Genomic DNA, 72,089 nt, shown 5'->3' with positions numbered 1-72,089 from the left:
TCTTTTGGACTCAAGATTTTATAATGGGGAATTACAGTATCTGGTCCGATGGAAAGGGTTCGCCCCGGAGGATGATACTTGGGAACCTCATGCACACATTAATGCTCCAAAGCTTATTGCTCGTTTTCATAGAAGATATCCAAACAGACCTAAATTCCAACCCGTGGTCGGCTTGCTTGAGGGGGGGGATCTGTAAGGATTCCAGTCCTGCTTTTACTTTTTGCCTCAACTTACCTTCCTCACCTGTACTTAAGGCATCACCCCGCCCCAAACAAGTGCTTAGTTGTTGAGTATTGTTTGCTGAAACCAGTGCTCTCTTTCTTATAAGCTATATACTTATCAAAAGAAGTTTTACTTCTACTACTTTAACATTTGGATTTACAAATACCAGCTGCAGTTTGGTCACAAAGGGACTAATAACAACTAGTCTCATTCATCCTGAAGATTGCTATTCCAAGAAGTATTAAGTTATTCAACTCCTCATCTCTACAAGAATTGCTATCTAATTTCCAACAGGAGGATTCTACCAACTACTACTACGGTATTAGTATCAAATCTAATTTACCTTGGATGCCTTAGGTAACGGCTAATTACAAATTTCATGTTTCCTTTTTGAACTTTTGTAAACTGACTTTGTCTCTCAGAAATTACTTTGATTGCAACGAATGTTTTATTTAATTCTATGAACTTCCTTTGAATACATTCTCATACCGGACAGTAACGGACTTTATGTGACGTCACACAGCTTCATACATCTCAGCGTGCCATACAGCTCCTTACAACTCAGCGTGTCTCACAGCTCCATTTACAATCACTAGTCTGTGTTCAGATTGCCACGCTGCAAGCCTTACTCTGTGTGCTGTGTCTCGCAGCAGGTCACGCCCCTGTCAGCAGCTGCAGTCTGTGTGTCTCACATCTCTCATGCCTCAGTGATTATTACAATGAACACTATCTCTCACATTTGGGTTTGAGCACAATTATTGTCAAAAGTTGTTATTAATAATAATACTTATTTTCAGCCTCTAAATATTTATATGGTATAACGATATAATATAACCATATAAAGACTTACTGCCATTACTTATAAAAATCACTCTGAATAAAACAGTCTATGCTGATATAATAGCCTGTACTTCAGTTGTGAAACAAATATAATTTATTTAGACTCTGCAGTTGTGATTCAAATAACCAAGGAACCTGATACCAACTGACATGCACAACCACATATATTGTGTACCTACTCCACTGCACATGTGGCCTGTTTTACATTGGAAAAATGACTGATGACTTGAGGACACAAATGGCCAACCACAGGTCAGCCATACGAGCTGCCATTCTGAAGGGAACATTGGACCAACCGGTGGCAAGACACTTCGTCCAAATAGGACATACAGTAATTGATATGAAATACACAATCAATGACCACGTTTATCTAGAAGTGGGGACAGAGGGAAATTTCTCCTGCAAAGAGAAGCAAGGTGGACCCACAGAATGGGTACTCTGGCCCCGAACGGCAAAAATGTTCATCTTGACCGGCATTGTTTTCTGTAGGGCCTCTCTCCATTGTTAACAGACTTTAACAGAACTGTTGCAATTCATATATATGACAGGGATGGTCTCCCTACTTTTGCATATCCTTTTTCCATGTTTCCATCTAGTCCAATGTGTTGTTCTCTTCCATTTCTTCTCGGGTCCCTCTTGGGTTCTTACCCAACTGGCTATATTACCTGTCTTATGTTAGGCTTACAGGTCCCTGATATATACCTTGGTTATTTATATCCTGCTCTGTGTTGCCTTTGCAACAGTTGGCTAGCTTTATGCTACACTATTATGGTTGGGGAGCAGTTTGTTGCTGTGTACAAACCCCCCCCCCCTGTTTTCCATGGTCCCCTGGGTCCAGTAGACATTGTTTAAACACTAATATTGTACTTAGTGGCCATTTACACAATGCCATGTTCACAACACTTACATATTGCATCATATATCATGCCTCTTTAAAATCTGTGGTTACACCACATACCATTCACTGTAGCCCCCTTATAGGTTGATGGTAACACGCCTCTATACTGGCATAACACAGCTACACTGATTACCCCAATGTACATTATATCAGCCCAGCATGTTGTCTCAGATTATGCTTAATACGAGTGGGGTACCGAGTGGTCATCTGTACCACATCTACGTAATATAATGATTCCGTAGATTGTAGCCCCCTTATTGGCCAATTACAACATGCCTCCATACCTGATATATTCTGGCTACACTAATATATATATATATATATCATGTTGCTAATGCACTGTTACAGAGATCTGTGGCAACCCAAGGGTTGCAGGTTCGATCTTGGCAAGGTCCACTAAGGCTTTCATCCTTCCGAGGTCGGTAAAATGAGTACCATTAAGTTGGGTAATAATAATACCTGTTATCAGTGCCGCGAGTCAATTAAGTTTGAGGTTGTGAGCTATACAAGTATCCAATTATTATTATTACACTGATCATGCCGACATACACAATCGACACAGCTAGCTATCCCACTTTTAATTAGATGTAGCCATGCTTAACTAATAGTTGATTCTCGGGCTCTAATGTCTTCTCTTATACTGTTTTATGTTAAGGTTGATTCGCAGCGTAGTATCTAGCCCCCCGATTGGCTACCGAGGACACACCTCTACACAGGTTGGTGTATAGCTTTGCTGAGATTGCTTAGTTCCTTCTGCAGCACTTTATTAGAGGGTGCCATTGTGTACCAGCCATACGGCTATTTACTTGGATTAGGGCTCGTGTTTTGGGGGTTGGGCCCTCCTTCATGTTCTAGAACATTTGATTGGCTTGCATATACCTTTCCCTTGATTGGGGGCCGTATTATTGTTGATATTATTGCTATGACAACCACCTGCCGGCATTAATCAACTCAAGGTATTTACAGCTTATCAGGTACTATTTTCACACTATCCATGGGGTTTTTTCATTGTTTTCTTTGTTTTGTTAACCAGTTCTGTGCAATGCCCTGCATGCCTTTTGCTCTATGGCTCTTTCATGCATATGTGGGATTTGGTGTTCACTATATAGTTCCTGTGTTTATATGATTAGATAGTCACGCACAGTGGGGGTCTTCACCTGTTGTATGCTAATTGTGGCATCACAGGGGTTGACCTAAAACTGTATCACTTAGGGTAGTTTAAAAGACACGGTTTGTAACAGGTTGTGGGTTGTTATTTTGTATTTTCTGATGAAGGTGGTAACACCCCAAAATGTTACATTAAATGATAAATTTGAAAATCCTGGCGAGTGCATCCCTTTTCTTCACTACTATATATACGTATAAATATATATTGTACCAAAATACCATCAGATATATGAAGATATATATATATATATATATATATATATATATATATATATATATATATTTATATATATATTATGAATAAATAGAACATATTCTTCTATATGAAGAGCAGTGGAACTGAAATATTCATATATTCATTTTGGTTAGCACATGAGAATATACAATCGTGTTTGCATGTGAGTAGGGTGCACTTTTTCACTCCGTTGACTTCTATGGGCGAATACGTGAATGAGCATGTGATATAGTAAGTTCCAATTTTTAGGCTTGTCGGGTTAGCGCGAGAGCGAAAACAGTTTACCTTCAACTCATAATATGAGTGCAAACCGACAAGCACAAAATGCTTACTTTTAGCTCAGTTAACGCTGAAGCAGGAGCGTTAAATAGCTCTCCACTCATAATCTGACCCTTAAGAAGAAATACCAAAATGAACACAGGGTGTATTAAACTTTTAGTAATACTAATATAATTAAAATTAAATAAAGTATTTGAAATAAAAAAAAAACTCAATAAGTACATCAAGAACCTGTTTCATTTCAGTATAAATGCTTATTCTGTATAATTACCTGGATAATTTAATTTATAAAACTGTATCACCTAGATTACGAGTTTTGCGTTAACAGGGGTGCGGTGCTAAAGAGCAGTTTTCTCTCACCGCTCACTTGCAGACAGCGCTGGTATTACGGGTTTTTAGAAACCCGGCGTTAAGCGCAAAAAAGTGAGCGAAGAGCAAAATGTAGCTCCACATCTCACCTCAATATCAGAGCTGCTTACGGTAGCGGTGAGCAGGTAAAACGTGCTTGTGCATGATTTCCCCATAGGAATCAATGGGGGAGAGCCGGCTGGAAAAAAAACCTACCACCTGCAAAAAAAGCAGCGTTCAGCTCCTAGCGCAGCCCCATTGATTCCTATGGGGAAATCATTTTTATGTCTACACCTAACACCCTAACTTGAACCCGAGTCTAAACACCCCTAATCTTACACTTATTAACCCCTAATCTGTCGCCCCGACATTGCCGACACCTGCATTATATTATTAACCCCTAATCTGCCGCTCCGGACAACACTGCCACCTACATTATACTTATGAACCCCTAATCTGCTGCCCCCAACATCGCCGAACCCTACATTATATTTATTAACCCCTAATCTGCCGTCCCCAATGTTGCCGCAACCTAACTACATTTATTAACCCCTAATCTGCTGCCCCCAACGTCGCCACCACTATAATAAAGTTATTAACCCCTAAATCTAAGTCTAACCCTAACCCTAACCCCCCTAACCCCCCTAACTTAATTTTAATTTAAATAAATCTAAATAAAATTAATACAATTCACTAAATTATTCCTATTTAAAACTAAATACTTACCTATAAAATAAACCCTAAGCTAGCTACAATATAACTAATAGTTACATTGTAGCTATCTTAGGGTTTATTTTTATTTTACAGGCAACTTTGTATTTATTTTAACTAGGTACAATAGTTATTAAATAGTTATTAACTATTTAATAACTTCCTAGTTAAAATAAAGACAAATCTACCTGTAAAATAAATCCTAACCTAAGTTACAATTACACCTAACACTACACTTTAATTAAATAAATTAACTAAACTAAATACAATTGATTACAATTAAAAAAAATTATCTAAAGTACAAAAACCCCCCACTAAATTACAGAAAATCATAAAATAATTACAATATTTTAAAACTAATTAAACCTACTGTAATCCCCCTAACAAAATAAAAAAGCCCCCCAAAACAAAAAAAGCCCTACCCTACACTAAATTACAAATAGCCCTTAAAAGGGCCATTTGCGGGGTATTGCCCCAAAGTAATCAGCTCTTTTACCTTTAAAAAAAAAATTCTTTGCCTCCCTTGAGGTGCATCCAACATATTGTTTGGCACAGGCCAAATACCTGATCACATAGATAACATGGTTGAATCTACAGTTAGTACAGTGGTAGTGAGAATACACTTTTTGTGTCACACTAGATTTGTAAGGCCCCTTCGTGGTCAACCAACTGCTTTTAGTGGTAGGGTTCCTTAACATTGATGGTAAAACCATATTGCCAACAGTTGCATTTCTGCGAGATACGCAGAAGTAACCATTTCTAACTTCATCTTTAAGGTCATCATCTGCAAGTAAAATAGGAAGGTTATGTTGCAAACTGAGTAGTACTGTTAGATGTGACAAAGGTAGGTCTATCACTTCAATATTTTGTTTTTGGTGTATCATCTAGTTAGATTATTCTGTCTTTTTGTTTCACATCGTTAAATGATTTCTTGACTGTGCTACGGTCATAGCCCCTTTCAATAAATCTTGATTCCAAGTGCCTACTCTACTGCAGGAAGCTGTCATCATCCGAACAGTTCCTTTGACCTCTTGGTATCATTTGTAGAATGGGACAAACACTCCTTAGAAAAATATGCCTTTCTACAAATGATACCCATAGGTCTAAGGCTGAGAAAATGTCCCTCATTTTTGGTAACTGATGAGAAATTCCATCTAGAATGGAATGAGATTTTATCAGAGTGCTCACTAAGGTTGATGTCACTCATTATTAGACATAAAGAGGAGAAATGTTCTGAAACCAGAAACCACATAGAGAACAAACAAAAGGAACTGAGTATGTTCATTGAACACCCTGACTATTCTAAATTGGATGGTGTGCTGCAGAAAACAGTGGACAAAGCCAAGAAAGAATTAGATGTGACTAAATTCAGAAAATATACAAGAGACTCTAAAGACTATTCATAAAATAGGGTAGATAATTAGCAGTCCAGAAGAAGTAATAGACAAAGAAGATAGGGTAACAAGGATGACACAAGGACTGATTCTATGACAACAGTTGCCACTTCTCTATCTGCTATTTCTCAATCTGCCTGTAGCCAGCACTAGTGCAAATATCACAAAAAATGTGCCAGAATTAGAATACACAGAGCCCGTAGTTAGGCAAAAAGTAGTAGGATCGACTAAAGCACAGAGAGGAAATAAGTACAAACAAAGTCCAACCACACCTGTCAATACTGCTAAAGCAGAAGATAGTCAGGGTTTTCACTTAGTTCAACATCAAAAAGAGGAGGAGGCAGAGAAGGAAATCTAGGAAGAGGGGATATAATAGTGCAAACCACCACACACCAGGGTTCCTAGAGAGAACAATATCCCCTGAGGAGGGGCAGAAACAAGTACAGGGAACAAATGTTATAAATTTGTCAAAGGTAACATTAACTAATGTAGAGCTATCTCTTCTGAGTTTAGGACTTAATTATGTGCCATCTACACAATTTAATATTTTTGATACCATAATGGATGTAAATAGATTCATTAGAGGTCTAACCATCAAATTAAATTATAAACACAATCCAATCCCATTACAGGAAACTGTAATAACCAAGGATACTAGCCCACAGTATGACTACTTTAGCTTCATGGAAGCAAAGGATTTCTTGACCCTACACTCACTTGAGATGGAGAGTACATATATAGATGTTTATATAGTAAGAATTCACATAATGGGTATAAGCCCAAGTCATTTTTTTACCCCATGCAGGTTAGGGGCCAAGCACTAGAATCCTTTCATAAGAGAGTAGAGGAAGACCTAAAAAACCTACGTTTGAAGACTACCAAACATGACAATAACCTCTCATTTGAACAAAGACAGGCATTGAGACATCTACAAAAAGGGAGGACAAAGTCATCAAGCAGTCCAATAAGGGGGCTCCATTGTAGTACTTGATAGAGCATATTATATATAAGAGGCAGAAAGACAGTTGCATGACAACTTGGTCTATGTGAAACTTTCTGGTGATCCTACAACTACATATGGAGCCCAGCTATATGATCTGCTTGATGACTTTAAAGCCATGGGTATCTTCGATGACAACACATTTGATTACCTGTATGTGGATAAACCAGTGGTCCCAATCTTTCACCACCTCCTGAAGGTTCACAAGACACTAACACAAGTAAAAGGTCATCCAATAGTTTTCGGGGATTGGGTTTCTTTCCAGAATCTATCTAAATGGCTAGAGTCCTTACTCCAACCCATAGTATTCAAATTACTATAATTTATCAGAGATACTAAGCATCTAGAGTATTGGATGATATAGTATGGGAAGAAGATATGGGATGGCCAACTGTGGATGTAGTTGGTCTCTACTCCGCTATTCCACATGACAAAGGTTAAGAAGTGGTTAATTTTATGTTGTGTAAACTGACTAATTACTCTACTGAGCTTATTCAATACATTCTGAATGTATTATAATTTTTACTTACTCATAATTATTTTGAGTTTGGGGGTACATATTATTTACATGGGAGCGAAATTCGCCCCTGCCTATGCAAACATCTTCATGGGCTGGTGGGAGCTTACACATGTGTATACAGAATCAAACCCATTCTCAAATTATAGGGTATAAAAGATAAATTGATCATTTGCTATTTATTTGGTTGGGTTCAGATTCCAGCAGCAAAGAATTTGTAGACTATTTAAATAATAATTTGGTGGGTTTAGAATTCACCACATCTTTTGATAAAGAACGTATACCTTATCTGGACTTGACCCTAATGGGTAATAGCAAGGCTAAGAAAATAGAGACATCACTCTATAGAAAACCTATCTCATCCAATACACTCTTTCATGCAGGGAGCTGTCACCCAAGACATATGAGCTATGGCATAGCCAAAGGCCAACTCCTACTTTGAGAAGGAACTGTTCGAATGATGACAGCTTCCTGCAAGAGAGTATGCACTTGGAATCAAAATTTATTAAAAAGGGGCTACGACCGTAGCACAGTCCAGAAAGCATTTAACGATGTGAAACAAAAAGACAGAATAATCTTACTAGATGATACACCAAAAACAAAAGATCAAAGTGATAGACCTACCATTGTCACTACTTACAGCTCACAGTACTACTCAGTTTGCAAAATAATCCGAAAAAACCTTCCTATTTTACTTGCAGATGATGACCTTAAAGATGAAGTTAGAAATGGTTGTTCTGCATATCTCACAGAAATGCAACAGTTGACAATATGGTCTTACCATCAATGTAGCTGGTAGACCATGAAGGGGCACTACAAATGTGGTAGAGGTACCTGTAAGGCATGCCGCTATGTAACAGTTGGAAAAGTTTTTCAATCTAGTGTGACACAAAAAGTGCACTCTCACTACCACTGTACTAACTGTAGATCCAACCATGTTATCTATGTGATCACGTGTTTGGCCTGTGCCAAACAATACATTGGATGCACCGCAAGGGAGGCAAAAGAAAGGGTGCGTGCCCATATAAATGACATAGAACATGGCAGCCATGCCACAGGTGCCGCCAAACACTTTGTAGATGTTCATGGCAAATACATGAGTTCTTTTACATGGATGGTTATTGACCAGATTCGCAAAAGACCAAGGGGTGATGATAGATTGAGAGATTTGTGCAAAAAAGAGGCCTACTGGATCTTTACTCTGCAAACCAGACAACCACTAAGCATGAACACTGAAACTGATGTCATCAATATTTGGTGATTTTATCTAACATATTATGTATTGGTCTATTTTTGACTATGTGCATATATGTTCTAGCTCCCATATAGGAATCAAATATTTAAAACATGTTCAATATATTCATAGAGGAAGGGATCTTCTACACATACTATGGGTATCTATCTTGCAACAGTTAAAACACTACACATAGAGGGATACGTGGGCTATTATACTAATGGAGGGCCAATGTTAAAATATCCTTTCCTAAATAATTCTTTATATTATCTGTGAGCTTTTGGTTTTGTTTTTGCTTTGTTTCTCTATTTTCTTAGATTAAGTAGCCTCGTAGTAGTATGTATGTTTCTATGTTACATTCTTTATACATTATATTAAATATTTTGTAATTATACTATATAGGTAGTTTGGTGACATCACAAACCACCAAGATCGGATTATCTTATTTAATAATAATAGCAATCTAACATATACTTCCGTTACTTTTATGATTTTTTCTACCTGACTGTATATCACATTTGAATGGAACACTTTCAAACTTTGCTATAATAAAAATGTCATGTATGTAGGTAGTATATCAGCTAGGTTTTGAATACGCTGTAAGTATTGCTATAACCTTTTGTTTAGTTTTGCTATGTCTGTCACTTTCTATGCATGCTTTGATTGGCTACCAAGTAAGACTGCAGGAGCAATAGAATGCAGATATTGGATATTTAAAGTGAAGGTCTAACAATGGGTAATATGGTCTATGACTAAGGCAGGAAGCTGAAATGCATAAGACAGACAACCCACCTGTAGTCTTACCAACTTTACCTTTTTTAGTGCTGTAATGCCTATTTTTTGAAGTTTTTAATCTGTCACTCATTAATTATTAAAGCACTTGGATTTTGAGCCATCATGTTTCTTTGAATTATTAGCTGTATATTGGTGATGGCGATCGCTACGTTTGTCGGCTTGATCCAAGCTTCTTTTAACCACCCTAATTGAAGGAAATTAGTGCCGATGAACTGTGCTGGATAAGTGACGTCATCAGCGGTCACCTGGATTGACAGGCTGATCTCCTATGGATCTTCACGGACATGGGAAAACACAGCAGAGGAGAAGTTATGAGTGGTCAGTGCTGTATTACTGTGAGCAGACCCAGCAGAGAGGCCGAGTGAGTATCGCATCAGCATTACTTACACCCGCTGTTTTGTAACACTCATGGATTAGTATATACCGGCTATCTGCAATAACTGCAGTCCCCTTGTTATTGGAGTACATACTGGAGTAGAAGCTCACCCTGGTGTTCCAACTTATTTGCTACCTAACAAATTATCCCCTACTGAGGGTTTACTAAGTGATACACACAGATTAGGCAGGTGATATTCCGGGTGAGATATCTCTATCTGTTTATCGAATTTTCTTTATTCTCTTGGTATCTTTATTTGAAATGCAAGAATGTAAGTTTAGATGCCGGCCCATTTTTGGTGAACAACCTGGGTTGTCCTTGCTGATTCATTTATAAAAAACACAACTTCATTTGGAGGCAAATTTAAAACACAAATTCATTGACAATAATCATAGTATCCACATTAAAAGTTCATAGTGTATATTCTTTTAAAATCAAACTTCAGTCCAGGTCTGTATCCAAATTATACTTATGCCAGTAGGGGTATATAAATTATCAGTGAGTCTCAAACACCACTTTAATAATCAGATCTCGGGTTTGGAATCAAACATACAATGTCATATGCATATGGCCATCCAGCCGTTAATCCTGTTAGGGTTTTGCACTAATACCTTGTCTTTATGTAGTCCCTTTCCGTGATGGATTTGGATTATTACTTATATTACTTAAGAAGTAATATATATATATATATATATATATATATATATATATATATATATATATATATATATATATATATATATATATATATATATGAATAAGACCTTGAAAGAAAGATATGGTTAAAACTGATAATCTTCTTTATATCCAAAAGTAAGGGAATTCAGCACTCTTTTTATTTGAAAAAATAGGGCTTTTTATTTTGTGATTTAAAAGTCAAACATCCACCTGTTTGCAAGATATCCTCCTAGCAGAGGTTGCTACAAACCCATCACAACATAGAAGTCAGAATATTCAACATTTGATACATAATCATCATACCATAACATCCTAAAATAATCTAAACTGCTAACAAGACTAATGCCCTTAAAAAGTGTATGCATATTGATACTAAACAATCTTACTTTGTGTCAAGCAATATTAGCATACTATCACTTTAAGGAAAGCAAAAAACTTTGGTGCACATTATAATGGAAATGTTCTCTTTTCATCAAAGGCAATCCCATGAAAATAAACAGGTGCATCTCATTTTATATATGAAACTCTCATAAGGAATTTAAAGCTGGGGTACGTTTAGAGACATTAGAGGCCTGCTGACCGCGGTTTCCACTGCACTTAAGGTCTATAGGCTGCTTCTTTTTTGAAGTGTCACTTTTTATTTAAGCATTTAGTTTCCCAGCAAATTTTTCACATAGGATCTTACTTATGGGGCTAGTCACTGTGAGTATACATATTACCTCCTCCAGAGCTGCTAGAAACGTTCAATGTTCTCCACCTGCTCATCTGTTATGCTGCTAACAGCTGAATCCACGCTGTTTGAACCAAATGCTCTGCAGTATATGCTCTCCTGATCCAATTACTTGGCTAGATTACAAGTTTTGCGTTATGAGTGAAAAAGCTTCATAACGCTACTTTTTCACTACCGCTGCTATTACGAGTCTTGTAGGTACAGCTGTACCGCACACATTTTTGGCCGTCACGCAACGTAACTACCGCACCTTTTAAAAAGTCCTTTTTCAATGGGATTTCCATAGCGCCGGTATTACAAGTTTGCCTGTCCGGCCAAAAAGTGAGCGGTACATCCGTACCGTAAACTGAAAGTCAGTAGTTATGGGTTTTACGTTACAAAGCTGTACCATAAAACTCATAACTAAAGTGCTAAAAAGTACACTAACACCCATAAACTACCTATTAACCCCTAAACCGAGGCCCTCCCGCATCGCAAACACTAAAATAAAATTATTAACCCCTAATCTGCCGCTCCAGACATCGGGGTTAATATAAACATATTAACCCCTAAACCGCCGTACTCCGGCATCACAAACACTAGTTAAATATTATTTACCCCATATCTGCTGCCCCCAATGTTGTCGCCACCTACCTACACTTATTAACCCCTAATCTGCCGCCCCCAACATCGCCGCCACCTACCTACAGTTATTAACCCCTAATCTGCCGCCCCCAAGTCGACGCCACCACTATACTAAAGTTATTAACCCCTAAATCTCTGGCCTCCCACTTCCCTAACCCCTATATTAACCCTTAAACCTAACCCTAACCCTACGTCTAACCCTAACGATAACACCCCTAACTTTAATATAATTAAAATAAATCTAAATAAAACTTACAATTATTAACTAAATAATACCTATTTAAAACTAAATACTTACCTGTAAAATAAACCCTAAGCTAGCTACAATATAACTAATAGTTACATTGTAGCTATCTTAGGTTTTAGTTTTATTTCACAGCTAAGTTTGTATTTATTTTAACTAGGTAGACTAGTTAGTAAATAGTTATTAACTATTTACTAACTACCTAGTTAAAATAACTACAAATTTACCTGTAAAATAAAACCTAAATAAATCAGCTCTTTTACCTGTAAAAAAAATTACAAACAACCGCCCAACATTAAAACCCACCACCCATAAAACCAAACCCCCCAAATGAAATCCTATCTAAAAAAAACTAAGCTCCCCATTGCCCTGAAAAGGGCATTTGGATGGGCATTGCCCTTAAAAGGGCATTTAGCTCTTTTTCATTGCCCAAAGTCCCTAAACTAAAAATAAAACCCACCCAATAAACCCTTAATAAAACCTAACACTAACCCCCGAAGATTCACTTACAGTTTTTGAAGAGCGGACATCCATCCTCATCCAGCCGGGAGAAGTCTTCATCCAAGTGGGCAGAAGTCCTCAACGAAGCCGGGAGAAGTCTTCATCCAAGCATCAAGAAGCCAATAGAATGCAAGCTCAACCCTATTGGATGATTGGATCAGCCAATAAGATTGAACTTCAATCCAATTGGCTGATCGCATCAGCCAATGGGATTTTTTCTACCTTAATTCTGATTGGCTGATAGAATTCTATCAGCCAATCGGAATCTACGCCATCTTGGATGACATCACTTAAAGGTACCTTCATTCTGTGTTAGTCATCGGATGAAGAGGATTCTCAGTGTCGGATGTCTTGAAGATGGACTCGCTCCGCGCCGGATGGATTAAGATAGAAGATGCAGTCTGGATGAAGACTTCTGCCCATCTGGAGGACCACTTCTGCCCGGCTTGGATGAAGACATCTCCCGGTAAGTCGATCTTCAGGGAGTTAGTGTTAGGTTTTTTAAGGGTGTATTGGGTGGGTTTTATTTTTAGGTTAGGGACTTTAGGCGGCAAAAGAGCTAACTGCCCTTTTAAGGGCTATGCCCATCCAAATGCCCTTTTCAAGGCAATGAGGAGCTTAGGTTTTTTTAGATAGTATTTTATTTGGGGGGTTGGTTGTGTGGGTGGTGGGTTTTACTGTTGGGGGGGTTGTTTGCATTTTTTTTACAGGTAAAAGAGCTGATCACTTTGGGGCAATGCCCCGCAAAAGGCCCTTTTAAGGGCTATTGGTAGTTTCGTTTAGGCTAAGGTTTTTTTTTTGGGGGGGGGGGGCTTTTTTATTTTAATAGGGCTATTAGATTAGGTGTAATTAGTTTAAATTTCTGTAATTTGTTTATTATTTTCTGTAATTTAGTGTTTAAGTTTTATTTAGATTTATTTTAATTATATTAAAGTTTGGGGTGTTAGGGTTATGGTTAGACTTAGGGTTAGTTTTAGGGGTTAATATATTTATTTAGTGCTAGTGATGTGGGAGGACAGAGGTTTAGGGGTTAATAAATTTAGTATAGTGGCGGTGGCGATGTTGGGGGCAGCAGATTAGGGGTTAATAAGTGTAGGTAGGTGGCGGCGATGTCGGGGGCAGCAGATTAGGGGTTAATAAGTGTAATGTAGGTGGCGGCGATGTCGGGGGTGGCAGATTATGGGTGTTTAGACTCAGGGTTTATGTTATGGTGTTAGGTTTAAACATAAATGTTCTTTCCCCATAGAAATCAATGGGGCTGCGTTACAGAACTTTACGCACCTTTATTGCAGGTATTAGGCTTTCTTTTAGCAGGCTCTCCCCATTGATGTCTATGGGAAAATTGTGCACGAGCACGTAAAACCAGGTCAAAGCAGCGCTGGTATTTGTGTGCGGTATGGAGCTCAACGTTGCCATATTGCCCACTAACGCCGGGTCTTTGAAAACCTGTAATAGCAGCGCTATTAAAGGTGAGCGGTGGAAATAACTTGCAAGTTATTACCGAGCTGCTCATAACGCAAAACTCGTAATCTGGCCGACTAGTTGTTTAGAACGTGATCATCAAGGTCAGGTAACTGGCTTGTGATGTCATCTTTTTCTTTTTCACTAAAATGTGAGAACCCCAAAGTGATCCTTTTATGAACAGACAAACTTGAATAAAAGGTTTTTATTTTCCTCTTACTTGATGCTCATTCCTTTACTCCTTAGAGAGATTAGCTTACTCCTTATCTTTGCATGCTTGCAGCAATGTTAGTATCCATTCAAAAGAAAACTGTCCTTTCATGAAGACTCACAAACCAGAGATGACATCACAAACCAGTTACCTGACCCAGATGATGACGTTCTAAACAACCAGTAATTGGCTCAGGAGAGCATATGTTGCAGACTTTGTATTACCTAGTCTCTACTGTTTGCCTTACTCTTATCTCATATCGATTGAGGTTTTACTTGTGAGTGGGATTGTCTTAATCTATGTGTTGTAAGTGTTTGAAATAAACGTACTTCATTATTTTTGGCAATCTCTTTTTTTCAAACATACACGTGTTCTCAATATTCGAGACAAAGTAAGGATGCATACCGAGGAAGTCTAACCTTTACACTTTGCATTCTGCGCAGTTGAGTAACCCTTCCGGTTCCATTCCTTTCCTGTTTACTGACCTGGAGGCACCAGCGAGTTGGGCATATTCATATACGGTGGCTACTTACCTCATATTGATTGAGGTTCCTAGAAGTAAGTGTGTGGTGATAGGGGATTCGTACCCCATAATATTCTGTATACCATACCATCTATATATGTTATATTCCACTATAGAAGTAAGGCGCAGAAACACTGTCTTTTGTTCATATCTTTTATTTGGTGAAGATTTGTAGGGAGTCTTCACTTACCATATGGTCCTGCTGCCTTCTTTTGGATACATCATATCCTGTGGACTCTTGGACATTTTGTATATAATTTTTATATTATTGTTATATATACTGTATATGTATATATATATTTCCCAATAATATTGTTTATATTTCTCGAGCATTTTGTAGTCACATTTTAGATATAATAATATTTTATACTATTATATTATTTGTGCTATTATATTATATATGTGGATCATTTGCTTTTTATTTACACTTGCATTATAGCTTATGATTGTGATTTTCTTTTGTGATTCACATTTGGAGATTTTATTTTCTAGTATCATATTTGATATATATTTTTTATGATACACTACGTGGGTACAATAGGATAGTGTGGTTTTACATAGTCTTGTGTGTGTATATATATATATATATATATATACTGTATATAATAACTTTCATGTTGCTGTTTACCATATAGCTTATTTAAAATAGTACAGAATAAAATCCATTTTTTTTATAAATGTGCATTTAAAAAAAGCAAAATAGGATGTGTGTAAGTAACACAAAAAAGCCTTTGAAATTTTAATTAATTGCAATCAGTGCACAAGATAAACAGTGTAAAATTACATTTAAATAAAAAGGGTCAAAGCTGATATATTTTTTTACTAACATCAGATTTGTTTACCACATCAGTGTGATCATACACATTGTTTAGACTCATTGACTATACACTTTGGGCCAGATTACAAGTGGAGAGCTATTTAATGCTTCCAAATGATTGTTAACTGCAATAGAAGTAAGCTTTTTGCACGCATTATGAGTTAAAAGTAAAGTGTTTTCACTTGCGCGATAACTCAACACATGTAAAAAGCTGAAATTAGGATATCGCACACGCAGTTACCTATCCCCTATAGAAATCAACGGAGCAAAAAAAGTGGAAAGATAACTAAAACCCTACTCATGTGCATACACAATTCCATATTCTCGTGTGGTACCCCAAAATGAAAATGTGAATATTTCACATTCCAATGTTCTTCACATAGAAGAATATGTTCTATTTATTAATAAATACATATTTCTACATATATCTGATGGTATTTTGGTTCAATATATATATATATATATATATATATATATATATATATATATATATATATACTCTCTCTATGTATATATATATATATGTATATATATATATATATATATATATATATATATATATATATTTATAATGTACATAATGATATATAGGTATAGATATATACAGATATATATATATATATATATATATATATATATATATATATATATATATATATAAATATAGGAATATCTATATAGAAATATTTAGAACATATTCTTTATATACTCTATGTGCAGAACATTGGAATCTATATCTCTATGTTAAAGCCCTTTGCCTGCCTTTTCTAACACCTGAGATCTCATATCTTTGAGCCTTTATAAGTTTTGTGTGCAATATTTTTTTAAAATAATTTTATTAGATAGTGTTATTTTGATCATAAGTGTACTCTGTAATGTATTTTTGTGAGAATACTTTCATTTTGCGGAACAGTAAACCAGAACACAGCCCAAACAGCCTTGTTGAAAACACACACACACAGAGAAATGCACTCACAGGAACGAACAACCAGCTCAATACCATTGTTAGCCTGTTATATGGCGATTTACCACCTGGGTGCAACTGTGCAAATTCTTTTAGCCCAGTAATGCTTTTCACAGAGTAGAACTTTCCTGTAGTATATCAGTCTGATCCCGCCTATTACGGTCAATTCAGCACCGAAATACCAAGCAATTTCTCTCTGAACAAGGAACACAGCAACCCCAGAAGATCGTTTCCGCCTTCATTGAGCCTCGTCAGTGAGGTGTAGCAGTGTTCCTCTAAGCACACTGAGCAAGGAGTCCATGTCTGGTTGCCAGTTTTTCCCATAGGGAGACTAAATACACAGAGAGAAGTGCACTCACAGGAATGAACAACCAGCTCAATACCATTGTTAGTCTGTTCCATGGCGATTTACCACCTGGGTGCAACTTCTTTTAGCCCAGTAATGCTTTTCACAGAGTAGAACTTTCCTATAGTATATTAGTCTGATCCGCCTATTAGGGTCAGTCCAGCAACAAAATACTATGCACTTACTCTCTGAACAAGAAACACAGCAACCCCAGACGATCGTTTTGGCCTTCATTGGGCCTCTTCAGTGAGGTGTAGCAGTATTCCTCTAACCACACTGAGCAAAGAGTCCACGTCTGGTTGCCCCTTTTTTCCATAGGTAGACTAAATACATACAGAGAGAAGTGCACTCACAGGAATGAACAACCAGCTCAATACCATTGTTAGCCTGTTCTATGGCGATTTACCACCTGGGTGCAACTTCTTTTAGCCCAGTAATGCTTTTCACAGAGTAGAACTTTCCTGTAGTATATCAGTCTGATCACGCCTATTACGGTGTGTCCAGCACCAAAATACCAGACAATTCCTCTTTGAACAAGGAACACAGCAACCCCAGATGATCATTTTTTCGGCCTTCATTGGGCCTCGTCAGTGAGGTGTAGCAGTATTTCTCTAAGCACACTGAGCAAGGAGTCCACATCTGGTTGCCCCTTTTTTCCATAGGTAGACTAAATACATACAGAGAGAAGTGCACTCACAGGAATGAACAACCAGCTCAATACCATTGTTAGCCTGTTCTATGGCGATTTACCACCTGGGTGCAACTTCTTTTAGCCCAGTAATGCTTTTCACAGAGTAGAACTTTCCTGTAGTATATCAGTCTGATCACACCTATTACGGTGAGTCCAGCACCAAAATACCAGACAATTCCTCTTTGAACAAGGAACACAGCAACCCCAGATTATCATTTTTTCGTCCTTCATTGGGCCTCATCAGTGAGGTGTAGCAGTATTCCTCTAAGCACACTGAGCAAGGAGTCCACATCTGGTTGCCCCTTTTTTCCATAGGTAGACTAAATACATACAGAGAGAAGTGCACTCACAGGAACAAACAACCAGCTCAATACCATTTTTAGCATGTTCTATGGCGATTTACCACCTGGGTGAAACTTCTTTTAGCCCAGTAATGCTTTTCACAGAGTAGAATTTTCCTGTAGTATATCAGTCTGATCCCGCCTATTATGGTCAGTACAGCACCAAAATACTAGGCACTTACTCTCTGAATAAGAAACACAGCAACCCCAGACAATCGTTTTGGCCTTCATTGGGCCTCGTCAGTGAGGTGTAGCAGTATTCCTCTAAGCACACTGAGCAAGGAGTCCACGTCTAGTTGCCCCTTTTTTCCATAGAGAGACTAAATACACACAGAGAGAAGTGCACTCACAGGAACGAACAACCAGCTCAATACCATTGTTAGCCTGTTCTATGGCGATTTACCACCTGAGTGCAACTTCTTTTAGCCCAGTAATGCTTTTCACAGATTATAACTTTCCTGTAGTATATCAGTCTGATCACGCCTATTACGGTCAGTCCAGCACCGAAATACCAGGCAAAAAAGAAGTACAAAAATTGTTGAGCCTTTTTAATTATAGTAAAAATATTAATGTCCCAGTTCAAATCATGTTGAATTGTTGTGCCAAGGAATTTGTATGATGTAACTGTGTCTACTATGCAATCTTTAATTTTCAGAGAAGAAAGTGATGGAGACTTTTTTTTCTATAATCAATTACCATCTCTTGAGTTTTATGAGTATTTAATTCTAAATTGTTTTCGTCACTCCATGTTCCCAGCCTGTCTACTTCCATGTCATAGCTCAATTCAACTTTATCTGAGATAAGCCAAATAAGAGTAGTGTCATCTGCAAATTTCAATAATTTCACAGATTAATTTGCAGAAGTACAATCATTGCTATGTAAGGAATAGAGCAAGGAAGAAACCCTGTTGGACACCAGTATTGAGGAAGACAGGGTCGGAAATCAGCTCATTCACATTAACAAATTGTTTCCTATTAATTAAAAAGCTATAATGTGGAAAAGGGCACATTAAGTTGTTTTAATTGAATTTAAAGTAAATCAAGATCAATAAAATTAAAATCAGAACTGTAATCTACAAATAAAACTCAGACATATGTGCAAAGATTATCCAAATGATGTAAAAAATAATATAAAAATAGATTAATCACATCATCCACAGATCTATTAGATCTGAATGCAAACGGTAGTGGATCTTGAAGGGTGTCAGTCAAAGCCTTTAGATGCACAGCATAATCTTTTCAAAACATTTCATAATAACAGATGTAAGTACAACAGGCCTGTAATCATTCATGCTCAATATCTCTTGTTTCTTCTGAGCCAGAATAATAATTGAACATTTAAAACAAACTGGTACGATACATTGTATTATGGACTGGTTAAAAAGACTGATAAAAATAGGTGCAAGATGGTCAGTACAATGTTTCAATTTAGCTGATATAAGAGGTGACTGTGTCAGCATAATTATTTAAATTTTCATTGCTATTACCAAAGCAATCCTTTACTTTCTCAATATTATCCTCAGTCCATAAATACACTGATTTTACTTCAGGTTTGATAGAGTTTAACTTTTGCTTATATGAAGAGACAAGATGAATAAATGAATGATCAGAATTGCCAAGAGGAATATGAGAAACAGCCTGACATGCATTTTTAATTACACAGTAGCAGTGATCCAATATATTTCCATCACAAGTAGAACACATAATTAGTTTTTTTATTTTTAGGAAGTTCTGTAGACAGTTTAGACTGATTAAAATCACCCACAATGATGATAGCAGCATTTGGATATTTCCTTTCTACTTGTAAGATTTGGTCAGCTAGATATTTTTGTACTACACAAACCTTGGCATAAGGAGGAATTTAAACTGAAACCAAGATTGTAGAAACTCACGTGGAGAATAAAAGTGAACACACTTGATGATAAAACATTCTAAATCAGTAGAGCATTCAGTCATTAAGATAGAAATATTGTTGCACCATTTTTGACTGATACAGAAACATAAGCCTCCTTCTTTCTTTTTCTAACTAAGAGCAGAAGGTTATGGTTAGCTCAGAGAAAAGTGAGGCAACTTCATTTGAAGTTTCAGATCTAGAATAATTCAGCAAGTTTCAGTAAAACAATACACAGATGTCATGGAAAAATCTTTAATTTAGCTCACTAACATCCGCAAACTCAAATTATTTATTGCATAGCGACTGTACATGAAAGAAAAACACATGGGAGAGCATAGCCAGTGTTCCTCAGAGTCTTCCATGGGCTCTTCTTCTACTTATCCTGCAGAAGAGAAATTGCCTGCAGAGATTTCCTGTAGAGTGCAACAAACATCTGGTTATATGTTACTTGGCATAGCAGATCTAATGCTTAACAGCTCATAGTATTACAACGTATAAGATTGTCCATAAAAACAAAAGCCAAAGCACCGCTGCATCTCAGGTTGCCAACTTATGTATATTTATCACAGATATCATTTCTGTTTCCTTTTTAAAATCAAACAGGGAGCCTGTGCTGTTCTTTGTCTAATTCTAGTTTGACCAAATTTAGCTGTTTACAGTTGGTCAGTTGTCCACTTAATTCTGTTTTTTTTCTTTTGAATGAAATGTTTATTATTTTTACTATTTCCTTGTTTAACCAAACCTAATGTACTTTATTTATGGATTGTTTTATTTCCTAAGATATCTTCTACAATTTATCTCCTACAAATTAACTCATTTACAAGGCATATTACCTCAGAGGAGGAGCTTATTTTTTCTGCTGCTTTCTCAGTTAATAGTCATGAATTATAAGGCCAATGTTGTTTTCCCTACACTGGGAGAAAAATAATATAGTATTAGAGAGAGCTATAGGTTTATAGCCTGCTGTAAAATAATAAAAGCTAACATCCAGATCTCAATATATTAGCAAGCTTAGAGGTTACTCTAACATGGAAAATATTTATTATCATTAGCAATATTTACCCATCTTGAAATATAAATATAGTTAGCATTTCTATCTAAGCAAACATAGATTACTGGAGTTACTGATACTGGATAATATGAAAAATGATATAGCAGAGCACAGCTTCTTTTTATGTTGGCATAGAGGCTTGTCTATAGCTGATAGGCTATCTGGTGGGAAAAAAAGGTGGTTCAGAGGTGCTGAGTTGGTAATTTGGACATTAAAGGATACATTCACAAGGCATATTTCAAAAGAAAGGATCCATTTTAATCTTCTAATTAGTTATCTATGAGCCAATGACTAGAATAAAGTACTATAGTCCTAACAAGCACATATGCATTTACTAGAGGCAATTATACAAAGGATACCAACGGCTAGATTTAGAGTTTTGTCGGTAACGACCCGCGTAGCTAACGCTGGCTTTTTTCTGGCCGCACCTTTTAAATAACTCTGGTATTGAGAGTCCACAGAATGGCTGCGTTAGGCTCCAAAAAAGGAGCGTAGAGCATATTTAACGCAACTTCAACTCTCGATACCAGAGTTGCTTACAGAAGCGGCCAGCTTCAAAAACGTGCTCGTGCACGATTCCCCCATAGAAAACAATGGAGCTGTTTGAGCTGAAAAAAAAAACTAACACCTGCAAAAAAGCCGCGTTCAGCTCCTAACGCAGCCCCATTGTTTGCTATGGGGAAACACTTCCTACGTCTGCACCTAACACCCTAACATGTACCCCGAGTCCAAACACCCCTAACCTTACACTTATTAACCCCTAATCTGCCGCCCCTGCTATCGCTGACCCCTGCATATTATTATTAACCCCAAATCTGCCGCTCCGTAAACCGCCGTTACTTACATTATCCCTATGTACCCCTAATCTGCTGCCCTAACATCGCTGACCCCTATATTATATTTATTAACCCCTAATCTGCCCCCCACAACGTCGCCTCTACCTGCCTACACTTATTAACCCCTAATCTGCCGAGCGGACTGCACCGCTATTATAATAAAGTTATTAACCCCTAATCCGCCTCACTAACCCTATAATAAATAGTATTAACCCCTAATCTGCCCTCCCTAACATCGCTGACACCTAACTTCAAACATTAACCCCTAATATGCCGACTGGAGCTCACCGCTATTCTAATAAATGTATTAACCCCTAAAGCTAAGTCTAACCCTAACACTAACACCCCCCTAAGTTAAATATAATTTAAATCTAACGAAATTAATTAACTCTTATTAAATAAATTATTCCTATTTAAAGCTAAATACTTACCTGTAAAATAAATCCTAATATAGCTACAATATAAATTATAATTATATTATAGCTATTTTAGGATTTATATTTATTTTACAGGTAACTTTGTATTTATTTTAACCAGGTACAATAGCTATTAAATAGTTAAGAACTATTTAATAGCTAAAATAGTTAAAATAATTACAAAATTACCTGTAAAATAAATCCTAACCTAAGTTACAATTAAATCTAACACTACACTATCAATAAATTAATTAAATAAAATACATACAATTACCTACAATTAAACCTAACACTACACTATCAATAAATTAATTAAATACAATATCTACAAATAAATACAATGAAATAAACTAACTAAAGTACAAAAAATAAAAAAGAACTAAGTTACAAAAAATAAAAAAATATTTACAAACATCAGAAAAATATTACAACAATTTTAAACTAATTACACCTATTCTAAGCCCCCTAATAAAATAACAAAGACCCCCAAAATAAAAAAATGCCCTACCCTATTCTAAATTACTAAAGATCAAAGCTCTTTTACCTTACCAGCCCTGAACAGGGCCCTTTGCGGGGCATGCCCCAAAGAATTCAGCTCTTTTGCCTGTAAAAAAAAACATACAATACCCCCCCCCCAACATTACAACCCACCACCCACATACCCCTAATCTAACCCAAACCCCCCTTAAATAAACCTAACACTAAGCCCCTGAAGATCTTCCTACTTTATCTTCACCATACCAGGATCACCGATCGATCCAGAAGAGCTCCTCCGATGTCCTGATCCAAGCCCAAGCAGGGGGCTGAAGATGTCCATGATCCAGCTGAAGTTCAATCCGATGGGCTGTTCCGATCAGCCAATAGAATGCGAGCTCAATCTGATTGGCTGATTGGATCGGCCAATCGGATTGAACTTGATTCTGATTGGCTGATTCAATCAGCCAATCAGAATTTTCCTACCTTAATTCTGATTGGCTGATAGAATCCTATCAGCCAATCGGAATTCGAAGGACGCCATCTTGGATGACGTCCCTTAAAGGAGCCTTCATTCATCGGTAGTCCGTCGGGCCAGCAGGATGTTCCGCGTCGGAGGTCTGCAAGATGGATCCGGAAGAAAGAAGATTGAAGATGCCGTTGATAGAAGACTTCAGCCGGATCATGGACCTCTTCAGCTCCGGCTTGGATGATGACTTCAGCCGGATCATGGACCTCTTCAGCTCCCGCTTGGATGATGACTTCAGCCGGATCATGGACATCTTCAGCCCCCTGCTTGGGCTTGGATCAGGACATCGGAGGAGCTCTTCTGGATCGATCGGTGAACCTGGTATGGTGAAGATAAGGTAGGAAGATCTTCAGGGGCTTAGTGTTAGGTTTATTTAAGGGGGGTTTGGGTTAGATTAGGGGTATGTGGGTGGTATGTTGTAATGTTGTGGGGGGGTATTGTATGTGTTTTTTTTTACAGGCAAAAGAGCTGAATTCTTTGGGGCATGCCCCGCAAAGGGCCCTGTTCAGGGCTGGTAAGGTAAAAGAGCTTTGAACTTTAGTAATTTAGAATAGGGTAGGGCATTTTTTTATTTTCGGGGTCTTTGTTATTTTATTAGGGGGCTTAGAGTAGGTGTAATTAGTTTAAAATTGTTGTAATATTTTTCTGATGTTTGTAAATATTTTTTTATTTTTTGTAACTTAGTTCTTTTTTATTTTTTGTACTTTAGTTTTATTTCATTGTATTTATTTGTAGATATTGTATTTAATTAATGTATTGATAGTGTAGTGTTAGGTTTAATTGTAGGTAATTGTAGGTATTTTATTTAATTAATTTATTGATAGTGTAGTGTTAGGTTTAATTGTAACTTAGGTTAGGATTTATTTTACAGGTAATTTTGTAATTATTTTAACTATTTTAGCTATTGTACCTGGTTAAAATAAATACAAAGTTACCTGTAAAATAAATATAAATCCTAAAATAGCTATAATATAAATATAATTTATATTGTAGCTATATTAGGATTTATTTTACAGGTAAGTATTTAGCTTTAAATAGGAATAATTTATTTAATAAGAGTTAATTTATTTCGTTAGATTTAAATTATATTTAACTTAGGGGGGTGTTAGTGTTAGGGTTAGACTTAGCTTTAGGGGTTAATAAATTTATTAGAATAGCGGTGAGCTCCAGTCGGCAGATTAGGGGTTAATGTTTGAAGTTAGGTGTCGGCCATGTTAGGGAGGGCAGATTAGGGGTTAATACTATTTATTATAGGGTTAGTGAGGCGGATTAGGGGTTAATAACTTTATTATAATAGCGGTGCAGTCCGCTCGGCAGATTAGGGGTTAATAAGTATAGGCAGGTGGAGGCGACGTTGTGGGGGGCAGATTAGGGGTTAATAAATATAATATAGGGGTCGGCGGTGTTAGGGGCAGCAGATTAGGGGTACATAAGGATAACGTAAGTAGCGGCGCTTTGCGGTCGGCGGATTAGGGGTTAATAAGTGTAGGCAGGTGGAGGCGACGTTGTGGGGGGCAGGTTAGGGGTTAATAAATATAATACAGGGGTCGGCGGTGTTAGGGGCAGCAGATTAGGGGTACATAAGGATAACGTAGTTGGCGGTCGGCAGATTAGGGGTTAAAAATATTTAATCGAGTGGCGGCGATGTGGGGGGACCTCGGTTTAGGGGTACATAGGTAGTTTATGGGTGTTAGTGTACTTTAGAGCACAGTAGTTAAGAGCTTTATAAACCGGCGTTAGCCCAGAAAGCTCTTAACTACTGACTTTTTTCTGCGGCTGGAGTTTTGTCGTTAGAATTCTAACGCTCACTTCAGCCACGACTCTAAATACCGGAGTTAGAAAGATCCCATTGAAAAGATAGGATACGCAATTGACGTTAGGGGATCTGCGGTATGGAAAAGTCGCGGCTGAAAAGTGAGCGTTAGACCCTTTCCTGACTGACTCCAAATACCGGTGGTAGCCTAAAACCAGCGTTAGGAGCCTCTAACGCTGGTTTTCACGGCTACCGCCAAACTCTAAATCTAGGCCCAAGAGAATTAAGCAAATCTAATAAAATAAGTAACTAGAAAGTTGTTGGATGCTAGACCTAAATCATGAATTTTGGGTTTCCTGTGCCTTTAACCCTGTTTATGAAGAATTCAGAAACTAGCTTTCTACAAGAACAATATGGATTAATGGAACGTTTGTTGAGATTGCTAAGGAAATTGATATTGTTAGTTTTGGAGATACTGAACTCAGTTTTGTGAGGGATCAATGTATTTCCTTGCCTGTGCCTGTGTGTGATTATTTTGATTTAGCAGTGAATTCATACTTTGCTATTCACTCATATGTGTGTGTCTAAATATATTTTATTACTAGTAAAACACTTTTCTCTCAGTTCCATAAATACAAAAAAAAAAAAAAAAGATTTAGTACAACCGCATTGTTGTTGTCTTTTTAAAAACTGTTAAAAATATTCATGAGAATGTCATTATGTGCATGAAAAGTTCTCTTATAATATACATCAGGCATGGAGGCTAACTGACAGCATTACTCTTACAGGGGCTAAAGTTTGTTGATACTATGGCATACAAAATGCTTCACTATGCCAGGCATTGATCTCTTTTTATTACTTTTACAAGTTTATGCAATGTTTTTTCATCTTGGTTCAGGCAATGCATTTTCTATTGATGCATTGTTTTGTGATGTTCATGTTGGAAAGCTAAATATAAGAGATTGATTGCTGGAGATGGATAGTCTGAGCACTCTAGTGCTGCTGCAAGTTGGATGGGATATAGAGTTGAAAGTATAAAAGAAATAAAACAAGGTTATAACCACTTTACAAAGATTCCAATTTTTCATTGTCTTACAAGTTTTAGTGTTCAAGGTCCATCTGGTATGTTTATCTGCCTGACATTTGGCAGGATTATTCCCTTACAGGCATACTAAATAAAAGCAAACTGATGCTTGTTGATTTGATGGCTCATTTCTTCTCATTTGTTAATGGTACTTATTAGATAATTAGACTCATTTGTTTTAAGTTGTTATTTTTTTTTTCTTTCTGGAAATGTTTTGAAAGGGAAAGCCTGCATAGTTATGCCAGTCTAAACCTTCATTACCACATAAGGATTTCAAAATGGAAAGAACATTGAGGTCATCTATATTTTCTGTAACACTATACAAATATGAACAGGGATTGCAATACTATTGTCATATTTATTACATATGAGATTTCTAACCACTTGCAACAATTCTATTTTCAGAGCATGGTGTTATACTTTTTCTGCAGGTCCTGCCTGAGACTATGAATAAAAAATTACACATAAATGACTTTCTGTTTGCTTACAATTTAATTCTGTATTGGTGTTCTATTGTTTAAAGAACAGAGTGAAAAAGTCAGTACTTCAAACTTGACTGTTTGCTCAATTCTTTTGCCAGTACATTTTAGAAAAACTAGCAGCTATGTCACAGTTGAAACTATTAGTATTTTGGAATTATAGAAAAGAAAAAAAAAGAAAATATTGTTTTAAAAAAAGCATCTGTATAATAAAGAAAAGACTACATTTAGTAGTAAACATATGAAGAAAAGAGACTAAGCAAACATAAACAAAAGAAAAATTACAACAAATGGAAATAGGTGAAGAATATCAAGTTATACTCACAAAGGTGTAGCACCCAACGGTGCTAGTGGGGCAGACTGGAACTAAACAGTGGTCCAGCTCACTGTATGCACCAGCTATGATGTCCGGTCAGAGAAACCTTGAGGGAGCACTCCTATGGCCTCTTAAATCTGCCAGACAGCCAGGCAGCTCACCAGGTTTGAGAGGTCCTCTCCCTCACATAGCCCACAAGATCATGTGTGTGATGCCTGTGTTAGAGCTCATAGCTGGTTGCATACAGCAAGCTGGACCACTGTTTAGTTCCAGTCTGCCCCACTAGCACCGTTGGGTGCTACACCTTTGGGAGTATAACTTGATATTCTGCACCTATTTCCATTTGTTGTGGTGTTACTATGCCATGGTGGCGCCTCTGTTTTCTTTCTGCAGATCACGTTACCTCAGGATTTTACCGTCCTTTGACAGAGAGCTGCCCCTTTTTGGATCATATGGACTATATGTTTAGTTGATTTATGGTTTTCCTTACTGTTATTATTATTGCTTTTATATATTAGTATTTAGGAAGCACCCCCTATGGGTTTGGGTTTACGTATGTACACCTAATCTCTCATATCTAAAAGAAAAATTAGTTCTATCTAATAATTATAAAGACAGCAAACGTATACAAGCTCTTAAAGCAGTAGATAATATGATAAAGGGATACTAAACACCCTAAAATAACAGGATATTTCTGTTGTCTTGCTATAGAATAATATATTACCCAAACCTAAACATTTTTAAAACACATTAACTTCTTGTATGCTGCAACTGTTTCAATAGCCAGATTCAACCCACCACCCAGATTTGGAGAAGTCAATCTGGGCTTCAGTCTTCTAGTGTCTTACACTGCTGGTGGGCTGTGTAGATGTGGTGTGAGCTGGTAGGAAGAAAGCCTGGTAGACAGCATGCTGGGAATATGAACTTTAATCTGTGTAACTGTAAAAAGGAAAATCACATCAGCACAGGGGCAAAATAAAAAACGTTGACCTGCCACTTCCTGCATTGATATCATGTGAGTGTGACATGATCCTTCACTAGTGTCTCTGACTACAGGGGTTAGTTTTTCTGTTTTACCCATTGGTGTTTATGTATGTATGTGTGTGTGTGTATGTATGTGACTGTGCGTGTATTTATGCATGTATATGTGTATGTTTGTGGAACCAGCAAATTACAGACCTTGTTACTACAGCATGGGGGGGGGGAGTTAACACTGTCACTACCACCATATACAGTACAGGGGGACTGGAATATATATATTGAGATAGCGAAACTGGAAGTCCCACGTATTAACACCGGAAATATTTTAAGATAGATCCGGAAGTTAAACTCTGCCTGTAAACGTTAGGATTCATAGTCAAAATGAGGATAAACAATCCTTTTAAGCAAAACTTACCTCTGTATGAATATATAATTCCATCTAAATAAGGACCATACGAAATCAATTTTATTACCCACTCAATTCTATTACCCATCAGTGTATAATTTTTGCCCATACCCATAAGGCTAGGAACCGGAAGTGGGAGTGGCCCATTCTTTTGGCGCTCAAACATCCTTTTGGTGCTCAAACATTTCATTATCTGACCCTATATATTCTGATATGCTTGCTCAAATAATTAGTCTTGATAAAGGCCAGGAGATTAAGGCCGAAACGCGTCGACAGATTTGAGTTATATATATCTATTTTTATCTTTATGTGTTTTTTTATGAACTTTTTTTTTCAACTGATTTCAGCACTTCCTCATGTCACCATAGAGGAAACTTGGGACATATTATTATCACAACCTTTTGGATATTTTTGTGATATTTTTTAGATATTTGTGATAGATTTGTGATATTTTTGACAATTTTTTGGGTTTAAAAATTTTTGATTCACAATTTTTTGTTTCAAATTTTTTGGTTCACATTTTTCACGAGTACATTATTTTTACAACATTTTTTCAACTTTTTTTCAACATTTTCTTCCAACATTTTTTCAACACGTTTGCCACATCCCACGGTGCTTTTTTTCACTACTGACTCTGGATATTAACTCAGCATCAACTGGATGGACACTATTTGATCTGTATTGAAATTGAAATAAGTCTGGACCTCTTTGGTTCTCAGGCCAATCTTATTTGTTCACTCTAGTCCTACAGTGTTGTTCTTTGTTTTATGCACTGTTACCATTTTTATATCTTTGCATTCATTTTGTATAAATTTTATGTTTGTTACATGGATCCATGTTATTGATTATATGTATTTTGCCATTTTGATTTGTATAATGTATTAAAATAGATACATTTTATCATATCCTATTTTATCTTACCCTATTTTATCATATCTTATATAGCCGAATCAAATTGGTTTTAAAGACAACGTCTAGTACTCTTTTACCTATACCTCAGCCTGTATTGAAACCACTGAGATAGGTAGGTGTAAGAGATTTAAAATTTTTCATGATTCCATGCACAAATAATTAATCAAATAGTTAATGTATTAGCAGTTCATATTAAAATTTTACTTTTAGAGAACATATATACAGTATGTGTGTGTATATATATATACACAATATATATATATATATATATATATATATATATATATATATATATATATATATATATATATATATATATATATATATATATATAAAAGAAACAAACTCTAGCCTCGCGCTCTGCCTTACCCGACCGTTACTTCCTGATTCCTTGCTACGGCACAATGGAGTGTGGGATGACGTCACTCGTAGACGCACTGCAACAGGTATCCGGGCTACAGCACTCACTCCGTCCAAGGAGCGCTAAAAAGGTACAGAATTACAAAGAAAAGTCCAGATCCAAATGCAGATAAAACTTACTTCTTTATTGTGAAAGCCATGTAAAAACACAGTGTATCAGCAGATACAATTTTTCCAAAACCTAGACTGACATGTTAGCATAGACAGCTGGGCAATCTGCAGCAGACATGTTTCGTGCCTACAGGCACTTGTTCACTGCTCACAGGTGTCCCAGCTCCTCATCCTTAAATAGGTCATTCTTAAAGGTATAGACACATATATATAGAATTTAAATTCATTCTATGCTAACAAACTCTTAACTATTGTTGTATATACAGTTCACAAACATTTCAAACACATTTGGTGATCAACAAGCACAAATCTACACATGAGATAATTCATAATTATAATCTGTAAAAACTAAGATTATGTTAGTCACATTTATATACAATTCTAAGTCATGTTGCTTGCTATAAGGCATTAAATGCATTAAAAAATCTTTGTTATACAAATGGGGCTACCTTATGGGCATGTTTGTTAAAAATATATATAAGGGATATAATAAACACAGGAAAAAGAGAAGATGCAGGCACTACTGTGGATAGCTTAAAAACAATGAGTCTTTATTTGAAAAGCCATTAAAAAATTGAACAGCTATGTCTATGAATAAGAGTACAGTCCGTACTCGAAACTAGTCAGACAATTTTCTATGTCTATTTTTCTCCCCTGCCTTGCCTTTGTCGATTTTTGTACCTTTTCTCATGATCTTTACAGCGGTTGTAGCTGTTCAATTTTTTAATGGCTTTTCAAATAAAGACTCATTGTTTTTAAGCTATCCACAGTAGTGCCTGCATCTTCTCTTTTTCCCATATCTACATAGTGGCTGGGTTTCGCCACTGCTACGGCACTCCGTTGGCTCTCTATGGAAGGACTATACTGAAACCGGCGTCACTTCCGGTTGTCTTGCTAAGCCCGCAGACGCTGCCAGGAACGCCGCACCAATGTGTCTCTCATATAATAAACACATCCCATATAGAATTCTCCTTACTTATACTAGACAAAAAGATCTATGTCCCTTCTGAAATTTAACCCTTGTGGAATACTGGTATTCAAAGTGAAAATCCAGAATATTTCTCTCATATCTAGTTTTGTTTCTCTGTCACCTCCCCTTTTCCACATGGGTACATGGTCAATTGCTTGAACCATTAATAAACTAGCGTCAGAATTATGAAATTCACGAAAATGTCTCGCTATAGGGGTATCAGACTCAATATCATCTATTGATCTGAGGTGGGCTAAAAATCTATCTTTTAAAGATCTCTTTGTTCTTCCCACGTACTGCTTATAGCACCCCCTACAGGTCAATAGATATATTACATGCGTGGTGTTAGAATTTAAGTAAAAGTTAATTTTATGTTTTTTGAAAATGTGTGGAAACAAAAGTTTCCCCTTCTGAGACATATTCACAAGTCTTGCAGACATTCCTTCTGCACTTAAAAAAAACCTTTTCGTTTTTTCAACCAACAGGTTGCCAAATTGCTTCTGGAGCAGTCAGAAGGAGAAACATAGTTTCCTATTGTTTTTCCCCTCTTAGGTATAAAGTCACATCCTTTTTGAATAATGTCCTTTAGTACTGGATCAGTATATAAAATAGGAATACATTCTCTTACTATGTTGCAAACCTCAGTAAATTCGAGACTATAAGTGGTTATGAATTTTGGTTTAGCCTCATCCTGTATAACTTTGTTATATCTCTGTCTATTTTGATACTTTAACAGATTCTCTCTTGGTATAGAATTTACTTCCCTTCTGGCTTTTTCTAAGATATTGGGGGTATAACCCCTTTCCAATAACCGTTCTGTAATTATATTAGCTTGATTTTCATAGCTCTCCTCAGTGGTAAAGTTTCTTTTAGCTCTTATATACTGACCCTTAGGAATGCCATTCAGGGTGTGCCTTGGATGACACGAATTGTATTCCAAAATGGTATTACCTGACGAGGCTTTCCTGTATAGATCTGTTTCTATTGTCTCAAATGTCTCATTACTTTTTATTACCACATCCAAAAAGCAGATAGTATTCCTATGTTGTTCTCCTATCAGTTTAATTCCACTACTGTTGTTATTTAGGTATGTACAAAATCTGTCTATTTCTTGCTCTTCACTATCAATTATAAAAATCAGATCGTCTATGAATCTTGCATAAAAAACAAACCTATTTCGGAGGGGGTTTCCATCTCCAAAGACGTGGAACCGCTCCCAACATCCCATAAAGAGATTGGCATAACAGGGGGCAAACTTGGCCCCCATAGCGGTTCCATGCCTCTGGAGATAGAAACTCCCCTCAAACATAAAATAATTATGAGTGAGCAAATACTCAATGGATGTCAAAATAAATTGTTTAGTAGTTGTATCATAATTACTGTGTGTTTCTAAAAAATATTCCACAGCCTGTAGCCCTTTTTCATGATTAATGGCTGTGTATAATGAGGCTACATCTACCACCAAAAATCTATAAGTGGACGTCCATTTGATATTTCGTAATTTTATTAGTAGGGATGTGGTATCTTGTATAAAACTTGGGAGATCTCTCACCAATGGTTGCAAATAGGTATCTATAAGATCAGACAGGGGTTCATTTAATGAATTTATTCCAGCTATTATGGGGCGCCCTGGAGGGTTAAGCATGTCCTTATGTGTTTTAGGGAGGTAATGGAATACCGGTGTTACTGGACTCTCTGGAATCAACATGTCTTCAACATGTCTTTAATGACATTATTGTACCTGGCACTCTTTACTATACTTTTTAGATTCTCCTTATAATGTATAGTAGGGTTATCTTTTAATCTTATATATACACTTCTTTCTCACTTAATTGTCTGTTTGCTTCTTTTACATATGATTCCCTATTCAATATTATCACATTACCCCCTTGTCTGAAGCCCTCACCACAATCCTGCTGTCTTCTGATATCTTTTTTTAGTGCCATTTTTTCTTTGAATGATAGATTCTGCCTCTGTTTTTTCTCTTTTTTATCAAGCTCCCTTAACTTTTCCTCAACCACTGGGTGGGACCTGGAATGCACAGGATAAAAATTACTCTTTTTCTTAAATCTGAAAGGTCTCCACTGGGTGGGACCTGGAATGCACAGGATAAAAATTACTCTTTTTCTTAAATCTGGACAAATCAATATCTTTCTCTGTTATTAATGTATTAGGAGGTTCTTGTGTGTTCTCCTTTAATAAACCCTGTAGATCATATATAGAGCAGTGTTCAGAAAAAGATAAAAATTCCTCTTCCTGCACCCCTAAGATAGAAGTCACTCCGCTATGTTCTCTCTCAGCAGTAGCGAAATGTTTTCGCAATACCAACTTTCTAACAAATTTGTTTACATCCAAAACTGTATTGAACAAATTAAAATGCAGTGAGGGAACATAACCCAGGCCTTTGGATAATACCTTCATTTCAACATCATTTAAAATTACATTAGACAGATTAATCACATTATTCTCTAAGCATATTTCTTTTGTTGTTTCACTGATCTGGTGGTGTAAGTCTTTAGCTGATTCTTTTTTTTGGGATGTAATGTACTGTCTTGATCCTCCCTCACATATGCCTTTGAATATTGCCTTTAACCCCTTCACTACTGGGATTTTCAGAGAAGAACTTGCTCAAAATACTGGAGAATTTTTAGCATTTATTCTGTCACTCCATTTAAACAGAAATAGAGCCTTGTTTTATTTTTATTTACCTGTCAAAACTATATACTGTATATATTTTTTTTTAAGTAGACAACCCAAGGTATTGATCTAGGACAATTGTTGTAAATTTCATGCCACCATTCACTGCCAAATGCAATCATATAAAAAAAATGTTAACTTTTTCACAAACTTGGGAATTCTCACTGAAATTATTTACATACCGCTTGTAAAATCATGACACAAATGATTGCAAAAACCTCTCTGCGATCCCCTTTCTTCAGAAATAGCAAACATGCATTGTTTTTGGTAATTAGAATGCTGCTAATTGCAGCTGCGCACCACACTTCTATTACTCCCTCCCTCTCTGGACCGCCCACCCACCCACCTCCCACACCTCCCACCGGCACTATCAGAGTATAATTAGACGATGACACATGCAGTGTCACCATCTGTAATGATCAGGCATCTGCCTTCATATGAAACCAGAGCATAGATCATGCTCTGGTTCCATATGCAGGCAGATGTCTGGAGCTCAAGAACTTTAGCTCTCAGCTGTAACTTTACAGCTGAGACTGCTGGAGCTTTCTGCAGCTCGGACATATATATGTTATGCGGTATGATAGGAAAAGTACCACATGAGACACACACACACACACACATATATATATATATATATAAATATATATATATATATATATATATATATATATATATATATATATATATATATATATATATATATATATATATATATATATATGTACTATTGGGGATTAAGAATTTACACTTGTATTATTTTCTGTTTTCATTGCAGATACTCATAAAAGTTGGGGGTGTGACTTTCCATTAGACAGATAGTGCTATGTGAGAATATTTGCTTATGAGAAAACTCTTATTTTCCTAAAATGCTTGCTAAATGAAATAATATGATTGACATAATGTTACGCATGCCTTCTGAAATGTATGTTTAATTATTAGAATTACTAAGGGGGGTGAGAGTATGTGGGTAACATCTTGGAGATATGTTTCCTATAGCACCTGTGGAATCTGCTGTCTGGCCTGTGTTCCACTAACTGATGACTCTCAGTTAGTGGAACCTGTTATTTCCTTTACACAGATAGCAAACCTGTTATTTCCTTTACACAGATAGCTAGAAAAAATTGTAAGTGGTAGTGGACTTCAGAATGCAACAGATCTTTCAAGAAGTTGAATGAATTGTTCAAGATTTCTTGATTACTATGATATGCACAAACCTCTGTTCATAGCCTGTGATGTATCACCCTATAGGCCTGGAGCGGTTTTATCACACACTATGGCAGACAGCACAGATAGGCCAAAAGCATTTGCTTCAATATTAAAATAAAAACTATGCACAGATTGATAAAGATGTGTTGGCCATTGTTTGGGGTCTAAATAAAAATCAATACATATATTGGTGCTCTTTTACTCTTCTCACAGACCACAGATTGTTGTTAGCTATTTTAACCCACAAAAGGGCATCTCTACTATGACTGCTGCAAAGCTTCAATGATATGCTTTGCTGTTGGGAGCATACCAGTACCAAACCAAATACAGACCACATTCTTAACAATCGAATGCAGATGCTTTTTCACATTGTCCATTACCGGGTGATAAGAAATAATAAAATAAAAAAACATTTTTTTGAGGCCAGCTATATTTTTTCAGTGAATGAGTCTCAGCAAAGGAGATTGCTTCAGAGACAGACAAAGATATTGTGTTGGTAGAAGTCATGGGTTTTGTACAGAGTGGTTGTTCCTCAATGACTATGGCACATTTACAACCTTATCAGACAAAAGCTTGTAAACTGTCTGTGAAAGGTGGATGCCTCCTTTGGGGAGATCAAGTAGTTTTTTCTCACACACCACATAAACAAACCCTGCAACATCTGTATGAAGGCCACCCAGGAATAGTCCACATGATGCAGAAAGCTAGGGACATGTGTGGTGGCCTACAATAGATGCAGACATTGTACAATACGTTAACACGGTCATGATATCTGGTTAGCGTGGTTCAGGTTTCACTTTTTACTTCCAACTTCTAATGCATGTGCTACCTGACACGCTCAAAAAGCTTACTTCTACTGCTTTATTCTCTAGCTCAAGTACTAAATAATGTCCCACTTCTAATCTGGCCCTTTATTGGGGAAATAGCTTATTCCCAAAGGCCCAAAATATATGAAATGCAAATGCAACCCGAATTGTTATAAGACGCCATACTGATCATCTCAGGCCAAGGCTCTCAAAGACTAAGGAGTAACCTTTAAAACTGTCAAAAGACTCTGAAATAGATAAATGGTTTGGTGTGTGGCATAATGAAGTATTGAAGCAGTTTGTCACTCACAACTGTGACAGGCAACCAATTGAAACTTCAGACCCTGAAGTTTTAGGTTTGGATCCTGTGTTCACAGCACTCCCACCTGGAAATAAAGATAATCGTTCCTGTAAAAATCAATGACAGCCAGATCACTGTCGATTCCAAGAACCCCTCAGGAACTTTCAGAAATGGGGCAAAAATTTGAGGAGAAATAAATGTTACCAAAGTAAAAAAAACTTTGTTGCCTCTTGTTTCAAAACAGGAGGGTAAAGAGTATATCTCCAACAACTACTCTGAGTTGCATACACATTTAATTATTATATACAGTACATTGAGAAATGTTATGTTAATTGGCTGTACATTTATTTTTATTTATTGGGAAGGAAGGGAGATGTAGTGTCTTACACTGCTGGTGGGCTGTGTAGATGTGGTGCCAGCTGGTAGGAAGAAACCCTGGCAGGCAGCATGTTGGGAATATCAACTGTAACCTGTGTACCTGTAAAAAGGAAAATCACATCAGCAGCAGTTATGTACTGACAATTGCAGGGAGTTTAACTTCAGTTGACATTTAGGACAAGGAGAAAATGTTTTCCATTTGAAGCTGCTGCAGTTCCTCTGTTATGTATATGATATTAATAGTGTTTCTCGTGCAAGTTATATTTTTATATATGGACATATTACAGTGTTCCTGATGTATTCTACATATGAATGAGTCTATGTTGTATAAGTTATCTGCTTATAAATAAGTCCCTTTCTTATTCCTTATCTGTTGTGTTTTAACTAAAGAGCTAAACACTACGGCCGCGATCCGATATAAATCGTCGCCCGCAAAAACCGGCGACGCCAAATTTTGCGCTGGTTTGGTATCACATATACGGCGTAGCATAGAAGTTACGCTCGTATATTTCTGCCTTTGGCCGTAGTTTTTTGGCCCATAGACAGGTATACTAAACCAGCGCAGTTTGGTATCCACTATACATCGTAAGGACTTACGTGGCGAAAATGGAGAAATCTTACTCCATTTTCACCTCGGCACAAATTGCAGGCGTAGTAAGCCTTATGCTGTGTATTGGAGCCCCGTAACTCCCTAAACTAGCTGCAAAATAAAACCTAACACCTAACGCATACGCAATGTCTATCTACCTGTCAACTGCGAACTGCAAAATAAAACCTAACACCTAACGCATGCGCAATGTCTATCTACCTGTCAGCCGCGATCCCCTGCCGCAATCCCTAATAAAGTGTTTAACCCCTTAACCGCCGCCCCCGGACCCCACCGCCACCTACATTAAATGTCTAACCCACTAATGTGAGCCCCCTACACCATCGCCGCCTACATTAAAATTATTAACCCCTAATGTAATCCCCCTACACCGCCGCCATCTATATTACAATTATTACCCCCTAATCTAATCCCCCTACCCCGCCGCCACCTATAATAAATGTATTACCCCCTAAAATGTCCCTACCCTAAACTAAATTAAAAATAGCCCTGAAAAGGGCTTTTTGCGTGGCATTGCCCCAAAGTAACCAGCTTTATTACCAGCCCTTAAAAGGGCCTTTTGCGGGGCATTGCCCCAAAGTAACCAGCTCTATTACCAGCCCTTAAAAGGGCTTTTTGCGGGGCATTGTCACAATGTAATCAGCTCTTTTGCCTCTAATCTAAATCCCCCTATACCGCCGCAACCTATAATAAATGTATTACCCCCTAATCTAATCCCCCTACACCGCTGCCACCTATATTAAATATATTAACCCCTAATATGACCCCCCTACACCGCCGCCACCTATATTAAATATATTAACCCTAATTATATTAGTGTTAATATAGTTAATATAGTTATTATATTATATATATTAACTATATTAACCCTATCTAACTCTAACACCACTAACTTAATTATTATTAAAATAAATCTAAATAATATTAAAAATATTATCTAAATTATTCCTATTTAAAACTAAATACTTACCTATAAAATAAACCCTAAGATAGCTACAATATAATTAATAATTACATTGTAGCTATTTTAGGGTTTATATTTATTTTACAGGTAACTTTGTATTTATTTTAACTAGGTACAATAGCTATTAAATAGTTAATAACTATTTAATAGCTACCTAGTTAAAATAATTACCAATTTACCTGTAAAATAAATCCTAACCTAAGTTAAAAAAACACCTAAACTATCAATAAATTAAATAAACTACAAATATCTAAACTAAAATACAATTAAATACACTAAACTAAATTACAAAAAAAACCCCCACTAAATTACAAAAAATAAAAAAAGATTACAAGAATTTTAAGCTAATTACACCTATTCTAAGCCCCCTAATAAAATAACAAAGCCCCCCAAAATAAAAAAAATTTCCCTACCCTAATCTAAATTACAAAAGTAAACAGCTCTATTACCAGCCCTTAAAAGGGCCTTTTGTGGGGCATTGCCCCAAAGTAATCAGCTCTTTTGCTTTAATTCTATTGGCTGATTTGAATAGCCAATAGAGAATAAGAGCTACTGTAATTCTATTGGCTGATTAGAATAGCCAATAGAATTACAGTAGCTCTCGTTCTATTGGCTATTCAAATCAGCCAATAGAATTAAAGTAGCTCGCATCCGATTTATTTATTTTACAGGTAAATTGGTAATTATTTTAACTAGGTAGCTATTAAATAGTTATTAACTATTTAATAGCTATTGTACCTAGTTAAAATAAATACCAAGTTACCTGTAAAATAAATATAAACCCTAAAATAGCTACAATGTAATTATTAATTATATTGTAGCTATCTTAGGGTTTATTTTATAGGTAAGTATTTAGTTTTAAATAGGAATAATTTAGTTAATATTATTAATATTATTTAGATTTATTTTAATAATAATAAAGTTAGTGGTGTTAGAGTTAGATTGGTTTAATATAGTTAATATATACAGGGAGTGCAGAATTATTAGGCAAATTAGTATTTTGACCACATCATCCTCTTTATGCATGTTGTCTTACTCCAAGCTGTATAGGCTTGAAAGCCTACTACCAATTAAGCATATTAGGTGATGTGCATCTCTGTAATGAGAAGGGGTGTGGTCTAATGACATCAACACCCTATATCAGGTGTGCATAATTATTAGGCAACTTCCTTTCCTTTGGCAAAATGGGTCAAAAGAAGGACTTGACAGGCTCAGAAAAGTCAAAAATAGTGAGATATCTTGCAGAGGGATGCAGCACTCTTAAAATTGCAAAGCTTCTGAAGCGTGATCATCGAACAATCAAGCGTTTAATTCAAAATAGTCAACAGGGTCGCAAGAAGCGTGTGGAAAAACCAAGGCGCAAAATAACTGCCCATGAACTGAGAAAAGTCAAGCGTGCAGATGCCAAGATGCCACTTGCCACCAGTTTGGCCATATTTCAGAGCTGCAACATCACTGGAGTGCCCAAAAGCACAAGGTGTGCAATACTCAGAGACATGGCCAAGGTAAGAAAGGCTGAAAGACGACCACCACTGAACAAGACACACAAGCTGAAACGTCAGGACTGGGCCAAGAACTGATGAAATGAGAGTGAGTCTTGATGGGCCAGATGGATGGGCCCGTGGCTGGATTGGTAAAGGGCAGAGAGCTCCAGTCCGACTCAGACGCCAGCAAGGTGGAGGTGGAGTACTGGTTTGGGCTGGTATCATCAAAGATGAGCCTGTGGGGCCTTTTCGGGTTGAGGATGGAGTCAAGCTCAACTCCCAGTCCTACTGCCAGTTTCTGGAAGACACCTTCTTCAAGCAGTGGTACAGGAAGAAGTCTGCATCCTTCAAGAAAAACATGATTTTCATGCAGGACAATGCTCCATCACACGCGTCCAAGTACTCCACAGCGTGGCTGGCAAGAAAGGGTATAAAAGAAGAAAATCTAATGACATGGCCTCCTTGTTCACCTGATCTGAACCCCATTGAGAACCTGTGGTCCATCATCAAATGTGAGATTTACAAGGAGGGAAAACAGTACACCTCTCTGAACAGTGTCTGGGAGGCTGTGGTTGCTGCTGCACGCAATGTTGATGGTGAACAGATCAAAACACTGACAGAATCCATGGATGGCAGGCTTTTGAGTGTCCTTGCAAAGAAAGGTGGCTATATTGGTCACTGATTTGTTTTTGTTTTGTTTTTGAATGTCAGAAATGTATATTTGTGAATGTTTAGATGTTATATTGGTTTCACTGGTAAAAATAAATAATTGAAATGGGTATATATTTGTTTTTTGTTAAGTTGCCTAATAATTATGCACAGTAATAGTCACCTGCACACACAGATATCAACCTAAAATAGCTATAACTAAAAACAAACTAAAAACTACTTCCAAAACTATTCAGCTTTGATATTAATGAGTTTTTTGGGTTCATTGAGAACATGGTTGTTGTTCAATAATAAAATTAATCCTCAAAAATACAACTTGCCTAATAATTCTGCACTCCCTGTATAATATAATAACTATATTAACTATATTAACCTTAATATAATTAGGGTTAATATATTTAATATAGGTGGCGGCGGTGTAGGGGGGTCAGATTAGGGGTTAATATATTTAATATAGGTGGCGGCGGTGTAGGGCGATTAGATTAGGGGTTAATTAATTTAATATAGGTGGCGGCAGTATAGGGGGATTAGATTAGGGGTTAATTAATTTAATATAGGTGACGGCGGTGTAAGGGGGATTAGATTAGGGGGTAATACATTTATTATAGGTGGCGGCGGTATAGGGGGATTTAGATTAGAGGCAAAAGAGCTGATTACTTTGTGACAATGCCCCGCAAAAAGCCCTTTTAAGGGCTGGTAAAAGAGCTGATTACTTTGGGGCAATGCCACGCAAAAAGCCCTTTTCAGGGCTATTTGTAGGGTTAGACTTAGGTTTAGTGGTAGGGACATTTTAGTATTTTAGGGGTTTATTAATTTAATATAGGTGGCGGCGGTATAGGGGGATTAGATTAGGGGTTAATTAATTTAATATAGGTGGCGGCGGTATAGGGGGATTAGATTAGGGGTTAATTAATTTAATATAGGTGGCGGCGGTGTAAGGGGGATTAGATTAGGGGGTAACTTAGTTAATGTAGGTGGGGGCTGTGTAAGGGGGTCAGATTAGGGGTTTATATAGTTTAAATAGGTGGCGGCAGTGTAGGGGGATCATATTAGGGGGTAACTTAGTTAATGTAGGTGGCGGCGGGGTCCGGGAGCGGCGGTTTAGGGGTTAATATATTTATTGTTAGGAGTGAGAGGGGGGATTGCGGATAGAGGGGTATACATGTCGGGCTATGTTTGGGAGGCGTGTTAGACAGTACGGGTGATTTAATAACTTAGTCAGGTTTTTTATGCGGCAGCAGTTTCTAAAGTGCTGTAAGTCACTAGCAACTCCAGAAATTTGTACTTACGCAGATTTCTGGACATCGCTGGTTTGTCAGACTTACGGCACTTTAGCATCTGACGGCGCCGTATATGAGATAGCTCGAGTTGCGAGCTGAAACTACGGGCGGCGCAGGTTTCCACACTTGCGTTGAAACCTGCGCCGTATATCAGATCGCGGCCTACAAGTCTGAAGACAACATGGCTAGCCCCAGCCATAATGTTAGTATCAAGTGCCTTGTTCTTAGGTTGTTGTCTGGTAAAGCTAATTAGCAAAAGGTATTTAGCAGGGTTAGTCTAAAGAACACAGCAGTATCTGTCTTCAGTTATGAGAATTGAACAAAAAACAATTTCAGATCTAAATTACATTAAAATGGGGTGGGGGGAGTAAGGTAAATAATGAAATAATCAGAGGAAGAAATGTGCAGGCACTACACAGTGGTGCTAAATAAAATCCAAAATTTATTACAAAAAAAATTAAAAATACAAAACATGCAAACGGACCAAAAAGGGCACAGACAAGGACAGGAGGACATACAGACAGACGTCTGACACGTTTCACGCCCCCCACAGGCGCTTACTCATAGAAGTAGTCTGTGCTCTTTTTGGTCCGTTTGGACGTTTTGTAATTTTCTACTTTTTTTTTAAGTAAATGTTGGATTTTATTTAGTACCACTGTGTAGTGCCTGCACATTTCTTCCTCTGATTATTATTTGCGGTTTTGATTGTAACCGCTGCTACGGCACTCCGAGAAGGGGTAGAGAGTTGGGTAACCTTTGTACTTCGGGATTCACTTCCGTATTGGGCTTCCGCTGTGCTAGAGTTGCTGAAGATTGTTCCCTTACTGTTTGACATTAATGAAATAGTTTTCACTAAGCATTTTATAATAAAATCATAAGTTGTCGACTTTAACTTTTAATTCCATTTCTAACAGATAGTTTTAAATTAGCAGGAAAAGTTAATAATTGGTTAAGTTCAATTTCAACTTGGTAATATTTTTTGTGAATTCCTAAATAGTTAATAAAATTATTTTTTCCTACATGCACAAAATTAAAAAAGAAGATATTGATAATCCTTTATCTTTCTTGTATTTAACATAGATATCAGATTAGAAGATTGCTACATTTATATTATATTAAATAGGCCTCGATCACAACCTATCGCCACCAGCTGCATATTTTTTTTAATTTTTTTTTTAACCCCTTAATGACCGGACCATTTTTCAATTTTCTTACCCTTAATGACAATGGCTATTTTTACATTTCTGCAGTGTTTGTGTTTAGCTGTAATTTTCCTCTTACTCATTTACTGCACCCACACATATTATATACCGTTTTTCTCGCCATTAAATGGACTTTCTAAAGATACCATTATTTTCATCATGTCTTATAATTTACTAAAAAAAAAAAAAAAAATATGAGGAAAAAATGGAAAAAAACAGACTTTTTCTAACTTTGACCCCCAAAATATGTTACACATCTACAATCACCAAAAAACACCCATGCTAAATAGTTTCTAAATTTTTTCCTGAGTTTAGAAATACCCAATGTTTACACGTTCTTTGCTTTTTTTGCAATTTATGGGGCAATAAATACAAGTAGCACTTCGCTATTTCCAAACTTTTTTTCAAAATTAGCGCTAGTTACATTGGAACCCTGATATCTGTCAGGAATACCTGAATATCCCTTGACATGTATATATTTTTTTAGAAGACATCCCAAAGTATTGATCTAGGCCCATTTTGGTATATTTCATGCCACCATTTCACCGCCAAATGCGATCAAAAAAAAAAAAAAAGTTCACTTTTTCACAAAATTTGTCACAAACTTTAGGTTTCCCACTGAAATTATTTATAAACAGCTTCTGCAATTATGGCACAAATGGTTGTAAATGCTTCTCTGGAATCCCCTTTTTTCAGAAATAGCAGACTTATATGGCTTTGGGGTTGCTTTTTGGTAATTAGAAGGCCGCTAAATGCCGCTGCGCACCACACGTGTTTTATGCCCAGGAGTGAAGGGGTTAATTAGGGAGCTTGTAGGGAGCTTGTAGGGTTAATTTTAGCTTTAGTGTAGTATAGTAGACAACCCCAAGTATTGATCTAGGCACATTTTGGTATATTTTATGCCACCATTTCACCCCCAAATGCGAGCAAATAAAAAAAAAAACTTTACATTTTTCACAATTTTAGGTTTCTCACTGAAATTATTTACAAACAGCTTGTGCTATTATGGCAGAAATTGTTGTAAAAGCTTCTCTGGGATCCCCTTTGTTCAGAAATAGCAGACGTATATGGCTTTGGCGTTGCTTTTTGGTAATTAGAAGGCCGCTAAATGCTGCTGCGCACCAGACGTTAATTATGCCCAGCAGTGAAGGGGTTAAATTAGGTAGCTTGTAGGGAGCTTGCAGGGTTAATTTTAGAGATCAGCTTCCCACCTGACACATCCCACCCCCTGATCCCTCCCAAACAGCTCTCTTCCCTCCCCCACCCCACAATTGTTCCTGCCATCTTAAGTACTGGCAGAAAGTCTGCCAGTACTAAATAAAAGAGTTTTTTTTTTTTTAAATAAAAATAATAAAATATTTTAGCTGTGATGGACCCCTGCCTTAGCCCCAACCTCCCTGATCCCCCCTCCAGCTCTCTAACCCTCTCCCCTACCTAATTACCGCCATCTTGGGTACTGGCAGCTGTCTGCCAGTACCCAGTTTGGCCCCCAAAACCCCCCAAAAAGTATTTTTATTTTATTTTTAACTTTAAACTATTTCTGTAGTGTAGCAGCCCCCCCACAATACCCCCACCCCCGCCCAGATCCTTTTATATTTGAATTTTTTTTTTTTTTTACCTTTTTCTCCCTTTCTGCCTCATTCATTGGTGTCAGTGTGGCTAATGTGTGCACGTGCACGCGCACATGCATGTGCACGCGCGCCCCGTACATGCGCCCATGCACGTTCACGTGCACGCTCACCCGTGTGCACGCGCACGCGCATCGTGCACGCGCGCGCACACCCTCACACCCGGACAGTGCACTGCCGGACACTGGCACCATCGCTACCGGTGCAGAGAGGGCCACAGAGTGGCTCTCTCTGCATCGGAGGCTTGTAAAGTGGTATTGCAGGATGCCTCCATATCGAGGCATCACTGCAATACCCTCAGAGCTGCTGGAAGCATTTGTGATCGCTTCCAGCACTCTGTTAGACAACTGACATACCAGGTACGTCCATTGTCATTAACTGTTAGTTTTTGCATGACGTACCTGGTATGTCAGTTGTCATTAAGGGGTTAAATGGCAACTTTTCAATTTGGCATAGCATGTTTTCGGCTGATTCCTGCACTCACAAATGGGTTTACGGATCGTTAAAGGGACACTGAACCCAAATAGTTTCTTTCATGATTCAGATAGAGCGTGGAATGTTAAGCAACTTTCTAATTGACTCCTATTATCAATTTTTCTTCGTTCTCTTGCTATCTTTATTTTAAAAGCAGGAAATCTTAGCAGCCAGCCCATTTAGGTTCAGCACCATAAAGAGCGCTTGCTTATTGGAGGCTTACATTTACCCACCAATAAGCAAGCATAACTCAGGTTCTCAACCAAAATTGGACCGGCTCCTATACATCACATTCCTGCTTTTTAAGCCCACATTTGGTTTTTTGAATTTGACACATCTACACAATTGATAAGTCCACAAAAGTGCTTTTTGGACATCTTTACAATGATTTCCCGGCTATTATCTTGCACATATGTTAAACATCACAATATGTGTGTGTGTGTTTCTTAATGTATGTATGTATGTATGATTATGGAGTGGCAAAAAGTAAGTTTAAATTCCCCCACTAAATACAAAATGTAGAGAAAATAACTTGTGTAAACTATTTACAAATCTAAACAAGTCAGAAGACTTGCTTTTCCCACAGAAACTCCCTGATTACATTGTTTCCAATGCAGCAAAGGATTCTGGGTGAGATATGCAAATGAGGTTCACAATGACTCACTTTTTTACTTTTAGCCTGCTTTTTAAGGCAGACTTCCCTTTATGCCATAGCATCGCCGCATTACACAGCTTTTAAGCTTAGCTAGGGTTAGTACAGTGATCTGAATCACTGTACTAACTGTACAGTGATTCATTGTGTAATGCGGCGATGCTATGGCGTAAAGGGAAGTCTGCCTTAAAAAGCAGGCTAAAAGTAAAAAAGTGAGTCATTGTGAACCTCATTTGCATATCTCACCCAGAATCCGTTGCTGCATTGGAAGCAATGTAATCAGAGAGTTTCTGTGGGAAAAGCAAGTCTTCTGACTAGTCTAGATTTGTAAATAGTTTACACAATGAAATATATATATATATATATATTTATACACACAGTATATATATTGTAAAGAAGAACCAACAGCACCAACCCTTATTTATATACAATTATTTACTTCTCTTATCACTCTAGTGACTGGTCACTGAAATCAAAAGACTCCCTAAAAAATAAAATGGGAGTAAGACCTTAATACACTTAAAATCCAGGTATGAATGTCCCTTTATCAAGGTAAATGTTAAGGCCCTGATGTTTATAGTGTCCTTGTTATTTGTTCCAAAACATGAGCTCAGTCAATGTGACTACCGTGTAAAAAAAAACCAAGAGGGAGTGAATCAAACTTCTTATATCTGTATATGTAGATTTGGAGACTTGCTCCTATATCATTTTCCCTCTGATTCCCTTTATCAAAGGTAACAGCAAAACAGCATATCTTGATATGGTTATGATCTTGAGCCTGTGTTAATGTGAGTTATTAGCAATTTCTAATATCCCTTTATTGACGCTCCAAGGATGACTGTGTACTACTTGTACCTTCAAAACAGGCGTCCGGTCCTCTGGAGAGAATGCAGCATTTAGTATACTCACTAACTCTGCTCAATGATAAGAAATCCGCTGTAGTTCCAATATTTCTTGCGGGATTAGGTCACAATATCCTGTGGGGTTAAAACACGGTGTCTGAAGTTCCACTCATTCAAATTCAGCTAAGGGTACCATGAGTAGCATGTACTCCACTGGGGGTCAGCTGTTATCCCCCAAGTGCTCAAAAAAACCCGCTATGCGCGTTTCACCCTGCACTGTCTGTGCTTCGTGGGCTTTGTCTGGCGTGTATTTTCCTTTAGCTATACGCCATGTATTTACTTTCTAATTTGACACACCCACTTTTGTGAATAACTTTATCTAACACCTTGCTTGATACAATGTATACAAATCAATTAACATGTTTTTGCTTGGTTACAAATTATTACCATATGTTTATCATGTGCCATCCCATAATACCAAAATGTCATCTATAAACCGAAGCCAACGATTTATATGGTTATTTTGATCCATATTGTATATTACATCTCTTTCCCACTTACCTAAATATAAACAGGCATATGTGGGAGCACAGCTAGTTCCCAATTTTTGATTATAGTGTTTCTCATCAAAAATAAAAGAATGATGTGTTAATACAAATTCCAAAAGTCTCACTACACAATCAGTGTGTTCTGCATATTTTTTTTTGCCTTTGCTCTAAAAAATATTTTGCTGCTTCTATCCCGTTTGTGGGGGATAGAGGAATATAAAGATTCAACATCAATTGCTACTAAAATAATATGGCTTTTTACTCCAATATCATTTAGTTTTTTAAGGGTATCGAGTGTCTAATGTTATTATGATCTCAGTGCCAGCATCTCAAAATAAATTTTAAAACAAAACCAGTTCTTTCTCAAAAGTGAAACACATTTTAAAAATACTCAGTTACTTCTCCGAGTCCTGACTCCTCCCTCCATCCTCCTGGTCCCTGAAGAATTATGAAAGTCCCGGGGCTGGCGGGGGGGCTGGTGGGGGGCAAGCCATTTTCATGGGGGGGGGGGCATTTGCCCCCCCTAGCCCCCCCTAGTGACGCCACTGCATATTTGTATATGCTTCTGTCTGCCAAATATACTTACATAGCTTCTAATAAGATTGGGATAAACATCTCGCAATAATATGAGCTTATATTTGTGCTGCAAAAACAAATATACTTCTATCTGCTAAATATACTTACATAGTTCAAATAAAATTGGGATTAACATCTCACAATAATATTGATTTATATTTATGCTGCAAATTTTTTTTTTTTTGCTTTAAAAAATGCCTTTAAATGAAATGGGATCTTAGTCACACAATATGATCATATTCTGCAAAGCCAGTCACCACTTACAAGGTGTCCCATAAAGACTGGTCCTATACTAACCAGTTTCCACACTGCAGCAAGTCATGTCTACACAGTGTGAAGCTTTCTAGCTTATTGAGTATATTTATCAGGAACACACTTGGGCTGGGTGGCGTGCAGTAACCAAAGGGGAGGGATTTGGTCAGCTCCCTATTTAAGAAATACAACAAAGGTTTTTTTTTGGTTATGCACACCACAAAAGGACTGTTTTATCTTAACACAATATGTGTGTTAAGATTAAACAGTCCTTTTGTGGTGTGCGTAACCAAAAAAACCCCTTTGTTGTATTTCTAAAAACTAAACATGCTTATGTAGTAAATGAGGATCATTGGTATCGTACATGAAAAACCACTTAACAGCATCGCTTACAAATATATAGCGTTATTTATACTAAGCTATATTAGAGGGTAATATGGTAAAAGAAAAAAAAAACATGCTTATGCAGTAAGCGAGGAGCATTTGTAATATACATAAGGGATCACTCAACATTATATCTCACAAATACATTATATCTCACAAATACATTATATCTCACAAATACATTATATCTCACTGTAATAGCTGATCAATTAAAAATAGAAGTCCCAAACATTCTTATGCAGAAAAAAAAATAATTTTTAGCTTAAATTAATGACCACACAATTTTATCTGGCTAAGTTTCTTTAAAAGGGCATTAACACTATTGCTCACAGGAGGGTAACTTTCAAAAGACAGGTAATAGTAACAAACAACAGAACATTGACCAAAATTGCTAGAAGCCTCTTATTTATTAGGGGACTCTAATGAATATTCTCCTAAATAAAATGAGATATAAACAAAGTACAAAAACACAAATATATACAAATTGCCCAGTGAAGATAAAATAAAAGCTCCAGCTTCATAGAGATTCAAATATCTATATATGACAAACTATTTATAGGTAAAGCTGTTAACAGTACTTTTATGTAGACACTAAAATCAACCTCTTGGCATCATAGATAAGCATCCCACATATACGCTTAATGAAAAATATTAGGATAAATAATTACTCAAAAAAGGATAAACTTCTAAGGGATTTATAGTTTAACCAGGACCTTCCCTGGTCCTTGACTCCCCCAAACATGAAACATTGCTCATCTCCCTTACCCCCCCCCTCTCCCAGAGGCCAAGTCCTACCGGAGAATGTACTGTTAGGGAACTTAGGGGCATTGCACATTACTTCCAAGCAGGAATGCTAAATAATATTTTTTGATCACACATAGCCTACCGTTCTCGACTCCTAAATAGTGATGTTGCGAATAGTTCGCCAGCGAATAGTTCCCGGCCAACATAGCTTGTTTGCGTTCGCCGAGGTGGGCAAACATATGCAATGTTCGGTCCGCCCCCTATATGTCATCATTGAGTAAACTTTGACCCTGTACCTCACAGTCAGCAGACACATTCCAGACAATCAGCAGCACACCCTCACTCCCAGACCCTCCCACCTCCTGGACAGCATCCATTTTAGATTCATTCGGAAGCTACATTCTTAGTGAGAGGAGGGACAGTGTAGCTGCTGCTGATTTAATAGGGAAATCGATAGCTAGGCTAATATATTCAGTGTCCACTACAGTCCTGAAGGACTCATCTGATCTCTGCTGTAAGGACAGCACCCCAAAAAGCCTTTTTAGGGCTAGAACATCAGTCTGCTTTTTTTTTTCCTGTGTAATCTAATTGCAGTTGCCTGCCTGCCAGCGTGTGTGTCAGGCTCACAGCGTATACTGTGCCCACTTGCCCAGTGCCACCATTCATATCTGGTGTAACAGTAGTGTACATTTAAAAAAAAAAACACTTTTTTGACTGTGAAATAATAGCAGTCAGTTTCCTTCACACGTGTGCGTTTCAGGGCCTGCCAGGGCACAGTGTCACACCAGTGCAACTCATATCTGGTGTAACAGTAGTGTACATTAAAAAAAAAATTAGAAATTTGACTGTGAAATAATAGCAGTCAGTTTCCTTCACACGTGTGCGTTTCAGGGCCTGCCAGGGCACAGTGTCACACCAGTGCAACTCATATCTGGTGTAACACTAGTGTCCATTTAAAAAAATAATACAATTTTGACTGTAATAGATTGAATAGCAGTTAGTTGTCTGCAAGCGTGTGTGTCAGGCCTACAGTGTCTACTCTGCCAACTTCTGCCAGTGCACAGTGCCACTCATATCTGTTGTCACAGTAGCTTGCACGCATAGTACCACTAATCGAAAAAAAAAATGACAGGCAGAGGCAGGCCACTCCACAGGGGCTGTCGTGGTCATGCTGCTGTGATTCCCTTTGGCCCTAGAATAATGCCCAGTGTTCAGAGGCCACGTACCCTGAACTCGAAAACTTCTGAGGACATAGTTGACTGGCTAACACAGGACACCCAATCTTCTACAGCTTCCGTTCAGAACCTTGACGCACCATCCTCCCCCAGCTTAGCTTCGGGAACCTCTCAAGTTACCACTCGCCTGCCTGCCGCAACCACCAACACTAGCACCACAGCCGCTTCACTTGATCTGTCAGAGGAGTTATTTACACATCAGTTGGAAGAAATGAGTGATGCGCAACCATTATTGCCAGAGGATGTAGATAACAGGGATATGTCTCAGTCAGGCAGCATTACACACATGGATGTACAGTGTGATGATGATGATGTTGTACCCGCTGCTGCTTCCTTTGCTGAGTTGTCAGATACAAGTGAAGCGGTTGATGATGACGATACGTCCGTGGATGTCACGTGGGTGCCCGCTAGAAGAGAAGAAGAACAGGGGGAAAGTTCAGATGGGGAGATAGAGAGGAGGAGGAGACGAGTTGGAAGCAGGGGGAGGTCGTCGCAAGGAGCTAGTGGCACAGTCAGACAGCATGCATCGGCACCCAGGGTCAGCCAGACAGCACGCCAATCAACGCATGCTGTTGCCACCACCAGAATGCCATCATTGCAGAGCTCAGCAGTATGGCATTTTTTTTGTGTGTCTGCCTCTGACAACAGTGATGCCATTTGCAACCTGTGCCAAAAGAAACTGAGTCGTGGGAAGTCCAACACCCACCTAGGTACAACTGCTTTGCGAAGGCACATGATCGCACATCACAAATGCCTATGGGATCAACACATGAGTACAAGCAGCACACAAACTCAAAGCCGCCATCCTCCTCCTGGTCCAGCATCTTCAGCCACGTCAACCACTGCTGTCCTCCTTGCCCCCTCTCAACCATCCGCCACTCCGTCTCTCGCCTTGAGCAGTTCCTGCTCATCTGCCCACAGTCAGGTGTCTGTCAAGGACATGTTTGAGTGTAAGAAGCCAATGTCACAAAGTCACCCCCTTGCACGGCATCTGACAGCTGGCTTGTCTGAACTCTTAGCCCGCCAGCTTTTACCATACAAGCTGGTGGAGTCTGAGGCGTTCCAAAAATGTTTAGCTATTGGGACACCGCAGTGGAAGGTACCCGGCCGAAATTTCTTTGCACAAAAGGCAATCCCCAACCTGTACTCGATTGTGCAAAAGGAAGTAATGGCATGTCTGGCACACAGTGTTGGGGCAAGGGTCCATCTGACCACTGATACCTGGTCTGCAAAGCATGGTCAGGGCAGGTATATCACCTACACCTAAACCTGCTGACGGCTGCCAAGCATGGAATGCGTGGCTCTGCAGAGGAGTTGGTGACACCGCCATGACTTGCAGGCAGGCCTGCTGCCACCTCCTCTACTCCTCCTACTCCATCCTCTTCCATAACCTCCTCAGCTGAGTCCTTTTCTGCTGCTGTGTCTTGCTTCACATCATACCTGATGTTTTAAAGCACGTTATTCCAAACAATTTAAGAATGTTAGGTGATTTATGCCCTTTATGGATTAAATCCAGACTCTGCATCAACTATGTAATTTTCCATGGGAGTTTTACCATGGATCCCCCTCCGGCATGCCACAGTCCAGGTGTTAGTCCCCTTGAAACAACTTTTCCATCACTATTGTGGCCAGAAAGAGTCCCTGTGGGTTTTAAAATTGGCCTGCCTATTGAAGTCTATGGCGGTTTGCCCTATTCGCCCGTTTGCGAACATTTGCGGAAGTTCAGGTTCACCGTTCACGAACGGAAAATTTTATGTTCGCGACATCACTACTCCTAAATAATCTCCTGTCTCACGCTCGCCAACTTCTCTTCAAGGTGTGAAGAAACGTGTTGGTGGACAGGGTTATTTAGCACTAGCATTTACTGTGTTTTAAAGCAAGTGAGAAATGCTGCTTAATTTTATAATGATTTAGGATTTCCCTTAAGCAAGGAGGACTACCTGTTGTGAAGATAGAAAATATCCGCTTCCCCTAAATCATTAGTGTTTCGCATGTCTGGTGATGCCGACTCAAGCTGCTGCTATGCAGCTCCTCTGAGCCTCCTCCTCACTGGTCGGCACCACAGATTTGTCACTCTAAGAGCCCGCACGCACTATAAAGTGAGCCCTACAGCACACGTGGGTAAATCCACATTTTACATTTAAATTAAATAAATCTTGTAAGGCAGACAACACTTACTGTTGGCGTCGCCGGTCTTCTAAACTTTGGTGTGCTAAACCCCCCTCCCTCTCGCACCAGCGTGGCAAACATTAAAAAAAAAAACACGAAAGGCACCATAAAAAAAAAATAACCCCTGTGTCATGAGCCTTTTTTGGGGACATTGGCCTGGAGCTGCAGGTCTAATAGTCCCCATGTTAATCTGGCCCTATCTGCGGCCCAACAGCCGCTCCAGCACCAGGCGAAAAAAAAAATTGGGGCACTCAGTATACCCAGTAATAATGGGCGGGGCACAGATAACAGACGGCCCACCGGGCATATGCCCGGTATGCCTTATGGTCAGTCCGGGCCTGGTATTTACCATGGACTTGTAATATCAAGTTGCATGCTAATATTAGCACAGTACAGCAATACTGCTTCTCACAATGTGCGCTATTATAAGCGTGCCACTTGTAATCTTAGCCACACTGTTTCCAAGAAGCAATGATTTTTGGTTAATACATTCTACTGGTCTGGTCATTGTGTTTTAATCAGTGTGTTTTTATTTTGAATGTTACCCTCTTTATCACATGGCTATGATTTGTTTCAAATGTAGGTAAATGTCAAAATCAGATTCACTTCTCCAGAAAGTTGAGCTAAATGGTTGACATGATCATATTCAGTCTGGCACAAGAATAATGAACTCTACTATAAAGTAGATATGGCAAAATAAAAGAAGATTTTTATCAGCTGGCACCCTACCATGGGAATATGTGAAATTTGGGAGATGCAAGCAATTTAATGTATTTAAAAAATGGAAAGTGAAGTTTGCTTATATGCAAATCCTTTTTCTGGAAACATTTAATGGAATCAGTGATTTATGGTATGTTACATTTCTTGGGTCCCATCTGGGTTATTTGATATTAGCTTTATTATAAAATGTTTTGAGCTAAATTACAAGTGGAGCTGTATTCGTTTGTGTTCGTATTACAAGTTACTTATTTTGTGCTAGCGTTAACCCGAATAGCGCAAAAAACCTAACTTAACTTTTTAGGTGCACGTGCCTGTATTCCCATATAGAAATCAATGGAGAAAAGAAAGTGGAGAAAAACCTAACACCCGCAATCGCGCAAACGCCATTGCATTTTTGCATTTCCAATAGAAGTCAATGGAGAAAAAAAAATTTTGAAAAAAACCTAACAACCATTGCGCAAACAACAAAGCATATTTGCATTAGCAAATGTGAAAGATTTACAGTAAATACATAGTTTCAACCTTTATTAAAATGAATATTGCATATATATGTTTTATCATGTTTTCATCTACTTTATGGCAAAGAGATATAATGAACACATATATATATATATATATATATATATATATATATATATATATATATATATATATATATATATATATATATATATATATATATATATATACTAGTCCTAAAGCCCGTTCACACGGGCCATTTTTTGCAGTACAGCGGTCCCACACCTTGCGCTCTCTCCCTCCCCCTCTCTTTTGCTCTCTCTCTCCCCCCTCTCTTTTGCTCTCTCTCTCTCCCTCTCTCTTAGAGCTCTCTCTCCCCCCTCTCTTTTGAGCTCTCTCCTCCTCTCTTTTGCGCTCTCTTTCTCCCACCTTCTCTTTTGCGCTCTCTCTCTCCCCCTCTCTTTTGCGCTCTCTCTCTCCCCTCTCTTTTGCGCCCCCCCTCTCTTTTGCGCTCTCTCTGCCCCTCTCTTTTGCTCTTTCTCTCTCCCCCTCTCTTTTGCGCTCTCTCCCCCATCTCTTTTGCACTCTCTCTCTCATCTCTTTTGCGCTCTCTCTACCCCATCTCTTTTGCGCTCTCTCTCCCCCTCTCTTTTGAGCTCTCTCTCTCACTCATCTCTTTTGCGCTCTCTCTCCCCCTCTCTTTTGAGCTCTCTCTCTCCCCTCTCTCTCTCCCCCCCCCGCTCTTTTGTGCTCTCTCTCCCCCTCTTTTGCTCTCTCTCTCCCCCTCTCTTTTGCGCTCTCTCTCTCCCCCTCTCTTTTGCACTCTCTCCCCCCTCTCTTTTGTGCTCTCTCTTTTACACGCTCCCCCCCTCTCTTTTGCTCTCTCTCTCCCCCTCTCTTTTGTGCTCTCTCTCTCTCCCCCCTCTCTTTTGCGCTCTCTCTCTTCCCCTCTCTTATGCTCTCTCTCCCCCTCTCTTTTGTTCTCTTTCCCCCTCTCTTCGCACTATCTCTCCCCCTCTTTTGCTCTCTCTCTCTCCCCCATCTCTTTTGCGCTCTCTCTCCCCCTCTTTTTTTGAGCTCTCTCTCCCCCATCTCTTTTGTGCTCTCTCTCCCCCCCTCTCTCTCCCCAATCTCTTTTGCACTCTCTCCCCCTCTCTCCCCCTCCCCTCTTTCTCTCCCCCCTCCTCTCTCTCTCCCTCCCCTCTCTCCCCCCTACTCTCTCTCTCTCTCCCCCCTCCTCTCTCCTCCCCTCCTCTCTCTCTTTCCCCTCCTCTCTCCCTGCCTCCTCTCTCCCTGCCTCCTCTCTCTCTCTCTCCCCCCTCCTCTCTCCCTCCCTCCTCTCTCCCTCCCTCCTCTCTCCCTCCCTCCCTCTCTCCCTCCCTCCTCTCTTTCTCCCCCCTCCTCTCTCTCCCCCACTCCTCTCTCTCTCTCTGCCCCCCCTCCTCTCTCCTCTCCCCCCCTCCTCTCTCTCTCTCTCTCTCTCTCTCCCTCCTCTCTCTCCCCCCTCTTCTCTCTCTCTCTCCCCACCTCCTCTCTCTCCCCACCTCCTCTCTCTCCCCCCCCTCCTCTCTCTCTTCCCCCCTCCTCTCTCTCCCCTCCTCTCTCTCCCTCCTCCTCTCTCTCTCACGCTCATAATTCTCTCTCTCTCACCCCCTCCTCTCTATCCCCCCTCCTCTCTCTCTCCCCCCTCATCTCTCTCTCCCCTCTCTCTTTTGTGCTCTCTCTCTCCCCCTCTTTTGCTCTCTCTCTCTCTCTCCCCCTCTCTTTTGCGCTCTCCCCCCCTTTCTTTTGCTCTCTCTCCACCCTGTCTTTTGTGCTCTCTCTCTCTCTCTCCCCCTCTTTTGCTCTCTCTCTCCCCCTCTCTTTTGTGCTCTCTCGCCCTCTCCTCTCTCCCCTCCTCTCTCTCTCCCATCTTCTCTCTCTCTCCCCCTCTCCTCTCTCTCTCTTCCTCCCTCTCCTCTCTCTCTCTCCCCCCTCTCCTCTCTCTCTTTCCTCCTCTCTCTCTCCCCCTCTCTCCACTCTCCCCTCCTATCTGTCTCTCAGTCTACCCTTTCTATCTCGTGACCACGCCCAGCCATGCCCCCTCCGCACACCTTTTATGGCCATGCATGCCCGGCCACGCCCCCTTCATGGCGGTCACCCCCCCCCGCTCACGCCCGGTCACACCCACTTCTGCCGCAGATAAGATCAGCTAGAGAGTAGGACTCAAAGGCCAGGTGTGTTTGTCCTCTTTTGCTCTCTCTCTCTCTCCCCCCTCTTTTTGAGCTCTCTCTCCCCCATCTCTTTTGCGCTCTCTCTCCCCCTCTCTTTTGAGCTCTCTCTCTCCCCCTCTCTCTCCCCAATCTCTTTTGCGCTCTCTCCCCCCTCTCTCCCCCTCCCCTCTTTCTCTCCCCCCTCCTCTCTCTCTCCCTCCCCTCTCTCCCCCCTACTCTCTCTCTCTCTCCCCCTCCTCTCTCCTCCCCCTCTCTCTCTCCCCCTCTCTCCACTCTCCCCCTCCTATATGTCTCTCAGTCTACCCTTTCTATCTCGTGACCGCACCCAGCCATGCCCCCTCCACATCTGGCCACACGCCTTTTATGGCCATGCATGCCCGGCCACACCCCCTTCATGGCGGTCACCCCCCCCGCTCACGCCCGGTCACACCCACTTCTGCCGCAGATGAGATCAGCTAGAGAGTAGGACTCAAAGGCCATGTGTGTTTGTCCTCTTTTGCTCTCTCTCTCTCCCCCCTCTTTTTTGAGCTCTCTCTCCCCCTCCCTTTCTTTTGCGCTCTCTCTCTCCCCCTCTATTTTGCGCTCTCTCCCCCCTCTCTTTTGCATGCTCCCCCCTCTCTTTTGCTCTCTTTCTCCCCCCTCCTCTCTCTCCCCCGCTCCTCTCTCTCTCCCTTGCTCCCCTCTCTCTACCCCTCCTCTCTCTCCCCCACTCCTCTCTCTCTCTCTCTCTCTCTCCCTCCCCCCTACTCTCTCTCTTTCTCTCTCTTCCTCTCCCCCTCCTCTCTCTCTCTCTCTCTCTCTCTCTCTCTCTCCCCCTTCTCTCTCTCTCCCCCTCCTCTCTCTCTCCCCCTCCTCTCTCTATCCCCCCTCCTCTCTCTCCCCACCTCCTCTCTCTCTCTCCCCCCTCCTCTCTCTCTCCCACCTCCTCTCTCTCTCTCTCTCTCTCTCTCACCCCCTCCTCTCTCTCTCCCCCCCTCCTCTCTCTCCCCCCTCCTCTCTCTCCCCCCTCCTCTCTCTCTCTCCCCCCCTCTCCTCTCTCTCTCCCCCCTCCTCTCTCTCTCCCCCCTCTCCTCTCTCTCTCCCCTCCTCTCTCTCTCTCCCCTCTCTCTTTTGTGCTCTCTCTCTCCCCCTCTTTTGCTCTCTCTCTCCCCTCTCTTTTGCACTCTCTCCCCCCCTTTCTTTTGCTCTCTCCACCCTCTCTTTTGTGCTCTCTCTCTCCCCCTCTTTTGCTCTCTCTCTCCCCCCCTCTCTTTTGCTCTCTCTCTCCCCCCATCTCTTTTGCGCTCTCTCCCCCTCTCCTCTCTCCTCTCTCCTCTCCTCTCTCTATCTCTCCCCTCCTCTCTCTCTCCCCTCCTTTCTCTCTCTCCCCCTCTCCTCTCTCTCTCTTCCCCCCTCTCCTCTCTCTCTCCCCCCTCTCCTCTCTCTCTCCCCCCCCTCTCTCTCTCTCCTCTCTCTCTCTCCCCTCCTCTCTGTCTCTCAGTCTACCCTCTCTATCTCGTGACCGCGGCCAGCCAGGCCCCCTCCACATCCGGCCACACGCCTTTTATGGCCATGCATGCCTGGCCACGCCCACTTCATGGTGGTCAACCCCCCCCCCCGCTCACGCCCAGTCACACCCACTTCTGCCGCAGATGAGATCAGCTAGAGAGTAGGACTCAAAGGCCAGGTGTGTTTGTCCTCTTTTGCTCTCTTTCTCTCCCCCCTCTCTTTTGCGCTCTCTCCCCCTCTCTTTTGCGCTCTCTCTCTCCCCTCTCTTTTGCGCTCTGTCCCCCCTCTCTTTTGCGTGCTCCCCCCTCTCTTTTGCTCTCTTTCTCCCCCCTCTCTTTTGTGCTCTCTCTCCCCCCTCTCTTTTGTGCTCTCTCTCCCCCTCTCTTTTGCGCTCTCTCTCCCCCTCTCTTATGTGCTCTCCCCCCTCTCTTTTGTTCTCTCTCCCCCTCTCTTCGCACTCTCCCCCCCTCTTTTCCTCTCTCTCTCTCCCCCATCTCTTTTGCGCTCTCTCTCCCCCTCTTTTTATGCTCTCTCTCTCCCCCATCTTTTTTGCGCTCTCTCTCCCCCCTCTCTTTTGAGCTCTCTCTCCCCCACTATCTCCCCCCTCTCTCTCCCTCCCCTCTTTCTCTCCCTCCTCCTCTATCTCTCCCTCCCCTCTCTCCCCCATCCTCTCTCTCTCTCTCCCCCTCCTCTCTCTCTCTCTCCCCCCTCCTCTCTCTCACCCCCTCCTCTCTCTCTCCCCCCTCCTCTCTCTCCCCGCTCCTCTCTCTCTCCCTTGCTCCCCTCTCTCTCCCCCTCCTATCTCTCCCCCACTCCTCTCTCTCTCTTTACCCCCTCATCTCTCTCTCTCTCCCTCTCCCCCTCCTCTCTCTCTCTCTCTCTCTCTCTCCCCCTCCTCTCTCCCTCCCCCTCCTCTCTCTCTCCCCCCTCCTCTCTCTCTCCCCCCTCCTCTCTCTCCCCACCTCCTCTCTCTCTCTATCCCCCCTCCTCTCTCTCTTTCTCTCTCTCTCTCTCTCCCCCCCTCCTCTCTCTCTCTCTCTCTCTCTCTCTCTCTCTCTCACCCCTTCCTTTCTCTCTCCCCCCTCCTCTCTCTCCCCCCTCTCTCTCCCCCTCCTCTCTCTCCCCCCTCTCCTCTCTCTCTCCCCCCTCCTCTCTCTCTCCCCCCTCTCCTCTCTCCCCCCTCCTCTCTCTCTCCCCCCTCTCCTCTCTCTCTCTCTCCCCTCCTCTCTCTCTCTCCCCTCTCTCTTTTGTGCTCTCTCTCTCCCCCTCTTTTGCTCTCTCTCTCCCCTCTCTTTTGCACTCTCTCCCCCCCCTTTCTTTTGCTCTCTCCACCCTCTCTTTTGTGCTCTCTCCCCCTCTTTTGCTCTCTCTCTCCCCCCCTCTCTTTTGCTCTCTCTCTCCCCCCCATCTCTTTTGCGCTCTCTCTCCCCTCCTCTCTCCCCTCCTCTCTCTCTCTCTCTCTCTCTCTCTCTCTCCCCTCCTCTCTCTCTCTCTCCCCTCCTCTCTCTCTCTCCCCTCCTCTCTCTCTCTCTCCCCTCCTCTCTCTCTCTCTCTCTCTCCTCTCTCTCTCTCTCTCTCTCTTCCCCCCTCTCCTCTCTCTCTCCCCCCTCTCCTCTCTCTCTCCCCTCCTCTCTGTCTCTCAGTCTACCCTCTCTATCTCGTGACCGCGCCCAGCCACGCCCCCTTCACATCCGGCCACACACCTTTTATGGCCATGCATGCCCGGCCACGCCCCCTTCACAGCGGTCACCCCCCACCCCCAATCACACCCGGTCACACCCACTTCTGCCGCAGATGATATCAGCTAGGGAGTAGGACTTAAAGGCCAGGTGTGTTTGCTGTCTCTACTGCACATGAAAGCTTCAGACAAACCAATATAACATCTCAACATTCACAAATATACATTTCTGACATTCAAAAACAAATGAAAAACAAATCAGTGACCAATATAGCCACCTTTCTTTGCAAGGACACTCAAAAGCCTGCCATCCATGGATTCTGTCAGTGTTTTGATCTGTCCACCATCAACATTGCATGCAGCAGCAACCACAGCCTCCCAGACACTGTTCAGAGAGGTTTACTGTTTTCCCTCCTTGTAAATCTCACATTTGATGATGGACCACAGGTTCTCAATGGGGTTCAGATCAGGTGAACAAGGAGGCCATGTCATTAGATTTTCTTCTTTTATACCCTTTCTTGCCAGCCACGCTGTGGAGTACTTGGACGCGTGTGATGGAGCATTGTCCTGCATGAAAATCATGTTTTTCTTGAAGGATGCAGACTTCTTCCTGTACCACTGCTTGAAGAAGGTGTCTTCCAGAAACTGGCAGTAGGACTGGGAGTTGAGCTTGACTCCATCCTCAACCCGAAAAGGCCCCACAAGCTCATCTTTGATGATACCTGCCCAAACCAGTACTCCACCTCCACCTTGCTGGTGTCTGAGTCGGACTGGAGCTCTCTGCCCTTTACCAATCCAGCCACGGGCCCATCCATCTGGCCCATCAAGACTCACTCTCATTTCATCAGTCCATAAAACCTTAGAAAAATCAGTCTTGAGATATTTCTTGGCCCAGTCTTGACGTTTCAGCTTTTGTGTCTTGTTCAGTGGTGGTCGTCTTTCAGCCTTTCTTACCTTGGCCATGTCTCTGAGTATTGCACACCTTGTGCTTTTGGGCACTCCAGTGATGTTGCAGCTCTGAAATATGGCCAAACTGGTGGCAAGTGGCATCTTGGCAGCTGCACGCTTGACTTTTCTCAGTTCATGGGCAGTTATTTTGCACCTTGGTTTTTCCACACGCTTCTTGCAACCCTGTTGACTATTTTGAATGAAACGCTTGATTGTTCGATGATCACGCTTCAGAAGCTTTGCAATTTTAAGAGTGCTGCATCCCTCTGCAAGATATCTCACTATTTTTGACTTTTCTGAGCCTGTCAAGTCCTTCTTTGACCCATTTTGCCAAAGGAAAGGAAGTTGCCTAATAATTATGCACACCTGATATAGGGTGTTGATGTCATTAGACCACACCCCTTCTCATTACAGAGATGCACATCACCTAATATGCTTAATTGGTAGTAGGCTTTCGAGCCTATACAGCTTGGAGTAAGACAACATGCATAAAGAGGATGATGTGGTCAAAATACTAATTTGCCTAATAATTCTGCACTCCCTGTATATGTCTATATATGTGTACATATATATTAATGTTTTTATATGTGTATACATGACTGTAAAAACATATATATACATATATATATACAAATACATCTTTAGCAATGTATATGTATGTTTCTTAATGTTAAAGTCATTTGCCTGCCTTTTTGTTTCTAACACCCGAGATCTTTAACCTTTGAGCCATTATAACTTTTTTGTGCAATATTTTTTTTAAATAATTTTTATTGGACAGTGTTAATATGAGTGCAACTGTACTTTGTAATGTATTTTGAAGTGTTTTGTGCAACGTTTATGTTTTAGAAAACAGTTAACCACAAATCTGAGAACGAGGTAAGGATTTTTCTCCACTGAAAATGGCTCACAAAAACATTTGCCTAGATTACGAGTTTTGCATTATAGACTATGCGGTGCTAACAAGCAGTTTTCCCTCACCGCTCACTTACATGCAGCACTGGTATTACGAGTTTTCATAAACCCGTAGTTAAAAGACAAGAAGTGAGCGTTGAGCAAAATTTTGCTCATTACCGCACTCCAATACCAGCGCTGCTTAAGTCAGCGATGAGCTGGTGTAACGTGCTCGTGCACGATTTCCCCATAGGAATCAACGTGGAGAGCCGGCTGAAAAAAGTCTAACACCTGCCAAAAAGCAGCGTAAAACTCCTTAACGCAGCCCCATTGATTCTTATGGGGAAATAAAATTTATGTCTACACCTAACAACCTAACATGAACCCTGAGTATAAACACCCCTAATCTTAAACTTATTAACCCCTAATCTGCCGCCCCCTACATCGCCGACACCTACATTATATTATTAACCCCTAATCTGCCGCTCCGGACACCGCCACAACCTACATTATACTTATGAACCCTTAATCTGCTGACCCCAACATCGCTGACACCTACATTATATTTATTAACCTCTAATCTGCCACCCCAATGTCGCCGCAACCTACCTACATTTATTAACCCCTATTTTGCTGCCCCCAATGTCGCCGCCACTATAATAAACATATTAACCCCTAAACCGATGCACTCCCGCCTTGCAAACATTAGTTAAATATTATTAATCCCTAATCTGCCGCCCCTATCATTACAGATAAATTTGTATTTATTTTAGCTAGGTAGTTATTAAATAGTTAATTTCTATTTAATAACTATTCTACCTAGTCAAAATAAATACAAACTTGCCTGTAAAATAAAATTAAATCCTAAAATGGCTACAATGTAACTATTAGTTATATTGTAGCTATCTTAGGGTTTATTTTACAGGTAAGTATTTAGTTTTAAATAGGAATAATTTATTTAATGATAGGAATATTTATTTAAATTATATTCAAGTTAGGGGGTATTAGGTTTAGGGTTAGACTTAGGTATGGGGTTAATAACTTTAATATAGTGGCGGCGACGTTGGGGGCGGCAGATTAGGGGTTAATAAATGTAGGTAGGTGGCGGCGATGTTAGGGACAGCAGATTAGGGGTTAATAATATTTAACTAATGTTTGCGAGGCGGGAGTGCGGCGGTTTAGGGATTAATATGTTTATTATAGTGGCGGCGACGTTGGGGGCAGCAGATTAGGGGTTAAAAAGTGTAGGTAGGTTGCTGCGACATTGGGGGCAGCAGATTAGGGGTTAATAAATATAATGTAGGTGTCGGCAATGTTGGGGTCAGCAGATTAGGGGTTCATAAATATAATGTAGGCAGTGGCAGTGTCCGGAGCGGCAGATTAGGGGTTAAAATTTTTATTTTAGTATTTGCGATGTGGGAGGGCCTCGGTTTAAGGGTTAATAGGTAGTTTATGGGTGTTAGTGTACTTTTTAGCACTTTAGTTATGAGTTTTATGCTACGGCGTTGTACCATAAAACTCATAACTACTGACTTTTAAAAGCGTTAGGACTCTTGACAGGGTAGGGTGTACCGCTCACTTTTTGGCCTCCCAGGACAGACTTGTAATATCAGCGCTATGGAAGTCCCATAGAAAAAAGACTTTAAGAAGTTTATGTAAGCCATTTTGCGGTAAGGCCAAAGAAGTGTGCGGTGACCCTAATCCTTCAAGACTCGTAATAGCAGCGGGCATAAAAAAGCAGTGTTAGGACCTCTTAACGCTGCTTTTTTACCCTAACGCACAACTCGTAATCTAGCAGACTGTTTGCACCTTACTTGTAATCTAGCCCTTTATGTTTTAAACTAAATACATAATAGTGGATAAAAAGTGATTTTAAAACATTATATCCCAAGAACAGTAAGTAGGAAATAAGGTAATTTAGGTATATCTGCATGTCATTGCTTGGTTATAAAACTATATTTTCCTCATTATAATGCAGTATACAGTTATTTTACCATAACTAAGTTTTTCAGGCAAATTACATTCCCCATGTACAAATCTTTTTAGTATTTTCAACTTTAAACATAGTATATGCTCATTGTTCTTCACCAGCTTATAAATATTTTCCCTACAGAGCCTTAAACTGGCTCTTCCAATATTTAGCTATTTTACTTGTATACCTTGAGGTCATCTGAACTTTATTGGTTCAGATCCCTTGTCACTCTACATTTTGTAAGTGTTACAGTGGTTTTCAGTCTTCATAGAACAAATGTACTATTTTTCATTTATTTCTCCACTCTTATCATACCTATTCCTTTCCAAATAATTTCTTCCTTATAGACTCTCTGTTGCAAATCATTTGGAAACTGTAAAATTACTGATAAAGGTATTAAAATATTTTACCCTGAAAATCACTACCATTTTAGAGCATTGTATTCATGTAGCCTTCAATAAAAAATATTTTTAATTTCAGGGCTTTCTAAATTTCACAAATTTAGCAAAAAATGTCAATAAAAAATGCTGTATTTTAAAATATCAAAATTGTTTTGTCTTTTTTTTAAGGAAAAAAAAAGCAAAACAGAACATTTATATCTGTGTCTTTAGTTCTGTCTTTAGATGCAATAGTCTGTTATGTTGCTCTTTGTCCCTATAACATTTATGAGAAGTGAAACTTAATTGCTATTTCTTCCGTCATTTGGGAATACTACTGTCAATTTTGACAGATGGGAAAAGTTTTTTTTTATTGGTATATGAAGTTCATGCGCTGATATTTATTTAATATCTTTTGACGTATCTCAGTATCTACTTTTTACTTCTGTGAACTGAAGTAATATATATTTCTTCATAAATAAATCGTTGTTCATTCTTTTTATTTTATTATATTATTTTGTTCTAAATAAAGGATTATGTATTTAATAATCAAGTGTTAAATCTCAGTAGAGATGGTCAATTAGGTATTCTGCTATAAGCACAAATCTTTGTAGACATTAAACATTCAAAGTGCAAAGGTTGCCCTAAACGTACATATTATGGGTGGTGTGAGGTAGTGGTAAGTACTTATCATTTTATTGGTTAAATCCTAATTCCCCTTTTATTTTTATTGAGATAATTTTAGCCTTTATAATTGCATATCTGTTTGAGGGCCATATCGCTGGGCTATGCAACTTGATATTAAAGTCCATGGTAAATCCTATTTACCAGAGAAGTGTTAGCGTGGCTGACATCGCTCTAGCGCAATCTATGCTTTCAATGGATATGCTGAACACATTTTAATTTGTTGTTTTTTTATAGAAATACTTGACATTCCTATGTTCTTCAGTTAGAAAATAGGTTCTTTTTCATTTTAAATATATATTTCTATATATATCATTATATATATATATATATACATACAGATGGCCCTCGGTTTACAACGGTTCAATTTACGCCGTTTCAGAATAACGCCCTTTTTGTTTGCTATTGAAAAGCATTAACTGCTATTGAAAGCATTAGAACATGCATACATTAAAATAGCCAGTAGGTGGAGCTGTCCGCTTGTGTTGCAGCAAGCACATGCAAAGAAAAGCAAGCCAGACATGATCAATGGATCAGCTTTCAAAGGAACAAGATCTAGCAGCCACTTCCCTTAGCTGCAGACTCAATGCAGAGAACTGTTTGCAGAAAAAGGCAAGTAAAAAAACGTTTTTCTTAATTAGACTTAGTTTGATGATGATACAGTCTGTTGTGTGATTAAACACTGGCAGAGTGAAATTAATCAATGTATAACCAGACCTGAGCAATGGAGCCGTTTTTAAAGGAACAAGATCTAGCAGCCACTTCCCTTAGCTGAAGAAAAATGCAAGTAAAAAACATTTTTCTTCATTAAACTTAGTTTGATGATGATACATTCTGTTGTGTGATTATTTTGTTTTTGTTCATTAAATTTAGATTGATGATGATACAATCTGTTTTATTAGGTTAATAATGCTGTTTCGCATTTAAAGTCTACATTTCAAAGCTTTAAAAATAATGTATTAGGTGTTACTTATGTCAATTTTGAGAGGGGTCTGGAACCTAACTCCCTCACTTCCCATTGACTTACATTATAAACTGGGTTTCAATTTACAACGGTTTCGATTTACAACCATTCCTTCTGGAACCTAACCCCGGCATAAACTGAGGGCTACCTGTATATATACAGTCGTATGCAAAAGTTTAGGAACCCCTGACAATTTCCATGATTTTCATATATAAATAATTGGGTGTTTGGATCAGCAATTTCATTTTGATCCATCAAATAACTGAAGGCCACAGTAATATTACAATAGTGAAATTAGGTTTATTGGATTAACAGAAAATGTGCAATATGCATCAAAACGAAATTAGACAGGTGCATAAATTTGGGCACCCTTGTCATTTTGTTGATTTGAATACCTGTAACTACCTAACACTGATTAATTGGAACACACAATTGGTTTGGTGAGCCTATTAAGCCTTAAACTTCATAGATAGGTGCATCCAATCATGAGAAAATGTATTTAAGGTGGCCAATTGCAAGTTTTTGTTTTCTTTGACTCTCCTTTAAAGAGTGGCAACATGGGGGCCTCAAAACAACTCTCAAATGACCTGAAAACAAAGATTGTTCAACATTATGGTTTAGGGGAAGGCTACAAAAAGCTATTGCAGAGATTTAAGCTGTCAGTGTCCACTGTGAGGAACATAGTAAGGAAATGGAAGACCACAGACACAGTTCTTGTTAAGGCCAGAAGTGGCCGGCCAAGTTAAATATCAGAGAGGCACAGGATGGTGAAAACAGTCAAAAACAGCCCACAGTCCACCTCCAAAGACCTGCAACATAATCTTGCTGCAGATGGTGTCACTGTGAATCGTTTAACAAGAAGAAGGTGCTGTGGACTGTTGAAACAAAGATTAAGGCCTAGATTTGGAGTTTGGCGTTATCCGTGAAAACCAGCGTTAGAGGCTCCTAACGCTGGTTTCTTATGGACTCCGGTATTTAGAGTTCAGTTACCGACACTCAAAAATCACCCAACGCACAAATCTCTACCGACAGCTCAAACCCAGTAGTTAACATATACCGACAAAATAAACATCCATGAATCACAAAACAAATATTACACAAAGTACACTTACACTCATACAAACACTACACTATGTTTATTTTTCAGATTTAATAATTTTTCATCAAAATACAAAGGATCAAAGTTGCGAGATCTCGGGTGTTAGAAAAAAAACAACACAAATCCATTTTCCCATTGACTTACATTGACACACGGGAAAAGACCCTCATATACCTACATCTAACTAATAAGATTATCACAAATATACACTCATCGATGCATACAAACAATATACACCACATGACATACCAAAAAAAGTTATTTATTACAAAATGAACACGATTTAGTTACTTTTTCACACAAGCTCATGACGTCACTCACTTTACGAGGAAAACCAGTCTTTGAAAAAAAAAAAATACCAAATTTTAGAGCCTCCATTGACTTCTATGGGGAAGACGTGCTCGTGCACGTGAAACACAGATTTCCCTAACGCACGCAAATAGCGTAGACCGAAAAACTCCAAATACCAGAGCTAGAAAATACATGCTTTTCTGCGTTAGACCCAGCTATGATAAATAGATTAAGAAATGACTATTTCCCTATGGTGGACTTATGGATTGTACTTATTGAATATTCACAACACCATTAAATTGTTTCAGACTTTTATATTACATCAACTACAAATCAACATCACTAGTAACAAACTTTTTTTTTCAAAATATTACATTTAAACGGACACAAAAATAATTTAAACTTTCAGGATTCACAAACAGTACACAATGGGAAACAATTCTCATTTACCTTTATTATTGCATTTCATTTATTCAACTCATATGCTTGCAGCAACAGCATATCTACATAGGCTTAACACATGATCAGTCATGGATGCACATACATTACTTTTACCATTCACTCATACATGTGCATTCAAATGATGGGGGAAAAACACATTACATTCTCTATAGGAATCACAAAACAGAACATATGGATTTTAATGTACTTTTAACATCATGATTCCATCACAATAAACCATTAGGAATTACGTACAAGAAGAACATCTTTACACCAGATTACAGATGTCACTTTATGGGAAGGAACAACAATGCCAGACCACTATATAGAAGTCAGCATATGTGGGACACAATCACAATATATACGTACATGTACATAACACGCATCACCCATCACGCAACCACAAAGCACACATTTAGATTTTATTCCGCACACAATAACAATTTAGCACAATACAACAACACAATGAGGATTTCTGAACTACATAGGCAGGTTAATAATATGATGACGTCATTAGAAGATTCAACCATACACATCACAGATTCACGACTGTACCGCCCCTTTCGGAACTTTAACACTCAATACTACAATACAACATATACGTAAATAACAGTTTGGAACAGCATTATTAGGGAGATTTGAATGGGACAATTAATAAATATTGTCAGATCGCAAATCACTTATATATATAATACTACAGATGACAGCCGGAAGTTATTCAGTATTAGTGCCATTTGAATGGGACGCATGCAATATTGATAGCTCGGCAATCACTTATATCTACAATAATACAGATGACAGCCGGAAGTTATTCAGCATTAGTGCGATTTGAAAGGGACGCATACAATATTGACATCTCGGCAATCACTTATATATACAATACTACAGATGACAGCCGGAAGTTATTCAGCATTAGTGCGATTTGAAAGGGACGCATACAATATTGACAGCTCGGCAATCACTTATATATACAATACTACACATGGCAGGCGGGAAGTTCTGAATTATTATTGCGATTTTAAAGGGACGCATACAATATTGACATCTCGGCAATCACTTATATATACAATACTACAGATGACAGCCGGAAGTTATTCAGCATTAGTGCGATTTGAAAGGTACGCATACAATATTGACAGCTCGGCAATCACTTATATATACAATACTACAGATGGCAGACGGGAAGTTCTGAATTATTATTGCGATTTTAAAGGGACGCATACAATATTGACAGCTTGGCAATCACTTATATATACAATACTACAGATGACAGCCGGAAGTTCTTCAGTATTAGTGCTATTTTAAATGGACGAGTACAATATTGACACCTCGGCAATCACTTATATATACAATACTACAGATTGCAGATGTTACTTTATCGTTTACAAACAATGTTGCAGCAACATTGATCGATCACATTCGATGCACATTATACACAACTATGCACTTTCATTCATGTTAGCCTGGACGTGTGCTTGTTACTATAAGATCGCGTTTAAGAAATATTGATTACGCATATGATCAAACATTACAAACATGCACTGTATGTGTGATATTTGACACTTTCACATTGAGATTCATTGTTGGAAAACAACATTTCAGCAAACAACAAAAAAACGCCCACTGTGAAAGCATTCGCGCCGCTCACATACAAACAAGTGAATACAATCAGCAATCATTACAAACTCAATACCATTGGACTAATTGTACTATAAATCCACCAAACAACATGGCCAAAGCATCACTTGTGATCCACATCAGATCAAGTGCATACCTTGTTACGCTGTTTTGAAAGATGGATGACGATGACATGGTAGACGCTGCTGGTGCTGCTATTGCGAACTAGCTGTTGGTCGAATCAGGCAGCCCTCGGAGGCTCAGACTGAGACGAAGGGGTCGTCTGGTTCAAGGTCCTCCTGTCTACCGGGTGAGACCCCACCTTGGAAAACATGAGCGACTTTGAGGTTTATGATAAGTATCGGCTCAATCGCGAACAGCTCATTGGCCTTTACGATCTTCTTAAACCTCATTTGGAGCCACGTATAAGAATAAGGACTGCTGTTCCCGCCATGAGTAAGATGCTAAGTTGTCTATACGTCCTGGCCTCCGGGAGTTTTCAATCCAGAGAACTGTACATGCATGGCCTGGCTCAAGGTACATTCTCTGTGGTGTTTGATAACTTTCTGGACGCCATGGTACGTATCAGTAAGCAATACATAGGATTCCCACAGAATGATGGTGATTGGAGGCGCCTGAAGCTGGAATTCTTTGATATTGCTCAATTGCCCAATGTCTTGGGAGCCATAGATTGTACCCACATTGTGCTGCGTGCTCCAATTGATGACTTGCCCTTCAGAATCGCAAAACATTTTCATAGCCTCAACGTGCAGTATGTTTGTGAAGCACAGATGAGGATATGCATGTGTGTGCGAATTTTGGAGGGGCTAGTCATGATGCCCGCATCCTCTCTCTGTCGTCCCTGTGGAGACCGTTTGAGGAAAGACAAATGCCCCCTGGTTATCTCGTTGGTGAGTATTTGTGCACAACATGGTTAATTATTTTGACAATTGCCACTGTAGTTTTAAAATGTTAGCGTAATGTTCAGCCTATAGGATGCAATTTAACCCATTAATTTTATTTTTTCCGCTAATGTCTACTTTTAGTTCAATGCAGATATGTAGCATGTCTTACCTTAAATGCTCAGAGAATGCAATGTAACCATTTAGTTTGCATTTTACACATTTTTTGGTTTAGGAGAAATACGCATATGTAGCATGTCTTAGCTGAAATGGGAAGATATTAGCTAATGCAATTTAACCATTAATTTTATTTTTCCGCTAATGTCTACTTTTAGTTCAATGCAGATATGTAGCATGTCTTACCTTAAAATGCTCAGAGAATGCAATGTAACCATTTAGTTTGCATTTTACACAAGGTTTGGTTTAGGAGAAATACGCATATGTAGCATGTCTTAGCTGAAATGGGAAGATATTAGCTAATGCAATTTAACCATGTCATTGTCTCTTTCTGCTAATTTCTACTTTTAGTTCAATGCAGATATGTAGCATGTCTTACCTTAAATGCTCAGATAGAGAATGCAATGTAACCATTTAGTTTGCATTTTACACAAGGTTTTGGTTTAGGAGAAATACGCATATGTAGCATGTCTTAGCTGAAATGGGAAGATATTAGCTAATGCAATTTAACCATGTCATTGTCTCTTTCCGCTAATTTCTACTTTTAGTTCAATGCAGATATGTAGCATGTCTTACCTTAAATGCTCAGATAGGGAATGCAATGTAACCATTTAGTTTGCATTTTACACAAGGTTTGGTTTAGGAGAAATACGCATATGTAGCATGTCTTAGCTGAAATGGAAGATAGAGAATAAGATTGAACTAGATTATTCTTTTCAAAAATAAACCATTTGTTAGTGGATTATCGTGTACAAAAACTTTTATTGGAATCAAAATAATATTTTGAGGATTCAGTTTGAATTATGTTCTGTTCATAATTTATAGGTGATTCTGGGTACATGAGCCGGCCTTGGCTTATTACCCCCCTTGCGTAGCCCGACTGATGTGTCTGAGGAGCGCTACAATAGGGCTCATAAGAGAACCAGGGCGGTGGGTTGAATGAATGTTCGGGCTCCTGAAGATGAGGTTCAGGTGCTTTGACCGGTCGGGAGGAGCCCCTCCAGTACACCCAAAGAAGGTGGGTTGTAGCCTGTAGTGTCCCCTGCATAATATTGCACAGTGGGCTGGGATGCTGCAGGGCGTCCAGGCGCAACGAAACCTCCTCAGAGATGAGGAGGATGATCCTGTTCTAGAGGGGCCATTCCGGGACGAGGGGCTCAATGTCAGAGCAGGACATCATCAACCGCCACTTTAGACGGTTAATAATAGAAGTTAGACTGGAGTATTGTCAATAGATGTGAACTCTAGGGAAATGGACAAGTAGAGAATTGTGCAAACAGGTTAGGATTGTTCATCAAATGCTAAAAATGTGTTTCATTTATTAATATAGGTGATGCTCTGGGCATTGGGTCCTGTAGCGAGTCTTTGCCAACCTGGTTTTTAAAGAGGACATCAGCTGGTAAGTATAAATGTATTGACTGTTGCTGCCATGAATTGTACACAAATACATCATATGGCATACATTTTCAAAACTAGTATTTAGTTTACACATTACTTAAAATGTACATACTCAGAAAGGGATCCTCTAGCATAACTATCCTCTAGCATGACTATGGTTCAATGTCACACATTAGAGGTTCGTTCTGCTCAATATGACTCATCTTCACACTTGATAGAACATAACACAAGATGCTACACACGCTTAGTAAGCTAGTGACAGAAATTTATTCTGAAATGGGGGGTGGTAGAGGGGTACAGAACTGATTCACACACTTGTAGTAATTTTTATTAAACTTTTTCTGCCATTAGGGAGCTGACTTAATCTAAAGACTGAAAGGGAAGAATTAGAAGCCTGATAGTGAAGATTGCCCAGACTGACAGTGGAAAAAGCCAAGATTGAAATTGAAGTATACCAATGGGATCATGTCTGGCATTATCTTTCCAATCTGCTGACCTTGAAAAACATACAAAGACATGTTCACATGGTAAGTGCCAACTATTTGATAGAATAAGGCTGTGGAGGCATCCTATTGGAGACACTTAGATTATTTTCTAATTTTTAGATGGTATTTCACAGTCCTCTATTTTTGAAATGATGAATAAGGCACCTATTGAAGATCAACTGTTTACCCCTGAATTGACTTTCAAATACCATGCATTATCCAGGTTGGTGTACCAATGCATGCTAGTTAAGAATCACAGGAAGAATGTTGAATATTAGTAGCTTACATACATTAGTCATATTTAGTTCATAATTAGATATTTAGGGATCACAATCAGACACTTAGATGATTTTACTTTTTTAGATGGTATTTCAGTCCTCTATTTTATGAACTGATGAATAAGACACCTATTGAAGATCAACTGTTTACCCCTGAATTGACTTTCAAAGACCATGCATTATCCAGGTTGGTGTACCAATGCATGCTAGTTAAGAATCACAGGAAGAATGTTGAATATTAGTAGCTTACATACATTAGTCATATTTAGTTCATAATTAGATATTTAGGGATCACAATCAGAAAAAGGAATACATATTATAGTTGATATAGAGGTATTTGAATGGACATGAAATATTACATTTATGTTCAGCATACATATATATTATTGAAATGTGATATACATTATTATGTATAATTAGAAATTCAGATATTTAAAATTAATTTTTATTACACAATATAATGGTGTATGTTTATTTTATTTATTTTTAAATTTAATTAATAAATATCTTGATAAAATGTTGAACAAAGTTAGAGCATAGACACAAGATGATTGTAAATGTATTTTATGAATACTTGACAACGTGTGTATTAACTTTGTTAAAAAAATTTTTTTTAATTTCAGATTGTCATCTGATGACTTCCAGGAATATTTTGTTTATTTTTGTTTCAGAAACTTTTAATTTTTTAAATGGTAATAATAAACATTTTATTATTAAATACACTCTTTTGAACAGATTATAATAAATATCCATATAATCTGTCAATAAAAAACAATTTGACTCCCATGACTGGAAGTTGTCTATTTGACAAGCACATGCATAAAATCAAATAATGCATTAATTTTTAGAAAATCCACTGATTCAGAGAATATTAAATTAAACTATCTTTTTTAAATTAATTGGGGAGTGAGATCCATTGATGCTTTTCTTTTGAAATTCTTAGATGTTAAAATAATTTCGGATATGTAGTCAAAATTTGACTATAAATTATTTTGTTTCACTTTTAAGAAGGGGAGTGGTTCAATTACATTAAACGTGACAGTGTTGTTGAATGTAAAATTAATTTTATAAGATCTTGTATCTTCCTTAGGTATCTCAAAACATTATTTTCTTAAATTATTTAATTTTTAC

The sequence above is a fragment of the Bombina bombina genome, chromosome 6, assembly GCF_027579735.1.
Source record: "Bombina bombina isolate aBomBom1 chromosome 6, aBomBom1.pri, whole genome shotgun sequence".
Classification (NCBI taxonomy): Eukaryota; Metazoa; Chordata; class Amphibia; order Anura; family Bombinatoridae; genus Bombina; species Bombina bombina.
This window is presented reverse-complemented; position numbering follows the sequence as displayed.